This window comes from Gasterosteus aculeatus, chromosome 1 (assembly GCF_964276395.1).
Source record: "Gasterosteus aculeatus chromosome 1, fGasAcu3.hap1.1, whole genome shotgun sequence".
Taxonomy (NCBI): Eukaryota; Metazoa; Chordata; class Actinopteri; order Perciformes; family Gasterosteidae; genus Gasterosteus; species Gasterosteus aculeatus.
Genome location: NC_135688.1, coordinates 5,063,137 through 5,124,084, shown reverse-complemented (window position 1 = coordinate 5,124,084; position 60,948 = coordinate 5,063,137). Strand labels below are relative to the sequence as shown.

At 43.1% G+C, this 60,948-nt stretch overlaps 1 protein-coding gene, 1 long non-coding RNA gene and 1 other non-coding gene across 3 annotated transcripts; all 3 read right to left on the bottom strand.

Moving 5' to 3' along the window:
* Nucleotides 1-4,282: 4,282 nt before the first annotated feature.
* pcp4b (Purkinje cell protein 4b) lies at nucleotides 4,283-27,365 on the bottom strand. The gene is made up of 3 exons (XM_040189459.2): nucleotides 27,026-27,365; nucleotides 10,784-10,835; nucleotides 4,283-5,012 (listed from the first exon to the last, which is right to left on the bottom strand). The coding sequence occupies exons 1-3, from the start codon at nucleotides 27,032-27,034 to the stop codon at nucleotides 4,882-4,884; spliced, it is 192 nt and encodes a 63-aa protein (XP_040045393.1). The 5' UTR covers nucleotides 27,035-27,365; the 3' UTR covers nucleotides 4,283-4,881.
* A 14,635-nt stretch (nucleotides 27,366-42,000) lies between these two features.
* On the bottom strand, nucleotides 42,001-44,739 carry LOC144411595 (uncharacterized). Its single transcript, XR_013468789.1, has 4 exons — nucleotides 44,630-44,739; nucleotides 44,255-44,299; nucleotides 42,937-42,963; nucleotides 42,001-42,700 (listed from the first exon to the last, which is right to left on the bottom strand). It is a non-coding gene; the product is annotated as an uncharacterized LOC144411595 (long non-coding RNA).
* Nucleotides 44,740-54,074: 9,335 nt separating this feature from the next.
* Nucleotides 54,075-56,857, bottom strand: LOC120829030 (uncharacterized). The gene is made up of 4 exons (XR_013468787.1): nucleotides 56,729-56,857; nucleotides 56,354-56,398; nucleotides 55,036-55,062; nucleotides 54,075-54,797 (listed from the first exon to the last, which is right to left on the bottom strand). It is a non-coding gene; the product is annotated as an uncharacterized LOC120829030 (transcript).
* Nucleotides 56,858-60,948: the final 4,091 nt, after the last annotated feature.

Sequence of the window (60,948 nt, the reverse complement as noted above, 5' to 3'; positions counted from 1 at the left end):
AATGCCTGAAACCGTTATTTTGTATTAAGTTAAGTATTAAAAAGGACTTTTGTACTATTGCTTGATTTGAAGGCCTGTTGCCGTGTTGATTACAATAAATAGTTCTAAAAAATGTTTATTGTGTTTGACTGTTCAGTACTATTTATATTCATTACATTTAAAAAGCAGACATAAAAGTTACTTTCCAGAGTAACTAATTACTTTTGATACACAGTAACTTAAGTAATTCAATTACCTTTAAAAGAAGTAACTTGTAACTAAATACTCATTTTCAGTAACTTGCCCAACACTGATCATGATAAGACTTGTGGTAATGTTACAACTACACCCTTAGTCTTCTGCACATTTGCATTTTGTATGTTATATATGTTAATTATTTACTTTGTGTTTCCCATTGCTCCCTACGTTGTGATGGCAGCACGGATCTCTCCACTCTCAATAGAGCAACTCCAGCTCACGTACAATAGCGCTGTTAAAAAGATAATTAGAAAATGCTGCACACAGCCGCCGCAGCTTGACTCCTTATCACAAGCTCAGAGTTTAAACATTTTATATTCAGTCTGAAGAAAGATTCCAGTATTTTCCAGCCAATTTAAATCTAATCAGTCAGTACTATTCTGGCAAATGGATTATGATCGCCACCAACTTTGGGAATAAACATTTTTACATGAATAATTTCACACATTTTGTCTCTTAAGTTGAACTGAAAATGGATTAGCTGACTTCATGTAATGATCTATTTCTGGGGCAACTTGCAGGGTTTAAGACTCCATTTGAAATCTCCCCGTAGAAAGTTCTTACTCAAGACAACAGAGAAGAGAAGAACAGCACAAAGATGTGAATCGTGTCAAAACAGCACCTGTCTGTGTGCAGACAAACTAGATACAAAAGTTTTGATCGGCCTCTGGAGTGACTGCAGTCTTTTTGCTTGAATGAGGTTTTGATTTAATCCATCAACACCTAATTTCCTTCCCGTTTACTGCACGAGATTCAATGCTGGTAAAACTTTCTGCAAAGAAATACAAACCTTACAGATTTGGTGGCTGCAGGCGCCGATCAACTCAAATTGTTTTTGAAAGCATTTGCACTTTTTGTGTACGAAGAAGTCAGTCTTTCTTGTCTGATTCCTCTCATTTGTAGGCTGTTATTTTTGGCAGTGAAATTTCTCTGATCGGGCCTGCAGGCAAACGCGGATGAGATCAAATTCCCATTGCTGTTGGTGTGACAGGCCACTGATGGCTAAATATGAATTTAATGAATCCGACCTCGCAGAATCATCCATCTCCCCGTCTGCAGGGATCCCCGGTTTACAGTGTAAACAAACCAAGAAACCCACGGAGAACGCACGAGATGGAAGGTTTCCATGGATACGCTTATATGAAAAGAACCATTATGAGCTTTATCAGTTTACTATTATCAAGGAAATATGTTCAAGCGCATGTCGTCATGAAATGTCCATTTTTATAAGATCACAGATAATCATTTAAAAAATTTCCATAGTGTGAAATTGATTTCTGTATCTGCAGAATGCAGTAATATCATCTTTGTTTTTTATAAGTGAAGTCGTGCACAAGGATGATTGAGGGACCAGACATCGACATTTATTCCACTTTCCTGCAGAAATGATCTTGTACGGGCGGAGCAGACGGCGCGGTTCACAATCTCATTCTCAGCACATGTGGGAATTTCCATCATGAACCAGTTTCGGTGCATTTATCAACATATCATTATCCCCGAAATGGTTCAAATCCGTCCCCAAACGGTCTGCAGTGCATCCCTGCTAGAGTCGGGTAGTGAGGAGGAGTGGGTCTTGTTCTGTTGTGTCCAAAATTGCGTTAACTCTGAAATAGTTTGACCGTGTTGACGATGTCTCGGTGAGACACGGTCACCTTGCAGGTGCAGGTGCACCCCAGGGACCCAGTGAGCACCCAGGGGTGACGACCCAGAGTTTAACGTCGACCCCAAAATACGCTTCTCTACATCAGAGGAGAGAACGGCTTTGATGTAAAAAGATCAGAAGAAAATCTCCATATTTAAATATTATCTAAATTCTATTACCACACGCTCACAAACCCAAGGAAGCGACCAGCAGAACCTCGGGGAGACGTTCTCTGTGGGCCTGTGGATGACTTGGCAGGATCCGTTTTGGTATCCCTCCGGGTGGAAAAGAAAACAGGCAGGCAGACAAACAAACAAGCAACATTTCCTGCAGACAATGACCTTCACTGGAAATGGAAAGGTCACAGTTCCGTATTTTTTTAAGGAATTGCAGAATATTGTTACAGCAAGATAAGTTGTGTGGACATTTAGACTGTAGAAACACGGCGTATGTAGTAGGATTGTCACAATACCAAAATGATGACTTTAACACTATACCTGCCAAAATATTACGGTACCCGATACTTACGATACCACAAATAGGATACTTATATTTATCTGTGAAAGTAATAAATAAAACATATGTAAGGATCTCTTTTTTACTTGGCATCTGTCTGAGGGATGAACATGCTTCATTTACTTGCATATAGAGTCTGATATTCTCACATTCATATTTCCTTAAGTAAAAATAAGAATTAGGTGAAGATCCACCAGCATGTAGCCTATTGCATCAAGTGTGTAATAGGTACAATTTTGTGTGCAGTCTTACCTCATGGTCATAAAGGCCCACATGAGTCACATTGTAGGTTATTTTGCATGTATATATTTCTGCTGGACTATTCAGTAACTTATTTGCGGTCTTGCTTTGTCTTGTGTTGCTTGGAAAGTTGTTGTCAAGCTAGCCAACAAAGCTACGGGGCGGCCAACTCTCACGGTTTCCCCGTGTGACACACGCGTTTTCACGCGCACTCACGCCACACCTCCAACTTCTAAAAATTCTAAAAATGCGTCCGGGTAAAAGAGGACGTCTGGTCACCCGAGCTAAGCTAGGCTACGGCTACTCGTGTTGGGCTGTATGTGGGTGTGCAGTCTGCCACAGCAACACTAGTATCCTCCCGGGTTCACAAAGCTGATCTGCTGTGAGGATCTATTCCCTGAGGAGCAAAGTGACCTCTCCTTGTGCGCTGTCTGGATCATGACTTTTCTTAACCTTTGACAGTTTAAAGTCCTGTCTCTATAAAGTGTAAAGGCAATTGTTGTGTACATATAACTAAGTATTTGAGCAGCAAGCCACATGAGTATCCTGTGTGTGAACTATACTAATGTGCTCATTTTGGATTCCATCACTGTGCTATAAACTGCAGTTTGGGAGGATCCCTTTGTGGGACCTTTCATCACAACTGACTCCAAGTCAGCTGTCAATCGGGTTGGACTTTGCTGAAGCATATTTCCTGGCAATCACCGATGTCAACCTCAAAGGTCAGACTTATTTTGGCTCATCTGTGATTCATAAATGTCTGTGAAATATCAGGATGATATCAGGAGTTTTGACCTGCCGGTAATGGGCACCATGGGTACCATGTTGTTCAGACATTTTACCTTTTTAAAAAAGAAGATATCCATGAAGCAAATGTACTCTACTTTTCAAAATGGTTCATGAAATCGATAAATATCTCTTGGGAAACTACAAAATGATGTTTACATGAGATGTGCGTCGTGCCTTGCCGTTCACCTCACTGCACCTCCAGGCTGAAGCCTTCTCATTCTAACGAGGGAGACCACGCAATGTGCCGGAGCGGCATGCCGTATAATCATGGAAGCTGGTCTGCCGTTCTGTGATAAACTCTTCTTTGTGACAGCTGCCTCAGAGCGAACAAATCATGGCCGTCCAGTTAATTACAGAGAACAGAAGGAAAGTGAAAAAATGGAGCGGAAGCCGAGCAACTGAGGCCAGAATGAAATGCTAATGCTCCCTCAATTATTTGGTGGTTCTTTTTCAACCCGTCTTCCATCAAAAATGAAGCCTGAGCCTGTAATCCTCAGCCACATACATGTATTGTATGAGTATTTCTGCAGGTGTTGCCGGTTCAGCTCGGTGGGAATCGGTCCGTCAGTCGGCCCGGCTCCACATGGAGAAGGTCATCAAGCTGAGAAGGGAATAGACTCGGCCCAGCTCATTCTGACGTGGATGCTATTCATAGTCTGCCATCAAAATACAAGTCCCACAGCTATCAACACTGGGAGTATGTCAATGCAATACACTAGAGCACTGATCTGCTCCCTAAAAAATATTTCTTTCAGCTGAGTTACTATTTAAATAACAAATGGACCACGGCTCATTTTAAATTAATAGAAGAAAAAAAAGTTGCGTACCCCCTCGTAGAGTTTACAAAGACTACACAAGTTCAAGACATATTTTTTATTTATTCAACGTACATTGATACACACCTTGATAGTATCATGCGGGTAAGAAAAATGCCTCAGGGTGAAATATGTTGTTCAGAATGGAAAGCTGTGGGCCAGGTTTCCTAAAAACAAGCTCCAATCCAACGTTGGCTCCATCATTAGCTCCATCGCTACACGCGTGTGTTTTTGGGAAACGTAGTTCTAAGCTTAGAGATTCAAGTATAACTATTGAGGCTGGGAAAAGTACAAAAACATATTCTAACACAAACACCAGCTAGACTTCATGATAAATGACAGAAAACACATTTTCTTTCTAACGGTTTCAGTTACTCATTTATTGATGTCAAATAATAAATTATAGTAATTATAATAATAGGGTAATGAAAATTCACAGACGTGTTTTATGATAAACAGGCTGTTGCATTCTCTCCCCCCTCCCCGACCCCATCACAACCCCCCTGGAGTCCCAACAGGTATGAATTTGTTTACATGCAAATGTCACACTGTGGTCACTGTGGACATTGACACCCCCTTCCCACCCCCCCGCCCCCTCCCTCCCCCCCCGGGACGCACAGTGGCAGAGCGCTGTGGCGCTCACTAGGACTTCTCAACGCGCTTCTTCTTCTGGAACTTCCTGAACTGGGACTGAATGGCGACGGCCGCCTTCTCGGTCTCCGGGTTTTCCATGTCGATGTCAAAGTCCTCCGGGACGTCCGTCTTGGACGCATCTGAAAGGATGAAAAAAAAAACAATGTCACTCATCGAAAAGCGGTCATGTCCCCTCACCTCCTCCCCTCGGGAAGCATCGTTCAATCATAGCACATCAATTCCTCCAGATGCTGAACGTTGGACTCCGGGTGGATATTTTTATCTTATTTCAAAATAATAAGGAATGAATGGACTTGTGTGTTTGTGTTTCTCTAAAACCAATGTACAGTATTTATAAAATGCTGCATTGGGGTTTTTCTGTTTTCTGAGCACCTCTGTTTGTCTTGATCGTATTTAAAACTAAAATGCACGGCGGCCTGTTGGAAATTAGAAGCTGCTTGTTTTACGTCCCAAATCATAAATCAAAGAATGGAAATATTTTAGTTTAAAACATTTTCTATCACTCTGCTGGTCAGAAAATGAATGAAAACATCTTTTTGACATGAACACTTTCCCAATAAACCAGCAGCTCTTTGTTTGTAAAAACAGCGACATGTGGTATTGATATGGGACGGTGACTAGCGCTCCTAAACCCCTCGTTACTAGCGGAGCCGGAGCATTTGTCCCCCCGGGTCAAAGGCCGGGTGAATTGATCTCCGGTTCTTGATCCCTCTGGAGCTCAGCCAACGCCGACCAAGAAGACCATTTTATTCCCGGGGAAAAACACCAAGAAACGCTGGTTTCAGCCAGAAAAGAGAGTTTTAATCTTCTGATCAATAAAGTAGTAGTACAGACAAATGACCCCATTAGGTCTGCTCATGGCGGCGAGGTGATCTTTTCTAAGGAAATCTAGGTTTAATCTCTCTACCTGGACGTCCTGAGATTATGTGATCACTTGAGAACTGCAATCAGCCGTAATGTTCATGGTATCAATCGGCTATCGACAAAAGAAGCGAGCAGGTCTTGTAGGAGCCGTAATGAAGCTCATCCAAAGGTCACAATATCGTTTACGGATGACGTCAGACTTTTTTTTTTTTTGCCATTTCTGAGAAGAATGCTAATCACCAGTTAGCCGTTTTAACCTTTTTCGTCTTAACCAATTGTTTCTCTACGCAGCGAAGCCCCCAGAAAGGGTTGACCTGCTTGAGTCTGATCAGCGGAGCCATCTGTAGATAAACACACATGAGAGAGGAGTACCAACGGCGGAGATCGACTGTGCAGCTAATCCTCGGGTTCCCCGGGGCCCGAGGCTGGCGTGCTTCTCTCCCGCTGCCGGAGGAGGAAACTCTAACTGCAGCTTTGAACCCCTTCGTTAATTGAAATCGAGTTTACCGACTGCTGCTGGCAGCGTTGGCTATCGAGCTGCACTGTGCGCCATAACCTGTGTAATGCAAGCTACATTTAAAAAGAAGGAAGAAGAAGAACGCGGTCAGCAGCGCTGGAAGGAATATTGCAGTTGTGATGAGGGATGTTCCAGCATTTCAATGCAAGCGGGAGCGACTGATTGTTGATGACTGAACTGACACCAGTGTGGAGTTCACGTCTGAAGGGAAACATTTAGTCAGTCAGCACAAATGAAAAAAGCTTTAATTTTCACAACTTTAAGTTCTTTTCTTTGTTTTTTGCCCTCGTATCTGCACATAGTTGCTCTTGATTTCTGAAATGAAAACTCGAGGTAGCAAAGGTACTTGCGCTGTTATATTTCAACAGTCATTTGGAGAGTGATTACTTAAATTACTGATTTCTTTCCTTTGCTGAAGTCCAGTTTAATATTTCAGAGGAGTCGTTCATCTCGGAGGATCACGTTGAAAAAAGGCTTTGAGCCCCGAGGGAAGATTTTCATCACATCTCTCCCGAGACAAGAGGCAGTGGCTGAATGTGACAATGACAATTAAACTATGCTGGGACATATTTTAGGGCTTGAAATACTGTAGAAATGAAGGTATTTGAGAACTTCCCTCGCTAAGGGGCAACATTTATGTACATCAGCGCCATATTTAGCTCCATTAAAACAAGTTTGAGTAATTATTTTTCCCATAAAAATCTAATCAAGCTAATGTTTTGTGTCTTGAGCTACGGGTCTTTTTCCAAGACAGCAATTATATTAGCAGTTCACAGAAAAAAGTAATCAATTAATGGAACATTTGTTGATGACCAACTTGATTATTCAAACATTTTATTTCATTTCAAGTTGAATATTTGTTGGTTACAGCTGCCCAAAGGTAATTAAATAACTTGATGGTTGTTTATGCTATTTCTAAAACGATTGGTTTTCTGTTGATGGGAATTTGTCCTTTTCGACATTTAATTTATTGAGCAATAATCAATTATATATAACTTTTTTTTATTTATTCACACTTGTGTTCTAAATTGCTCCCATGGAGGCGTTAGAAACCCCTTGAAGTTTGGGACGCCCGATTTATTTGCAGTTTGCAATCTTTTCTTTGGACCAAACTTCTTTCCAGTTTTAGGAAACTTTGCTTCTCGTTTTATTTCAATTCCCATCCGTCTCGTTTACCTCCTACAAAAGCATCCTCAGCCACATGCGGGTCTGAAGTAAGGCAGCTCTGCGACTACAACACGTCAGATTAACATCCAGCAGCCTGGTTTTCACAAGAAAAAAGAGCAGCGTGTGTGTGTGTCTGTGTGTCTGTGTGTGTGTGTGTGTGTGTGTGACTGCATCTGTACCTGCCAGTGTGTGAAAGTAAAAGGAGAATACGAGCGACCCCTCAGGCCCTGAAACACCTGCGGGGCGGCGAAGTGCGAGGGAGAGACACACACTTGTATTGATTGGTGCCGTGAGCGCGTTTTTTGTCCACTTTCATTTTATTTTATTTCAACTGCTGGTCGCGCATTAAAAGAAAGAGAAAGAAACGTGGGATGTTCAGAGACCTGCAGAGGAAACGCGTTCAGCTCTTTGTAGCTGTGAATGTACCTGAATCAGCGGCGACCGTTTCCAACCGAATGAGAAAACGGCTTTAATTGAGTACAGTAGAGCTAATTAAAAGGTGCGTAGAAACGGGGTCACCTTCACGTTTTGAGAGCTCGTTGCAAGCTAATTATAAAAGGCTGACTTTGATCTCTAGGTCTCGTGGTGTTCTGAAACAAGGCGGGGGGGTGGGGGGGGGGTTCCTGAACAATTCCCCTCGAGCCTCACAGTAACACCAAGGAAACGGAGACGGTTTCATCCCCGATAATTTTCCTCCTTCGCCGGGCAGCACCATGCCGTACTCTTGTTCGTGCCGTACGGCGTGAAGCCGGAGGAACCCCCCTCACCCCCCACCCCTCCCGTGCCTCCCGGCTGCCGCAGTGACCGAGACGGTCTGTGTGGCGCTCGGTGTCAAAGGTCAGTGGTCACACGGAGCGTAACATACGGCCCCGATAAACAGACGTCTGCACTCCAACAGAGTCGAACCAATGTCACGGAAGAGCGTTTCTAAGGGGCGGAGGACGGAGCCGGTGACGGAGTTTGAATCGAAGTAGCCAGTCGGGTCCAATGAGTATTTCCATTTCGTTTCTCAAACGAGCCGGCACGGCGTACACACATCAAAGGCCCGCCGCCAACAGAGCACGACTACCAAAACCCAAATGCCTTCCAATTCTGTCACTTCCATTTCCCTCGTCTTGGAGTTGGAGTTTTTCTTAATTGGATTTTGTCTGGGTACCTGAAATGAGGTTTGTGGTTAACACACAGGAGTTTTCAACATTTTCTGTAAAATACTTGAGTAAACTTTGACTTTTGAATCTTTCCCCAAGTGGTGAAAGGAGACGCCTTCGCGGCCTCCTTGTGTTTACTCCTGCTGATTGGATTTACGCTTCCAAAATCATCAAAACAATAAAGTATCTTGAAGGTTTGTTCAGCTTGGTAACTTCCTTTCCTCTTCATGTTTGCTCCGGTATTTTCTTTTTTTTACGCTGCAGTATTGCTTTCACTACATTAAAGGATCTGAATTTTCCCCAAATAAACATCAGCGACAAAGGAGTGAACAGTGCGATACGCCGGAGTGGGAAAAAGGTCGGCTCCTGCATCTACTTGATGAACATTCAATCTTCAGCCGCTATCTTTACATAAACAGACGTCCGTCCTCCAGCTGCTCTCTGAGCGCCGCTATCGGGCAGGAGGCCTCCGGTGTGTCGCTGCGTTTGTCCCAGTGTGTCCGTCCTCGAGCCGGAGACGTTGTCTCTAAAGACGCCGTGTGTACGCTGGGGTATGCAGAGTGGGCGAGAGTCAACGGACCACTCCAAGACCCCCCCGACTCGCTCCACATCGAGAGGCACACTTCAGACGTGCTGGGAAAGCAGTTTTTCCAGGCATCAAATTAATTGTCAAGGTCAAACTATAAAAGAAAGCTTTGTGTGTGTGTGTGTGTGTGTGTGTGTGTGTGTGTGTGTGTGTGTGTGTGTGTGTGTGTGTGTGTGTGTGTGTGTGTGTGTGTGTGTGTGTGTGTGTACTGCAGGCGGTGAACCTCCCACTCGTTTTATTAAGTGAATAGAAAAAGGTGGATCTGAATCCTAAAGGAAATATTAGCATCCGCAGCTCGGTTAGCTGGTCTCTTTAATCACAAACGTTGTGGCGTTTAATTTGTATCTTTCCAGGCAGGTTTCTGTGTGTTACAGACACACATCTCATTTGGACTGCACATATTTTTGTGTTACTATTTCAGATGCACAAAGAGATTAGAGATTATTCTATGTTATATATGTCATTTTTGGCGTCTTGAGGGACCCCGAGGCTGAAAGGAGAACTCAATAAGTCATTTGTGCAGGTTGTTCACTCAACTCAACCGTACTTGTAACTTTGTACAACAGGCAGAATTTTAAAAGTACCGAATTTATTTTTTTGTTTTTTAAATGTCAGATTTCTGGTCTTTAGACAAATTTAAATACACCACTACCAATTTATTTTCCGTAAACACATTACGTATTCATTTGCTGAATAAATCACACAGCACACCACCTTATCAAATCAAAACAGCTCATTCTCAAACTGTGAAGTGGTGCTGAGTCAGCGCGGCGCGCCAAATCACAGACGTGATTTAGGGGAGGTGAAAGCATCCGTCCCTCTCGCTGGAGCCTTTTATTTGCTTCGCCGTGACGGTTTAATGACAGAACGCTCCCCAATAAACATGATTTGTGACGCACGCGGCGCACAAGGCTGATCTTTTATTTCCCCACGGACAGAACCGGTCTCAGGGAACCGACGGTCATCTGTGTCTTGTCTCCTTGTGTCTGAATTATTTAACCCCCCCTGCTGAGTCGCTCAAACGTAAAGCGACCAGCGAAACGCCAAACGAGCCGAGTTCTTCATGCGAATTCTTGGGTGATTCGTTACGGATGAACGACGGCGTGTAAGCTGGCGTCGTTTTAGAGCTCCTGCCATCGGGACTGGAGGGCGTCGCACGTGACCACGCTGTCATTACCTCGATGACAAATGATCTCTTTCAGATGTTATGAAATATTCTGACACGGCACCCCCGAACTCACAAAGAGATCGAAGGAAATCCCAGAGGGCTGCGTGTGAGTGTGTGTGTGTGTGTGTGTGTGTGTGGATGATGAAAGCCGTCCTTCAGACCCAGTTACTGTCAATCATGTGACGTTGCCTTTAAAAGCTCCTCCTGCGTACATGAGCCCACATGTTCTGTAAACTGTGGCCTACTTTCCCTCCCTCCCCCCGTCTGTGCGCCAATCACCCGCCGTCTCCAAAAGCACGCCGTAAGTCGCCCGGTCGTCTTTATTCATGTAAATGCTTCAAAACGACAAGTACATTTAGAGGCCGATGAGATGTTTGGGGGAAATTACGCCGCTGCGGATGCAGATGTTTTTCACAGCATTATTTCCTTTCTTTTTTTACCTTGTTCTCCAGATGTCTTGTTGTTGCCAGCAGCCGCTCCAGATCCTTGTCTCTGCAACGCAAAAACACAACGCAACAACATGAATGAGATATTTATTAACGCTTCCTTTTCTCCAGCTGAAATCTGGCAAAACAATGAAAGATTTTCCCACAATCCTCTCACCCCATCCAAACGAATCAACCACACGCCACTGCTCCGTGCCCTTTACTAATTAAGCCGTGTGCTGGTGATCGTTGTGACATCTACTGGGGGCTCAGCTGCCACCTAATCTCCTAGCACGCTCCCTAAGGCCTCCACTCTGGAGTCCCCTCCCCCTACGAGGTGGACGGGGGAGGCCCTGCAGGGCCCTGTGACAGTGAAAAGGACAGAATGACCAGCAAACGCTGCCCGAGGCGCCGCGCTTTACTACAGTTTGGCACTGCGACGCTACAGAGGTCGGACAAATATAAACATAGACCAAAGGAAATAACCCAGTTCCTTCCGCAGTATATTAAAGAACAAGGGCACCTTTAAACTACACACTGCTAAACATACTAAACTTTAGCTCTCAATGAAGACTCAACACAATTCTTATTTTTCCCAATTAACTGAAGGTCACAGAATGAATCTTAAATGGAGCATATTGAACGTTGACATAATATCCCCACCGCCTGCATAGGGGTCTCAGTCAAAAACGGCTTATAGCCATTTAAGATTTAGAGACTGAGAATTCGTACGGATTAGTGTTGGTTTTTCTCGGCTATATGGTAAAAATCCCATTTGTTCTCATTTAAATTCATTCCACGTCACCAGATAGTGTTCAAAATTCGGCACACTGACGCAACCACAAATAAGCAAACATCTCCTCAAATCAGCTTAACAAATCCCCTTCCAGATGTGGCGCTGCATTACAGTACGTATAGCCACGCTTATGATATATAACACAATCAATACACTAGTGCAGCAACATTGATCTAAATGTTAACATTCATTACACTGCAGCCAGTTACTTCCCCACATTCTGTATTCCAAATGCCCGTCTTCCTCATTTGCTTCTGCCAAATACGCACTGATCTTTGGAGGAAAAACCCAGAGGTGCCGTGTTAATGTCAATGTTCACTTAAAACGTAACACGGGAGAGCTGGAAGCGTTTCCCCTCGTGGTGCGATGTCCTCCGTTTCACACTCCTCACATGATTAGTACCATCATTTATTTTTTATGTTTGGCGTAAAAGTCGACCGCTTCTAAAAGAAGAAGAAAAAAAAGGCTATATATAAATATAAATCCCTCTACTTTTACGCAGGGGTTGTGCAGGCGGGAGCCGGCCGCATTAGAGGTGTGAAAAGGGTAAAAGCAGAGATGGTGTTGGAGGGCAGAACAGGAGTGACACTCCATCGCGATGAGCAGATCAGAGGAAGCTATTCTTGGAGCCCGCACTGTAGTCCAGCGTCTGACAGGCGGCAGAGGAGGAGGCCGGATAGATGTCACGTGACGACGGGACCACAGCGAGCGTGGCGGCGCGAAGAAGTGCCGAGGAAGAGGAGGCGAGAAGGCCGAGGAGTTCCGTCATCACACGGTGTTATGGTGGCAGGGTGCACTTTTCTGCTGCACTTTATTAGTCGTTCCAATGCGCATCGACGCGCTTTGTATCATGTTCAGGAGGAAAGAATCCGTAATTGAATGAACGCGGGCTCTCTGACACCGAGCGTGGTCATAAAAGGCTTTCCCACAATCACCAGTGTCCAATGGTCCTAGATTAGTTTTGAGAATAATTGCATTTCATATCAAGTTCTTTTTATCTGCTCTTGAAGTTGAAAGATGGGAAACACTCGTGTCCCTGTACAGACCAATATGGAAAGATGTATACATTTATATATGTGTATATATAATGCACACCGTTGGCCTCAGTGCTCGGTGCTAATCCGACTAAAAACCTGACGGCATCAAATGATCGTCTTGTTTGTTTGCTGCTCGCCCGTTGATAATTAATTCAGCATTAGCTCTCCTTGTATTAATTCATGTCCCGAGGCCGCCTCGCTGGCCCATTTATCTTCACATTCAGTGGAGAGAAGTGCACAAAAGTCCAAACTCACTGGCACAAACGGAGCTCACAGAGCAGCGTTGGGCCCATGAGGGGGAATAGCGAGTTGAAATACGTCAATGGCATTTCTTCTGTCGTGTTTTATGATTTCTATCTAAAAGCACACGACGTCAGAGGCGGTTGACGGCTTCAGTCCCCAGATGAGTCGTGTTGAACCTGCATGCTCGCGCAGGGCTCCGCTCGCTGCCGGCCGACAGGCAGCTTGTCTGCTTTTGTTTCTGTTCCAACAGCCTGGCTGGGAGCTTCAGGGATGGTTCATTTTTTAATATTCTTTTTTTTTTTTTTTTTTCCTTCCCCTCTACAGTGAAGAACGAGGATGAAGAGAGGAGAGCAGGATCAATACCTCCCTCTGCGGTTGACACGTACTTACACAACATTGGCACGGGGAAGATAAACGACCAGAATCAACGCTTTGAACGAGAGAAGAGAAAAAACTAAAATAGAGGCAGAGTTGGAATGAAGCAGATAGGCGTAACTTTAAAGAGCCTGCGAGTCTAGAGATAAAATTAGTTTTATTTTACATTCTTCCTTTACCATACACTGGAAAGGAGACCTTGTGTAATATTTTTTACAATGTTCGTGTTGGAAGGATCTCGTAAAAAATGTTTTGTTTTAAAGCATTTTGTTAAAACCTCCTGTGTTTCAATCAAACATTTCATATGGACTCATTTCTTCCTTTTCTGTGAGGGAAAGCACTGGGGAGTTGGCATGGTAACTATTCCGAGCGGGGGAAATGGATTTCTTTGGGTAGCTCGTATCTGCTGCCTCCTGGGGATCGGATGGGGGGGGCCGGGGGGGTGTTAGCTCCAGCTACTTTCGCTGTGACCTTTTTGCCGTTGGTTCAGAGGTTCCCCATCGGGTCGCGACAGAAGGGCTTCCTCCAGGAGTCGAGGAGGCATCGTCCTCTTTCCCGAGCTCCTCTCTGCATTATTAATCCAATGCTTTCAATGAATTTCAAACGGCGTGCGCTGTGCTTTGATCCTGGGGGAGAGCGATTGGTTTGGTTCAGGAATCCTCGCAGGCAAAACACGCTAATTGCTTTTTGGGAAGTAATTCCTAATTTCAGAATTTTTGCAAAGCAGAAACCCAACGTGTGTGTCAGATACAGGCACACTACTAGTTTACGTTCACCCGTCGAGCTAATCCGGATGATACCTGTGGGGGGGGAAAATGGGGGGGGGAAAATGACTCATGAGGTGTTTCACATTGCAGTCACACGGCTGAGTCCCCCCCCCCTGCCGGAGCTCCAAACAAATATCGGAGGCAGATAAGAGCCCGGTTTTGTTTCTCCCTGGTACTAATCCCAGTTCAAAGAGAAGAGTCGAGTTCCTCCATCAGCCTCGTGTAATGGCCATGAAATAAGCTGGTGGCTGTGGAGCTTCTGCAGCCGCCTCCTCACAACACGCTGATATGCCTCCCAAAAACTAATGTATGGAAACCAGTCTGTGCAGCACTCATCTGCCCACCAGACTGACCTCCAGCTCCTCCGGGTCAGTTACTTGTGATGAAGTTTTGAAGCACCGTTGCAAAAACGCTAAATATTGTATGAATCAAAGCTGTGAGGGTTTGTTTGCTTTTTCAGTCCCGAAGGCCTGTAAGGAGATTCAAAGGCATGGAAAAGCAGCTCGGCCCATATCGTATGCATATCATGTTCACTCTGCAGCAGAAGTTGACTCGATCGGATGTTTTGTTCACATGCGACTCAGATCTTTCTTTTCTTTGATTTGGAATACTTTTACTCCCTAAATCAGATGGATGACTCACATTTGTCTCGTCTCCACGTTCAAATCTGAGTTTATGTGACTTTTACGTCACTCCAAATCGACGTTCATCCCAGTTCTGCTCTGTGAAGATTTTCCTTTTAAAAATCACCAGTCCCGCCTCCGACTCTGCATCCACACGCACACCTCGGCACCGACGGAGCAGCCGTTGCTCCACGAAAAGCCATAAATAAAAAATGTGGCGTCTGTTTATCCGAGTTGTGGTTGACGAATTCACTCGCTTCCACTTCACATCCATTCAGAACTGAAACATCAGTCACCTCCATGGTAACTCTGGTGCAATAATTGATTAATTGAATTTAATGACTAACAGCTTTTTATTTATTTGAAATGGCACAGGTTAAAAAAAATGTTAAACACCAGACGGGACCCCCGAGGTCGCTTTGTTTTCGTGGCCAAGCGGCTCGTCTGGGTGCAGAGGTGATGAGAAACTGCGACGGTCCCGAGGGCAGCAAACTCTGCAGCTGAGCGGCCCCGGGGCCCCTGGCCGAATGTAAACTGCAGTAACAGCGGGAGAGATTACTGGGAGGGGGTGGAGGGAGGGGGGCTGGCTATCGACGCTCTGCAGATAAACGCGCACACGCACACCGGCGAACAAATCCACACACCTGCGGACGCGTCAGTTCGCACCCGAGTGGATACAGACACACTGTGGAGGAGAAACCCGTAGATGGGAACGCAATCAACAGAAATAAATAGACCAATTATATGACGTTGACGTGGGAGATGGGAGACATAGTGTCTCGTTAATCATGAACACGGGGTGCACAAGGTCAACAAGCACTCTTTTGATGCCTGTGTTATTTTTGTGTGCCTTTAGGTGAAATACACACGAGCTACTGTAAAATACTGCCGGAAAACTGCATAGCGGCCCGTTTCTTTGTGCCTCCGGGCTTTCAATTAGGACACTTCAAGGAGAAAAAGATGAACACACAAATACATGCACGTGCAAACCTGGTGGAGCGGAATAACAGAAGTGCATCGACTGTAAGCACATTGCAAATCATAGAAATGTTAATATATGTAATCTCTGAGGGGGCACATTGCTGGGAGAGCGCAGAGGTTTTTCAGAGAGACTCCTTGAAAATATCCACCTTCTTTCTCTGTGCTCGAAGCCTTTATTTTCCTCACTGCGAGTTGAATTCTTTGTCTGCCCGGCAGAAAAGGTGGCTGCAGGCAAGCATGTGCTTTAAATATGAGTGAAAGAGACGTTTATTGAACTTGAAATGTTCAGATCAATTTTTATATCAAACGGATGTCCACAATAAATCAAGCCTGCACTCCTCCAAGTTACTCCTTGATGGAGCGCGCAGACGTGGAGCCTCGTGCTACCCCTCGCTAGCAGCACATGCTACGCTAAAAAGGCTCACTCACAATCCCCACCAGATTGTGCTGTGCTCTCCTCCCTTATTACGGGCTGTTCCCGATCTGCCTGTTACGACCCCGCGTGCCTGTTTTTCGACCTTGGATTCTCTGCCTGCCTCTTGTTGGATTTGTTTGACCTTCCGGCTTTGAGCCTGACCGAACGTGGAAAACAAAATGACAATACTCCGTCTCTCTGTGTTGTGCTCCTGGGTACTCAAAAATACCGAAGCATGAGGAATAATGCGATATAGTGAGCCTCATGTGAAACACGGATCTTGTGAGCAACTTTTGAATGAACATGCAGATGTTTGTACCTCTGCTCTGAGGCGGCGACGGCGAGTTCAAGGTGGATGCTGCTCCGTTGAAAGCCTGGTAAGGTAAAACGTTGTTTCCCTTTTGATCCTCTGACCTCACCGGCCTGCTCCTCCTCACCGTGCAGGCAGTGTGTGTGTGTGTGTGTGTGTGCACCACAGACCACTCATCTGTATGAGCTCCAATGGCAGTTACATAAACCATACTGTCATAAGGGCTGCAGGGCATGCTGAAACACTGCCAAATCAGTGCTGGGTCAATAACGCTGCAGATATTTTGGATTTCCTTTCTTTTGTTTGGTAGCCGGTCCGTGTCTGAGTAAACACGAGGAGAAAAACTCTCCTAACTGCTTTGGTGCAGGTCAGTAATTACCATGAAAAACAATTACTGACTTTTCCTAGGATCTTTTTTTTTCCTCTGACTAAACAGACGTCGGGGTCGACGGTTTCGACCGACGCACAGTGGCGGAATGGCAAATAGAAGCGTGAATTAAGGTTGAAATGCATCTAAAGTCCAGTTCAGAACTACACCTCACTGCCAAAATCCCCCTCTGCAGCGTCTGCAAGGTAATTATACACCTCCTGCACGAGGGCCCCGGTCGACCCCCGTACACAGAGCAGGTGTGGGAACGACGCTGTGAGGAAGCTAGTTTCGTATCTTTTACGATCTACCTTCCTGGTGCGGAGATGTTTGTTTTTTCTCCTTCTCTGCGGAGCCTCGAGGGACAAGTGGAGCGAACCAGCGGGGAGGGAGAGCAGATGATTTGCTTGTCACAGACATCAGCTGTGTGACTGTGACTGCGCGACGCTGCACCTCGGCCCGGCGAACCACATAAGGGGCACACAGGAACTCGAGCTGCACACTTGGCGTCTCCTCCGTGGGACGCAGGACTCCTGGGGAATTGTCGGGGCCCTTGACGTGGAGGACGATACAGACACTCACTGTTTTCATCTTCACTGTGTTGTTGCAAAAACAAGTCGCAGTATTTTCCGCTGTCCGCTCCCCCTCCACGCGACGCGCACGCGCCTGACAAGCGCTCGGTTGATTCGTTTCCTTTTGCGTTCCTCGCCGGCTCTGGCTGAGGCGGGCTTTTTTTTTTTTTTTCGGGAAATTCGAACAAAGCGGGCCAGCTGTCACGCAACCAAGACGCTGTCCCCAATAAAAGCTGTGATCAAACCACACAAACTTTCTTTCCTTTTTTTATTCGGAGGGATTTTTGCCGTGCGGCAGTGGAACTCTGGGCTGACATAATGCAGGCGACGCCAAGCCAAGAAGTACTAATGCCTCCCTGCCCCAGAAAAGCCTGGAATCACAAAACAACAAGGGCCTGGAGAATAGAATAAAAAAAACATTTTTTTTTTAAATCTAAAAATACTTTGATTCAGAGCAATTTCCGCTGAGAAAAACAGTGAGGGAGGAGAAAGAGGAGGGGGTGACAAAACACATCTCTTCAAACTACCGTCCGTTATACAACTTAATGAGCCATGAAATTGGCGAGATTATATTTTTCGGCGTTTCTTTCATTAGCGTGGGTGTCGTCCATCTCTGGGGATTTGTTTCCTCGTTGGAAAAGCGCGCCGCAGTCATCAAATGAGCAGCAAACTAACCAGCAAGCCAGTAGATGGATGAAACTTCCCTGTTCTGGTTCAATCAGCCGGCTGATTTACCCAAACTGTGCTGTGGTTTGAAGCGCTCCTCTGTTAATCGCGCGGTGAGAGCCGCGATCTGTTTTTCAATTAAAGTGCAACAAAAAAAACAGTTTAGAATAGCAACACTTGTTTTCAAAACAGGTCCCAATTGACCCGTCGCCAAGCCGACAGAGCGGTCAGCGATGTGCGCACGGATATAAAGTTAAGGATAAAAGCTAAAGCTACACCTTGCATTGTGAAGGAGACAAAGACGTGTAAAGTAGTGTAAAGCATCGATGCTAATGCTGCTTAATGATGTGCTAATGTTGTCAGATGACTGTAGCTATTTCTGAAAACATGTTTCCCATGTAACGTGCATCTCTACTGATCAATGATCGATGACGTCGAGCAGAAAATCCACACAACCAGCCTGAGAATGAAGAAAACCTGAAACCATTGCATCGGAGTCTGTGGAGCGTGGCCAAATAGCTGTCGGAACTGGCCAGATGCTACCCCACGATTGGCCAGTCCGCGCTCCAGGGGCGGGGCTTAGCGCAGCGGGAGCGCCGAACCGCCCTGACCTTCGCTGCGCCTGAAGTCTCGTTCTTCGCCGTGGTGAAACGTTGTTTATGCAGAGGTGTCGTCGGGTTGCACTTTGCCGTGGCGTCTCGGCTTAGCGGTTGCGCGGCACCCCAAAGCCTCCACGCCGTCCGTGGCGGATGAGAAGGAGAAAATCAATATTTTGCGTCCTGAAAGCTTCTTACTTTGCTAATCTGTAATAGCTGATTCATAAGCACGGCCGGCATAATGCGATGATTGATGTTTTGGCTTCGTCCGGCTAAGCAACGCTGACTGTTTTTAGCTTGGGAGCTAAGACCCAGGGAGACTGGTTTGCTTAGAGGAAGGCCGGCTTGTTGGCGGCCGACTCCGCTGCTCCGATCTGACGCCAAGCGGCCATCAGCTGCAGGGGGTGTGAGGGTGGGGGGCTTTGGCTCTACGCAACCAGGCGACCCAGATAGCGCTCCAGCGTGATTTTTGTGGGCCGAGCGGCAGGAGAGTAGCTTTGCAAATGAAGGGAAGAAGAGCAAGGTGTTCAAATTAAGACCCTAATTATGAGGAATGACGAATCCGTCCCTGCTTGTGCCGTCCCACCAGAGGAGAGACGGTCAAGTGGAAAGATCCCCGTGGGGAAGAGAAGGCGTTTGCTGAGGAATCAGAATCAACTCATAGCAACTCATGGATCCGTTCTTCACATGATTGTGTGCTCGAAGTGTCATTTCAATCAAAGTAGAGCGGTGCAGGAAAATGGGTGAGGAATTGAATAATGCTCATTCGTTTCTGGGGTTATTTTTAGGACTCGGCTGCTCGCATGGTCCGAGAGTTCCCCGGCCATTAAGAATTTAAAAAAGCGGAAGTAGGCCACAGATAACTGAAGCAGAAAGAACATAAGGCCAAACTCTTCCACTTCCTCTTCGTGTTCTTCGGGCGTAGGGCAGAGAGAAATGAGTTGCTGGTCTTTAAAACACCAGCTCATAGATGTGCAACAGATGGATCATGGGTCAATACACATATGGACCCTGTTGTAATTACTGAATTTATCAATCGCAGTGTGAAATAAAGTTTAACTGCACACTGTCAAAGGCTAATAGTCAGTGAAAATATGCAATAGGGAGACAATAATACGTCATGTCGCTCATCCCTGATGATGCAACTTTTAGAACAATCAGCAGGGCCGAGATTCAATTCTGTTACATTATGATGCAATCGTGCTCCCATTAATTAATGTATTCATGCTTTATTCACGCTCTTTTATGTAAGGATTGGTATTGGCTTTTTGTTGAGAAAATAAATCCAGATATATGTATGAGTCACTGACAGCTAATCCAATCTGAGAGATTGATCTGTGATCTGTTTTTGAACGGCACCATCATGGGTTCACTGCAGGACACCGTCAGACCGACTGCTCCGAATCCCACAACCCTTTCCCTTTTTGGGACTGAAATAGCCAACTAATCAAACCATCCAGCACACTTTCCACCTCACCGCCGCCTCCTCTCGTGTTTAAATGTGGTTCTGAGGCGCCGGCTTACGAAACCGCTCTTCAAAAGCTTCTGTGAGTTTCAAGTGACATCTGCAGAGGGCGCGAGTTGGCTTCCAGCGCATGTCTGGTCAGACCTGCGGGCTTTGTGACACAGTTGCTTTGAGGAAATACGGGGGTAGAAAGGACCCGTGGGACATGAGGGCGCTGGACGTTTTATGAAAGAAGAGACAAGAGTTTTGCAGAAACCTAAATATTTATAATATTATACTACTGCTGAGACAGGTCCGTCTCAAATGAATCGAGATGCAATGCCATACATTTATGAATCCGCACCATAAATCCATGTTTCACCTCCGTGCCAGCTGCTACAAATCTACAAGTTGTCTCGTCTTTGATGCGAACATCCACAGAGACACAATGTTAACTTGGAGCAGCTTTTCTTTTCCACATGAGCTCCTTCTTAGAAATGAGCCCAGATGTCGAGCTGCATTTAGACCATAACACGGAGAGCACAAAGTACCATCCATCAAACTACCATGCTTCATCCTTAGTAAGGAAATGCACATCCCCACTACTACATTAAAATCAATTCTGTTGTTACATTGTTCAATAAGCCAAAGATATCAGTTTACATATTTATTTAAAAACAATTATTGGTGCCACGAATGACAAAAGTGTGCACAAAAACCGAGTCGAACTGGACATCTGAACCACTAACGTTTCAACAGGCCCGCCGTATCATTTGCAAAATCCAATTCAAGCAAAGCAAATTAACAATAAGAACACAGTGTAATTCAGAGCCCTGGGGAGTGGATGTGGAGGGCAAAGCAACACATTTTAACCGGTTTTATTACACTGAGGACTGAGGATTATAAAACGGGCTGCACACTCATGTGCCCCTGCAAAGGTTTATTCTGTGCAGATATCTAAACTTCACAAAGCTGTTTCCGTACCCTCCTTGCTCATTAACATGGCCCGCAGACCCCTGCAGCCCCCCAAGTGTTATTTTCCAGCCTCACATCGCTTTGAGTGTGATGCTGTAGTGATTTTGTGGGAGGTGAATTTGCAGCGTGCAGCAGTAATGTTGCTCTGCTAACTCATCCCTTCCCCACGCGCTCCCCCCGCGAGGCGAGGTTCATGCGAAGAGGTGTTAAACGCAGAGACGATGCTTATAACCACACATTAACACGTTCATGGCTGTCAAACTGTGCTTTCACGTCCCAATCTGTTGTGTTACAATAAGAACACGGATATAGATTATTACGTTACATGTCATTCAGCTGACGCTTTTATTCAAAGCCACTTACAATAAGTGCATTTCAACCATTATTAGAATGTTAATGTTGAACAATATACAACATTTGACTCAATCTTCCATTTATTTCAGCATTAATTGCCATTTTAATTTTTACCCTAAAAAGCTAAAACATACATTTTATTTATTTATTTATTCTTTCTCACACTTTAATTGACATCAACACTGTTCCACCTTCCAAAGAACTTCTCTGAAACAACATGTTAATAATAAAGATACTAATTTCACCCCTTGATTCACTCAGCAGGAACCCGTCATCCTTTTGTACACAGATGGGTGAATTTAAGGCTGCGTAATAATCGGACATGCAAAGAACTGTTCTCATCCCAGTCACTCGACCACCCGGTGTGTGTGATGGTTTCTCTGCGCGCTCGTGATTTATGAGGCTTCGGTTGAGTAAATTGTCATGCATGTCGTCTTTGCTGTTGATAAAGATCGTGTTGGTTCAGACTTATGAAGAAAATCAACAAGAAGACAAACATTCTTATTAACGTATTATGTTGTCAATGGGATTGTTTTACCAAGGCAGTAATAGAGCAAATTTAACCCATTATGTTTTTTTTTTTACAGCTTTTGATTTCATACTCCTTGAATACAATACCTAAAAACACTTCTCATGCAAAGTGCCTGCTGAGCTAATGCCTTTGAATGGATACATGTTGCCACAGCATTCGGACCAGACGTCGTGAGAGTGCTATTTAGTTGTGACTACTCTCTCTGAGAGGTTTCTATTCAATTTTCTTCGTAACAGGATTGGGAGTCTACAGACTGAGTGGCAACATCAGCAGGTATAATGTTAACAATGGCCATGTAGAAATATCAATGTCATACAGGGAAAAGTGAGGGGATCGGGAAGAGGGAAGTCAGTAGTTATTATTATATATGTGGTGGACCATCCAAACTGAGGTTGTTTCCCGTCACTTTAAAGGCACAAACAAACATCTGTAAATGCATAGATCCAGTATTCATTTTAGCGAGTTTTGGTCCATTTACAAAGCCAAGCCAATTTAACCTTGTGGTACCATTAGGATGAAAGACAATCCCTCCAAGTGAGCTCCATCTGCCTGTTGGACAGCGGACTCGAATCTGGCGCGACAACATTTGAGGCTGCAAAACAGCAGATCAGCACAATCCTCAAAAGTCCCCTAATCCAGCAGTACACGCTCTAAAAGCTGCTTAGCGTTTGATTTGAACGTAGGGACACACCACTTCCGGTTCTAGGGACCAGGACAGACTGGTCAATTGGCTTTTGCAGCATAAATACTGTATTTATAGCCTCTTACCCAACGTGTATCTCAGGGACTTACTTATGGTAAAACCTGATGAAGCCTTCTTTTAAATGGTACAGAGAACAAATCAACCCATTTAGAGCTCAAGAAGAAGAAAAAAAAACATTAACTAAAGTGTAATAAAACTGTACCCTTATTAAACATGATGGATGCAGCTGCAGAGGAGAATGGATCCAATTATGTCCAAAGGCATTACGGTTCTGATTTACTACAACTCAATATGTGTGGCTACTACAAGCCTGACATCAACCAGTATGGAGCACAGACACCTGGAGGACAAGCCGTCACTGCCTAAAAACCTCTGATGGTGTTTGCTGAAAGTCTTGTGTGGGGGGGAGTAAGTCATTCGGGCAAGAACTATAAACCCAAAGCGGAGTCGATCTACTGTTGAGTTGGTTAACTGCTGAGTGGAATTAATTATTATTGAAGGAAAGCAAAGCTCTTTGAGTTCAGAGTTGCTTGATTTTTGCTGACTATTAATGCGATGATGTCACCATCACATCCCTGCCGGGGGGGGGCCTTTCGGTCTAAGTGCTTGGAGAAATTTCAATCTCTGCTTTAGAGCGGATCAACAGCTTTTCCTGTCAAATGTATGTTTCCTGTCCATGGGGCTGTTGCATTTCAAAGTAAGGACGGGCTAATTCAGAGCGGCTTGAACACTGACACAACCAAAGGCCCCTTTTACATGTCTTCATTAAAAGGCATCCAAAGAAGCCGGTCCTTGGAGTTAGGGTCAGGCAGACCGTCAGAAATAGCTTTATGCAAATGTTCTAATTAACTTAATTAGCAACCCTGTCCATTCCCAGCTGGGAAATTTGTTCTCATATGTTGCCGGTCATAAGAATTAATGGTGGGAAAAGAATGCACACATACATACAAGTGTCTTCATGCACACCAACGTCCTCCAACAAATGTGTTGTTGCATTAAGTGACAGAAGTACGCAACAATGCTCCTTTAATGTAAAAGTAGCACAGAGCGGTATGTTGATTGATTGAGTATCTTTGACTTTAAAGTTTTGAGTTGGACTTTTGAGTTTAAACACTCGGCAATAAAGACGGAGATGACAGTGACATAAAACCAATTCTGACGAGAAACTGCAGAAGCTTTCGGCTCCTGTCGCGTCGGCTTTGTTTGGCCTGTAAGGTGGTAGTTATGAGTCAGTGGCTGCAGGAGAGTAACAGCAGGGTGCTATTTTGTACTCCCAAATCACCTTTAACTCCACAGGCGCTCAAACATTCCACCATGTGCAGTATCTCTCAGTATCACATTTGTTTACTGGAAAATGTAATTCGCCGTCAGTGTTTTGAACAAATAACTGAATTTTGCCTCGTAGGATCAACGTTCCGGTAACGTTTTTTTTTTTTTGTGGTGGATTGAATGGATTCTTTTTCTGAGCGCTGTGGGCCTTTTTAACAGCAAATATTTCGACGTGTCACAGCGAGAGAAGCACACGTGTAATTATTTTCATCAATCATGTCTGCATCAGGTCCAGGTGTGCCCGGTCTGAGGCTTTCTTTACCTGAACTAGGGGCCGCTTCTGCATTGCATCATTTTGCAATCCCCTTTCTATTCTAGAGCTGAAGTGTGATTACTTTCCTCAGCGCTCACAGCTTGAATATCCTTTACTCACTTTACTTTCTTTTAGAAAGGCGTTTTTTTTATAAAAGTAACCAATTAGATTTGCACAATGTCGTCAAACATTTGAAACATTTCTGCTGGCTGCATGAACCTGGCCAGTTTTTTGTTCCTCTCATTATCACAAGGGAAAAGCACAGGTCCACTCTACACATTTAACCATGTGGTATTAAAACAGAATTACAAATACAATGGAGAACCACCCGTTTGGCAATATATGGTTATCTAGATTGCCTTAAATAGAGCTCTAGTCGACATGGGCTCGAGGTGTAGTGAGAGGCTGCAAAATAATAAACATGTCACCAAATGTGATTTCAGGCCATCTTCGAAAGCCGTCCTCGCGATCACTGATGGCTGAGCGATGTGGTGCTTCGAAGCCATCCAGCCGCTGCAGTGTAGCTGCTGAATGTCCCCAAGCGTCATTTGCTGCATTTAACTGCTAAACTGGGAGATTTTATACGGAAGCATTTGAACCAGCGGGGTAACCATCATAACCTGCATTTTTTGTGGTGGGGGTGACTCTTCCCATTCTGTCAAAATTATGTGAGTGCTTTTCTTGACATAAAAAGGACTTGTTTTTTATAGGCAAACTCCTGGAGGGATTTCGTTGCTCAAATGATATGTCAAAGATGTGACACCACGAGAGGAACCGAAGACAAACAGAAAGCTACGAGACCATAAAAGGTTAAAGGCATTTAAACTCTGAGTAGAAAAAAAAACACGAGCGTCTGAGTCAGCCAATTTGCACCATCTGGAGCACTTGGTGGTTGATTTTTTATGTGCGCTGACTTGAACCCACCCACGGCAATCAAAAGCTTTCGGGACTTTGATTGTTCCGTTGCATTTTAAAAGTGCTCGTTCAGTCTCCAAGAGACAGATGGAGACGCAGCAAAAAGGTAGAAAGCCAAGATTAAGGGGTCTCACCCCATCGCCTTAGAGGGCTTCACATGTTCTGAGCAGGTTTGTGTGGATCAGGCGGGTGGAGGGGAGAGGTGGGGGAGAGTGGGAGGATGACAGTGTGGTGTGCAGGAGAGAGGGAGTGCTGCAAGTGCTGACCAACGGCAGACTCATCCATCCAGAACGTGCTCCGCTGCTCTGCTTCGGTCACTGGCTTCAGCTCAGGCCCGGCCGCACAAATCCGTAACCTGGGATCACCTCCGCGCTGCACATCACCTGACATAACGTAGACTAAGCGGCAAAATCATTGCACGTCCCCTCCGAGGCCTCCTCCTCGCATTCACACCTGCCTCCTTAAAACGACCCAACAGGAGTTGGCAGATTATCTTTACTTTGCACCGCATTACCAAATAAATGGGCTCAGCTGGGTTTGCTGCCAGCCGTGGATTCAATTATTTAAAAGCTGTTCCAGCTCCTGTTGTGTGTGCGCAGCCTGACTTCATCTTTTATTGAGGCAGTTGGTTGAATGACTTGTTACAAACAGCTACCGGGGAAGTACGGCGACGTCTGCCACCGACCCGTGAGGTGGAACGACGGACCCTCCGGACTGCAGGGATGGACTCGAATAGCTCTTCTTCTTAACCTAAAGGCATTCGGACAATTGGGTACCGATTGGGTACCTGAGTTTGATGTCTGAGGAGGCGCACTGCTGCTGTTGAGCAAAATGTGTGCGTACATTGGTTTTTCCTACAGAATTGTGCATGCGAGCACTAAGCAGATATGTACTCAGATAAATACGTGTGCGAACAGACTTCCAATGTATGCATTTTTTTCAAGAAGCACAATAACGAGCCCCACAGTGAAAAGCTCAATTTAGCAGATTCTTTAATAAAAAAAATATATAAATTCACTGCAAGAATCGTTTTGCTGTCAGTTGCATTGTTTCTCTAACATTAATAATTTAGATCAGAATGCAAACTGAATTTTAATTAACTTGCATTGCCTGACAGTTTCCCACAATCTGAAGATATATTGCAATTATTTACAACACTGACGACTAGTTGTCACTTGGGCCTAATGAAAGTGTCACTCAACTGACAAACATCTCAACGTCTGCCGGGAACAAACATAATCAGCTCTTTACAAAACATAATAATCTCTCTGGGTTCTCATGTCACTCTGCTATTCTGAAAAGAAATACACCCTCTACTGACATTTTCTCACATGCATATTTCCTTAATTTGTACGCATCCAATATCCCCACCACTCCAAAAATGTTAAACTAGTAATATTAACTGGGCATTTATTTCTGTAGAATAAATTCAATGCATTAAAGACAGTTGTTAATTCCCCCTCCACTGTCTAAAGGAGCTGTAACATCTGGGACATCTGCATCCGGTGGAGCCAAATGAAAACCTAACGGAGGTTTTCCATTCCGAGCTGAAACCTCCCTGTGGTCTGAAACCTCTGATTCTATTCACACTGAGAGACAAACCTCTCCTGTCATCTACAAACAGGTTTTCTGTAACCCTCTTATATTTGATGCTTTACACCACCGACAGAGTGACTGTTCTCCTCTTTCTCAACATTTCCCTTCCAAACCGACTTTCGGTACATATTTCTGTGTCAGTGAGAATTAAATACCGTCATCTATCGGTTTGGGCACATGGATGCGCCCTGGAGTTCCCTTTGCTCTGTAACGAGTTGTATCCGCTCCGCAACAGTAAATGTCGGATCAGAAATCTCATCAGTTAACACAAATCCGTCAACAGCCGCTCGCCTGCTCGTTAAATCTCTCATCTTCCCTCTGCGCCGTATTGCGCGCGCGTCGCGCGTAATCGGGTTAATCCCGATTACCGTTTCTTTGTTTTTAGAAAGAAAAATAAAATAGTCCTACCTCGCTCATGATGGACGGTGAAGTGGAGGTTTTCTCAGCTGCTTCCAGTACGCGAGTGTCGGAGAAGTTTCGGCCACAGCGGTCTTTAAAAGAGTGGCTCGCCGCGGACGGAGACGCTTTTATAAAGTGTTAAGCGCAACTCCTCCGCGTCGTCGCGTCACCGATAAACCAATAGGAGTGCCGTGGGCAAACGTGTCTCCCCAAGTTCCCACCCAACTCTTTCAAATATGCAAACGCTGGGTAAGCCTTTTTCCTCCGAATCAGCCGAACGGAGCGCGTCTCCCGTCCTCTGCTGATGGGAGCGTTGGGAGGCACTTCATGCACCAGTCATCATGTCATCAGTAGACAGTAGGATTTCACCAAATGCACAGTTGTGACTCCCACCTGAGTGTGTGCGTGCGTACTGGTGCGTGGGTGTGAGCTTCATAGGAAAAGCTCTAAAGTAAAATCATGTTCTGCCTTTATGTCTTTCATTTCAAAAACAGGGATTTTCAGTTTTCCTGTGGGGCTTTACTCTGACATGGTGTGATTATTTTGATGCACTATAATCGTTACAGAATGCTTCTTCATTACATTTTATTGCCTTTTTTATACTTTATGGAATGGGATGTTTGCTGGTCACTCCCCTCGCATTTATGTTAAATTATATCCAGTAAAGGTTTACAGTGGTTCCCTGGTAAATTCCCTAACAGCATGTTACATTTATTGCAGCAGAGAGACCGAGCATTGCATTTATTAAATGTATTACTTGAAAGATAAAGTGCCGGGGATTTTTCAGAGGGAACAGTGCCCATTTCCAGCAGCTTTTTATAATCCTTTTGCTCCATCCATTCCCTCCTTTCCATCTCCTTCAATATCAATTCCACAAATTGGGTTGGCTAATCATCGTTTGTCCTAAATCCATACATCCGTTTTGTAAAAATTCAATACAGGACATGTTTTTCGAATCAAGTATTCAAATAGCAAACGGCAACTCCACTCGAGCCGGAGAAACCTCCATTTGGTTCCCGCACATCTGAACGGAAATGATTTCCGACAAAGACAATCGGCACCAATGTTTCGCAAAGCTATGATGAGACACGAAGGCTGCTCAGCTTCCTCGCGGAGCGTCAGCGGAGTCCCGACGGAGCCTTGATGGATCGGAGAATTGGAACGCCATCACAAATGATGCCTTGCATCTCTGCTGCTCTGACCTGACCCGTGTGTCTCTGGGAGTCTGTCAATGCCCAATGCTGCCCGACAAGCTGGAAAGGATTTGCACTGAAAAATAGCATGAGGGGCGCTTGTTCTGCAAACACAGTCCTCGCATCGCTCTGCTCGAGACGCTCTGAGGGAAGGCCGCCGTTGTTGTTTTGCAGACCCCGCCGAGGTAGCTGCAGCTCAATATGTGAAGGCCGGTCTAGCCGAGCTCATGTGGTCCTGCGTGGCTTTGGTGTGGGGCACTTGCTGGGGAGTCATTCGCGGAACTATTTCCCTCACACTCGCACAGATTTCGAGGATGGAGATGTTTACTTTTCTTATCTTTGCAGAAGTATTGTTGAGCGAGTTCAGACATGCACTAGGGAGTAGATTAGGAGAGATGAGTCCTTCCCCAGGAGAAATCTAAGTCACACCAAACGTCATTAATCTGTAGCTTCAGAACACTTGGTGAGGTAACCAAACGCTTTAGAAGATACGTTGGTCGGAGACGACAGAGAACACAACTGTTTCTTTCGTCTACGAGGTAGATCGCGCTGATACATTTGATGCAGCCACATTGTCAGCCAGCTCGCATCCGAGAAACATCAGACGGACATCTCGGGGAACAGCTGGAGGCCCCATGGGAGACGGCGAATGCCACCTGAAGGCGTGCCGCGATGTTTAAGTCAGAGGAACAAACGGTTGCACATCGTGATGGACGCGGCACGTAAAGGGAAACCTATGCTGGCATCGTTCATGCATCAGAGCATTTATTCTTGAATAGCTAGCGGAATAAAACCGAGGAGATGATGGTAATGTCAACCAGCAGGGCTCCGGACCCAAGATTTATCAAAGTCTGACTCACGTCAGGTTCGTCCATCATTCGTGTGGGTTTGGGGGATTGTTACAGAGCCGTCTCTCAGTCTATTTATTGATGAATGTTGCTTCTGTTTATTGTACGGTAAAATCTGCAGAGGATTTTTTCCTGCAGCAAACTCATTATCTGTATGTGCTTTTGCACTTAAGGGTCCAAAGAAAGATTCAACAGAGTCCGCTGCATGTACAGACAGCAGTTCTTACCCCAGGGATGTTACAGCCAAACTAAATTGCACACTTGTAAATGCATAGCGACTGAGCGCTGAATTCGTCATCATCTTGATTATTTCACATTGTTCTCTGCTCTTTTGATCTTATATCACATTTCAGGGCGTAGGTCCACTTTGATATATTTATTCCATCATGGCTCTGACTCGTGAATTATTCCGAGGAAACATCATTTTTCTTTATTGCATAAATTGAGTTGAAGATAATCCGTCCTCGGAGAGATGCACAGCATCGTCCGTGTGTGTTTGTGTTGACGTGCCGTACACATATATGTAAATGTAGGTCAACTTGGCCTTTTGGAGATATATGCATTGAGTTTTTCCAATTTTTGTTTGAATGCCGTAAGGCCTTTTAAATGTCACTACAGAAATATCCATAGTTTTGTGATGTAATGCTGTCTAATATTGCTTGTGCTCTTTTGTGCTCATCTAACTTCCTGAGCCGAAACAGCTTTTTAGTTCTATCTATTTTAAATGATTTATGTTAAATCAGCATTGACCCTTGGATATGTAGTCTAGTCTATCTAGTTTTCAAAGGGGTCCCGAGCTTCCAACTGTACTGAATAAAATCTACCAAATGTAAAAGTTTCAACAAACTCGAAGCTACAAAACCGCAGTTCACAAACCGATGGATGACGTCATTGTGACTAATCCGCCTCTTACACACATTGTGTCTGTGTGTGTGTGTGTGTGTTCAGCATTGTTATTCTTCTCCCCAAGTATTGTTATCAAAGGAGAACCAGAGAGCATTTCAACCACACACAGTTTTCCTTTCATCTCTGTCTCCGTCAGAAGAAGCCGGCAGGTTGCTTTTCAGAGCGACCCCGTGCACTTCTTACCGTAGGGCGATGTGGATACCAATAGAAGCCTTTACTTAAAACTATGTAAGGAAAGAACAATATAGATCTCCGGAATTTAGATCATCTTTTTTTGTGACCCATAACAGTACACGCATTGTTTTAAATTGTCCAGACAAAAAGGTAATTGGTACTGGAGCTGAGCATTTTGGAATAAAAAGTGTCTCTTTAACCATTACAACTTGTCAGTATACTGTATCTTACAATCAATCTACATCGTTCTACACATAATATTTGACAAATATACTTATCATTTAAATTGTAATGCATTAATATATTGAATTAAAGTATGACATGATCCCAAGCATGTGACCGTAACTCATGTAGAAGACGATGACTTTTGGTGGCCTGCTAACAAGTCATGTGTTTTCACAGGAGTAGTGCAAATCTTTCTAAACGACTGGTCCTTGAAACGATTCAGAAGCTGTTTTTGGAGTCATTCCCACATCCAGTCGGAGTCATCGCCCCCTTGAATGGCTGAGTACAATGGAGGCACAAACATTTGTCTCGGTGACACTGGTGCAGTCTCAGTGACGGCTCAAGCAATTTCCCAGCACACGCGGCTTGAACAACAGGAGCTAAGTGTACGGCATAATTCACACTCTCTGAGCTCTGCGAGGGACAGAGATGTGATGCACAGCCGAGTAGTCGGTACTAAACAGTCCACACATGCACTTCCGGCCCGCGGGATGATACAGCACTATGTGTTCTCCTCACGCAGCGTTCCATACAGTTTGATTGCATCTACAGAGCGGAGTGATTTATCTTTATCGTCGTGTTATTTCCGGATTCCACAGACGGAAGATGAGCAGCGGTGGCAGACTGCTGCCTGCAGTTAACCTGATGTATCACCCGAAGAAGAACATGCCCGTGGCTTTCAATTACACACAGATAAGAGTGTTGGCTTTGACTGGCAACAACAAATAATATCCTATCACCTTTGCTCCGTATGTGCCGGACGTTGTCTCCAATACATCTTTGTTTTCCAGATCTGTCGCCTCTGGGATTGGAAATAGCCAGATATGATCTTGGGAGAAGGAGATGCTTCTCCGCCCGGCGTAAAACGAGGGTTTAATTTGTGCGGTTTATTAAATGACGAATGAATAAAAGTAAGCATGCAACAAAAGTTGTTGAGAAGCGACAGACTTTCAGCTCAGTGCAATTTAATGAAATTATATAATACACAAATATTACGAACAAGGAAAGCAGAAATAAGAGAGCATATGGTCCAAACAAGATGGCACTGAATGCAGAGAGATTAAAAGAAAACCAGCTTCCGCCAGGGAAGTCTCTGCGCTCAGGAGGAGGAAAACAAGCAGATCGGAGCTGGCAGGAAGAGCGAGAGGATCAAAGGTATCAAGTGCAGGTGGACTAGGACAGCCGGTGAAGGTGAGAATACAGTGAGCTGTGGATCATTCAGAAAAGCAGCACAGAGGGAAGTTAATATGAGCACTAGAGAGGCTATGAAACAAATGGGAGTATTATGCAAAGCTGCACTGATCTTTTGTCAAACTGAGAAAAGTGAAAGTGATGAAGAGAAGCGTGAACTGAAGAGGAGGAGGGAGATGAAAAGGTGAGCCATGATCCTTTGGACCCAAAATAAAAACGACTTTCTTCAGAACTTATACAAGAATATACAAGAACAGGAACCTCTGCTGTGGAAAAGCAAAAAGCAACAGTGATGCGCTGTCGGTATTATTCTTGTATATTTCAGACTGAAGAACGGAACATCATCCTCCCCACAAACAATTCTGTGCCAACGTTCCACGCTGTGTGTTAAGGTCCGCTATGTGTGGCGGTAAAGGTCTGGAGATTGGCCTGGTTGTTCAGTGCAGACCATTGTATTATTCACAGTCACCTCATATTTCCCTAATCTAGACTGTGTGCCATTTGCCTAATCCCAACAGCAACATCTATAACACATCCAATAATGTAATATACAGGGACCACATTTCTGGTTCTTTGGCCACTTACAGCCTCAGCATGGTGCTGCTCAGTTACTCCTCACGGTTCAGTCTGTTAGTTTGTCGGGAAGCCGGGGGCCTCAACACAGCTAGAAGGTCCAGAAGAAAGCCTCATTCCGCTGGGAAGCGGTTTGCAAGCCTGGAGCCATTCGAGGCCCTTTTGATTAAAGTAGAGCCACGCGGCCGACCTCGTTCCAAGTGCAGCTCTTATGATTCTGGTCAGGCGTGCCCGGGTTGTGTGAGTGCAATGTTTAAAACGTGCTTTGTCTGCTGGAACAGCACAAATACTCATTAAATCACCATGCAGAGCGGTGGAGGCGTAACTTCTCGCTGTGCCGTCTCCCTCATCGGGGGGTAAATGTGCAGATGAACGTTCGCCAGTGATTCAGCTCTAACTCTTTCACAGGCGGATAAGAAATTCTTTAAGATAGAACTACTGTAAAGGGCTCGTAGTGCTTCTTGGCCTGAGGAAGCACTCAGTTCAGCGTCATGCTCAAGGACACTTTGACATCCAGACAGGAAGCTAACCGATTGCCCTTTCACACCGTCGAGCATCACTGCGTTCTATATGTGGCTTTCCATCACTGATTTGCGTGTGTTTGTGCACACTCTAAACAAACGTCAAAAAATGCCCTGGGAAACTCTCCTTGTTTTTCAAAGCTGTGGTTTGCAACTTAATCTAATTCTGTGAGCACGGCCACCTCCGGAGGGACAGACACAGCGGCATAAGGGAATCTCACGCGGGCGACACCGGCCCGGGGTCCTCTTCTTCATGCTCTCCAGCTACTGTGTCTCCCTCCCTCCTTCCTTCCGCACTCCTTTGTCTTCCCCCTTCATGTCCTTGCCTTACAACATATATAATCGCATCCTTCGCGGTGGCTCCCGACTGCGGTCACACTCCTTTGTCACTGTTCGTTCCTGCGATGCTCCCCCCCCCCCCCCCCGTCTCGGCGCGGCGTCCGTCTGCCGAGGCCCGGCTCCCGGAAACCGTTGCTCCTCGTCAGAGCGTGCCGAGCCATTTCTATAATAAGTGCTAGCTGCCGGGCACTGAAAGCCACAGAGACGATTCCGCCTCCAGACACAAAGCTCACTGAAGACATACGGTAGCGCTAACGAGATGCGTACTGTGTGTGTTTGTGAGAGGAGGAGGAATCACAGGATCAGTGCTGGAAGCCATACGGGAGCAAAGAGTGTCTGTTACATACTAGATCACGTCATTATTTCAAAATCAGTAAGAAAGTCAGACTATTGTGTTGCATCTGGCGTGTTAAGAGATGTATGAGAAGATGGATCCTGATAATCAAAAGTTATTTTCATGGGCTTAGTTGGGGGTTTTGCTGTCTTGTCTTGATTTAAGAGTTAAGTAAGGGGGTAAGCAGGATCTGCCAAGCAGGCAGACACGAGTCCGACAGGATGGGGAGTCAGTTTCTGTCCTGGCTGAGGAATGTAAGGTCTGCGGGTCAACTAGAAGATTTACCAGCCAAAGGGGGGTTAGAGACACACCAACACTATTCAACATACACACTCTGTTTACGATGTTTACGTTAAGTCAGGAGTCTGGACATTGGATGTGACCGGATCTTAGATGCGGGAGGTGGAAGGTCCTCCTCTACGCCAGTTTAGGGCCAATAGAAATATTTCCTTCTCTGTCTTTCAAGGGTTATAAAACATGATGTTCTTGCTGATGTTAGTTAGTTGTTCTTCCGGCCTGTGTGCTGCCTGAACTGCTCCTGCCTTTGCAAACGCAGCGCTGATACTTGACCTGTGATCTGACAAATAAATTTTCCAGAACGAGAGAAGTCATTCGGCTGAATTTTTGATAACCCCAACCAGGCTCCAAATCTTGAACACGTATTCTTACAATCCCGCTCTCGTGTTTGTGCAGTGGATATGGAGCTACAGGAACCGGCAGCCCATTAGCTTAGCTTAGCATCACCATTGGAACACCAGGGGTCTGTCCAGAAGTGACACGTTCTATCTAATGAATGCATTGTAATGTGTTTATTTATCTAACAGCTGGGGTTGGAACCATGGCAACCACGCACGACACTCACTGCATCATGTTTTCCATTTGCGCTGCTGGGTGTAGTTACTGCGAAGAACTTGAAATGATCCTCACAGGGGATAGATAGAAATAGTTAGCAATAGCTAGCGATAGCTACGGCTTGTTCATTGCCACTGTAGCAAAAAGTGGCAAAAGCACTCCCTGATTATGAAAGTCTCATCTGATCCTACAGTGTGCATGCTCGGCCATGTGTGACAGCGGAGATAAGACGCATGCGCATGCAGCTTGTGCACACATGCTCATCTCGCTCCCGTCTGCGTTCATCGGCCCGGCGCCTTCTTCGCCCTCTGCGCATGTATTTTTCCCGATCGTGCAGCGCTCCAGATGCCGTGCCCATCGGGGATCTCTAGCGGAGCACAGCCGGTTCATCACATGTTTGAGCTCTGCATACTGCAGTTATTAGTGCCTAATTACTGGGACTGTTGCCAGTCAAAGGAAAAGCGATGATGGGCTGTCTTCATGTTGGGTTCCAGTTGAATGTCGGCCTGAATGTTGACTGTGGGCCACTGAACTGGAGCCCACATTGATTAGTTTAACGTTACGTTGCGTCCTGGTGAGGTTCGGATTCAATTTGTCTTACCTTGTCTGTTACGTTGATCGATACAAACTGTATTACCAGTGCACAGTGTCAGCTGCTGCTGCCTTGGAATATCAGCATTAATTCTTTCCATTCATGTTAGCGAGCATCACATTGATGGCAGATGAATCCGTCTTTTACCAATCCTTCTAACATGTATATCAGCAGCAACAAGGACAGTTTCATCTCGAGGAGACAGGTGTAAGAACATTGTTTTATGAATCATTATTAAACCAATTTCTATTACGTAAGTGTGTTGGTTAGTTTTTCACCCATTTTGTCACTTTAATCGTAATAATCTGAAACAAGCTTTGGTCAAAAGCTTTTGGCCCTTAATATATAAATATTTGGACACACTTTCTTATTGAGTGGAATGACAAAGGAGAAGAAGATGGTGGCCTTTAAAAGTGAGGCTTGAGGATTATTTACGCCGTCATCCTGTACATGACTTACATATAAATATTTTTAAAAATTGTGTTACAAAGCAGAGCAATAACTATGTAGATTTCTACAGATTAATCTGTGCAGCACTTTTATGCCAGGAACGTTTATTTGTCTTTTTATATTACCAGGACCACATTTATGAAGCTGTTAAAAGCAGCTGTTCCATTATGCAGAAGTGGTCTTATCGCCCTGTCAGGCAGCACACAAACAGCAACTCTTTAATACTAAAAACCACCAGAAACAAGTATCAGTGGGCTGGTATTGATATATGACTTTAAGAAAGCTTGAATTGTCAGGTAGAAGTGATGTTTAGTGCAGCTTTTACGCCGCTTGAGAGGACAGATAAAATCAGCTCAGTGTCCCACGGATAAACACTGATGCTCTGTTTGCGTGTATTTCCTCAACAGAGTGTAAAATTAAAAATGTACAAAAAAAAAGGATTTCCCTCTGGAGGACGTGTGGAATTACATTTTTTTTTACACTGGAAAGAGAAAGAAATCTGTTCCCTCATTGACTAAATAACGAGGTGTTCGAGCCAAAGAGCAAAGAGACAGAGACGGACAGAGAACCATTCAACTCAGCAGCCGCGATGAGTCGGTGCTTAATTACTACACAGCCACAAGACCTTGGTTTCCTCCAACTTCCCAATGACATTATTGGAAACTGGTTCTGAAGATTACTTCAAGCTGTATTTTATGAGACATGAAATTGCTGAACGAAGCAGAAGACCTCATGAACAGGAGCACGAAGAGGCTCTGGCCGAGCACGAGGGGGCATTACTGATGGCCTGTCAATACCCATTAGCTTGGAAAGCTATTCGTCATTCCCCATTTACCCCGGCAGAGAGACGCAGACCCACGCACACACCGAGACGGATCCATGTGGGATGCGGCGACCACTCAAAATACCTATAACAAAAAGTTATGTTAAATGTAGGTTAACTGGTAGGAAACTAAATTATAAACAACAAGATTTTATTGGTTTCTTCTGCAGCAAAAATGCAATTAGTGCAAAGAGACCCCAAAAACACATCACTGCCTGTGTGGTAAAGAACATTAATCAAGGCTCGAGTCTTGAGAGGCTTGTAAAGAATATGGAGAAATGTTTTTTAAAGTAGAATATTATATACAAGTTCAACTACAGTTTATTGGAGATAAAGAAGGCACGACTCTCTAGCAGAATAGATTTCCCAAGTCTCTGATTTGCTTGTTTTAAAAGTTTGAACTAAAATGCTATAATTTCCCTGAATTTACAGCCAAACATACCCCTGCTGAGATATCCTAACGCTTTGGCCAGAAACCTCACATGGTCCTTTTTTAAAAACATTCTTGACGTTGGTCCAGATCTCCCATTTAATCTCAGGGTGCATAACTAGACCAGGACCCACAGGGAGACTCACGTTGTACTGCGGACTGAAGCATGTGGTGACACCTGATTAAGGGACTGCACATTGTGTGACTGTCCTCATAGATCCTCCTGTCTGCTTGTGTGTGAGATTTAGTTTTTCCCATTAAGTCACTGTCTCTTTACGACGTCTGACCTCAGGGCCACCACCACTTTCTCTCACACACACACACACTGCTCTGTCTCAATGGGTAACCCCAAATCAGTGGACAAATATATTTGTTCGCAACTATTAAATCAGTCAACCTCAAAAAACGTGCATATTACGCATATAATATTATGCTATTTCGCTCCATCGCGACTCAATACTTTCTTCTATGGAGAGCTTTGTCAAGATTTTGGACACAAGTTATAGTCATTATATGTCATAGTTGACCAATCAGCATGTTGCACAATTGTTCATTTTCACATCTGTAAAATGTGGTGCATTGCATTGTGGGAAGGAGGTAGTGTAGGATAGGATTTTGAAGAGACTGTTACATATCGAATGTTGTTCTTGGTCAAACTTTAAATAACTCCCGATGGTGGTACAGTACTGACGGCCAACGCCTGCAGTTACAGAGTTTGCTTGGCAAAAACTACAGTAGAAATTGATTTAGTAAGTGGATATTGTGGGTTTATCAATATCACCAGTCGAATGTACCATCCCAAGACTCTGCCCTCACCTGCAGCTGTGTCAACCTGTGGTTCTTTGTTTAGTCTTTGCAGGCTCATGCAGTGGTGTTTGTATATTTTAACATAGGAAGGATTATTTATTGTTCTGAAAAACAGAACGTTGCTGCTTTTTCATTGACATCGTGTTAAATTGAAAATATTCCAGATGTTACTGAGACTTTATTAAGGGTTATTTTCTAGTTCTCAAAGAATCAATTAATATAATGAGCAGATGAATTGAACGTTTTCAAGTAGCAAGAGTGTTTCAAATAATGCAAATATTTCAAACACCATCTTACATTTCTGCAGAGGGTCATTAGCATGTGTAGGCAGTTAGGTCTGAATGTAAAGCCAAAAATGAAGACAAATGGTGCCATTGGGTGCATTAATCTAAAATACAATATCCAATGGAGCTCGCCCTCAAGCAAATGCTCTCAAGATTTCAGTTTGTCAAACAAGTGCAAGATGCATGTCAAAAGCTGTTAAAGTGAAAAATTAGCTGACTTTTAACAAATAAGGCTGTCTCTCCAAAATCCCTAAATGCCATCAGTTATGCAGTGAAGACATTTGTCATGAATGAAACTACGAATGTAAAAGGTTCTGGTGAAATATTTTTACGTCCTGCATGGCAATCTCAGTTGTGACGTCTTTCTATACTTTCCCCTCCTCACAATCTAGAAAAACAGGCCTTCGTGCAAAGCACTGCAAGCACTCCAAAACGGTTTAAAAACGGTTTAACTCATCTTTGGATTGCGGAAATATTTAATTTTACAGCGTGGTGTCCAGGCAGAGGGCATACAAGGAGATCATCCAGAAATGACTGCTGTGCGATTTGATAAAATGCCGCAGTGGACTAAGCTGCACTGGCATGTTGTGATGAACTGAAAGCCTCTTAGGGGACCAACTACATCCTCCACTTGCCCTTTTCCACCTGACACGGACGTTCAGGAGCCAAATCCAGATGTGCAACAGAGTTCATCTCCATCTTCCTGCCATAAACATTTCCCTCAAAAACTGCCGTTGAAGCTGATTGTATTATTTGTTAAAACTAAAAAACTAATGTTGTTAAAGAATTATTCCTCAATTTATGGCATAGAAATAGAAACTCCCACTTCAACCTCTTTCCCATACGTCCAAAGTGCCAGTGATGTCTGCTGATCAATTCCATAAATCATAATGTTGTTTTGCAGAATTTTGGCCTATACCTTGTGTGTGTGTGTGTGTGTGTGTGTGTGTGTGTGTGTGTGTGTATGTGTGTGTTACCATTGATTTTTTTTAAATCTTTTCCTTTCTACTATTTTGGGTGTGAGGCAGATGAAGTGTGGGCGGCTTTCCTCCCTGAGCTAGAGGTGAATTTCTCTCATACGGAGTAGTAAGACCTCGCCAAGCAATCAGAAATACCAACTGCATGAAGATAAAAAAACAAAGGTTGAGCAACAATAAAGACAGATATATATATATATATATAGAGAGAGAGAGAGAGAGAGAGAGAGAGAGAGAGAGACGTGATTGAATTCAGAGCAGGAAGATGTCCTTTCAATATTTAAGAAGCACTTCAATGTAGCATTGATACTCTGAACTGTGTTGCAGGCAAGTATAAAGCTGTTTCCAACCATTTTTATCTCTGTACGATCAACGGTGTTCTAATATTTAGCCTTTTTCATAAGCCGGCTGTGCGCTGGAGGAGAAACCCCTGTGTTTCCGGGGGAATTGCTTAAGCAGCCCACTGTACAGGCTGTCAGATTGAGCAACGAGTCAGGACCGGATTTTAGGTGAAGCGCTTTCTATTGCGAGGGAGTTGGTGCGTAAGTCTTTTTTCGGTGCCCATTCAATGACAGCTGGTTATCATTCATCGGGACAGCCCTATTAGGGGATGTGGTCCTGCAGAAGCGCTGACGTGCTGAACTGCTGGCCCCCTCGCTGCCAGCGTTGTTGACATCCGAGCTTCCGCCGTGACAGATGGGCAGGTCGGGACACGTGAAAGAAAAAGTGCCAGAGGAGTTTCGGCGGTCGATGTCCCTTTGGGAGACGGTCAAGGACTCTGTGTTCATTAGAGGTCTGAGCTTGATCGGGACTGGTATCAGTTAATACAGACATCACTTATTTAGAACCTGTCAGTTAACGGTTATCAAGTATATGAACTAAAATGTCACTCTAATCAAATCATAGACCGTAATCGTCTGAACCGAGAGTTAGACATTTTTAGAAATAGATGACCATTTGAACACTTCTTCCTGTGGCAAGTAGCCATACTAAAGGTGCAACGACACACTTTAAGATCGGGTGAAATAAAGAATAACGGACTGTCGGGATTCAGCAAAAGGTCACACAAGGCAGCCTGCGTCAACCGCTGACGCTGCAGCGCTGCCCAGTCAACCAGCTGCAGGGACCCCATGCAATGGACAAGCTGCTCAATTATTTGAATTTTTCCTTTCTTATGAACACTGACCACTCGATAGGTCTTAACTCTGATGATTACTCTGTTAAAAACCTCGCTGAGTTGCATTAAACCACTAATAAAGTTTCCCCTGTGTTAACAAGGTTGGGTCAAGGATTTTAGCCTCGGTTGCATTAATGGCCCTCTACACATAACACAGAGGCACGGAGTTTCTTTTGAAGGCCTTTAATTTGGTAGAAGCACCGTGGAACGATGCTCTTGAAAGCTTCGCCTTTCGATAATGAGAGTAAGCGTTTAAGTTATTCATTAGTGGTGCTCAGTGCTGGATCTCGAGGGCGCAAACAAGGCACGGACCTCTTAATTTACCCTGACCGGGGCCGAAAGGTCCAAACAACGCAGAGGCGTTCTGAAGCAGCCGAGCTTTAATGTGTCGCCGGTCTGCTGTGCAATAATACATATTTATAAAGGTGATGATCAAGTGCTCTCTTATGTTCTATTATCATATTCCCGCCGGAGGTGGCTTGTGGCTCTGCGTATTTAAAAGTTAATGACGAACGTGTCGTCACCCTTCTGTTGGCACACTTGAGGTGATGAGTTTTGAAGGTTGGAAATGCGGGATTCAGAGCTAGTATTGCATTAAACAACTGTTTACGATACAAAGATATAATGGAGCAGAGGATCGGGTAAGTGGTTCATGGTTGTGTTACAAACAAAACTGTCCCTTCTCTGCTCCTCTCTTCCTCAGCGTTCAGTTACTGGACTGCTAATGGACCCTAACTAACGGGAAGTGGAAAGCAGAATATAACAAGCCACTGGAGACATCAAGCTGTTCTCCAGAGAGCCATTAGCCAAAGTTTCCATTTATTTATCCATACACCAAAGAAAGAGTGCAGTGGCTTCTTGCTAATTGCCAACCGAGCACAGTTAAGGAAGCTGGGGAGCTGCATCCAAGCAGACGACTCCCTCGTTGTCCCCGATGGTCGTGTTCCACTCTGTAATTTTCTGTGATGCACAAAGTGACGTAGGAGACGGCCGCTGTACCGACAGCCGGCGCCTTGCAGAGCGAAGAAGTTTGAGCGCTGACGTAAGAGATGATTCCGCGGTCCAGAGCGCGTGTCCGCGGTTTTGCTGTGGCGTCGCGCAACGACGTGGCGAAGGAGATCGGCGCGTGGCAGGCCGCAGATGAGCCGAGTGACGGGGACTCCGGAAGATGGCTGCACAGTGGTGACGTGTGAGGCAGCTCCTTACGGCCCCGCCGTTGGAAAGGCAGACGCCGGCCGGCCTTGGCTGTCTCTCTGAGCTTTTGATGCCTCCACAGGAGACGAGCGCACCATTTTGTGGAGCGTAACTGACACCCGTGGAGTGCCCAAAGTAAGCCCCGGGGGAAGGGTACGGTTAAGCTGGAATACAAAACACTATAAAGCAGGTCATGTAATGGGCCTCTCATTTCGCACCTGTCTTTGCCAGGCCCGCTGGAGGAAACCTAATTTATTTAATAGCCCGCTGCCTTAATGCCAGGCGTTTGGTGCACTAAAACAGAAGGCAGCAGCGATGAAAGCGTAGCGGGAGAGAGATGGAGGACAAACACTTTCCTCACATTTGCTGGCGAGATACAATTTCCAAAGTGAAGATCTGTGTCAGCCATCTGGTGATGGAGAATAGTGGGAGACCATGTCGACGAGCTATTTTCAATAATGCAAGGATGCATGCTGTCGCCACATAATTGACAGTTCAAGGGAAGACTTCTCTGAAACACGTTTTATGTATTCCATTTGCTTTCTTTTCAGTTCTTATTTAGCTGGAAAGCCAAGATAGAACTGGCTTCGACACAATGTCAGAGAAACCAAGCGCTCCACGTTTGAAGGGTGCCGTGGTAACTATTCAGTGTTAAATCCCTGTGCACAGTGGCACTAGTGTGGCACACAAATCTGTATTTTGGCACATCAGGTTCCAGCCTGTTTGGCAGCACGGCTCAATGGCTCTATCTGTCAATCCACCACTGTTTCACGATGGAATATCTCAACACCTACGTGTTGCATTGAGTGCCATGCAAGTACAATGTAAACACATCTTTTCCTCTAGCCACAGCAAACCAAGAGGGTTGATCCTTCTATTCGGATCCGCTTTCAGAACATTTCGCACTGATTCATGTCGCTTAAGGATGAATCTAAATTTAGATTGTTTTTTGTGATTGTCATCAAATACCCGGAAAACTACTGACCTTCCCATCAGTCACAGCTATACTCTGTGTTTAATTTTACACACGGTAGATAGGTGAAGAGAAACTAATAAAGAACAACTAAAAATAGTGCAAAGAAAAACTTGCCAGGTATATTTGTGGTATTTTATTGATTCATTGTTTGAATATAATTACAATATGCCACATTTGTGTCATAATGTAAGACCAATCCATTCACCAATGGCTAAACATAAACGAAAGAGAAAGCACCCAATGTGATTATACACAAATACAATTGAAGTTAAGAAAATAATGTGATATATTTAACCACTATTACATTTCTCACATCCAAAGGCATTGAAGAAACACAGGAAATTGCACATTTAAAAGAATTTGATTGATCCGAGAAGAATGGTGATTATCAGGGTTGGGGTATTGCCCATTTCATCTACTACATTACGTTATCTCTAGTAGTGATGTGATTGGGGATAGTCACAGCGATTTGTGGCTTCTACATAGACCAAATTTGCTGGGCATTGTAGGATGTAGGTTAGTCCAGCTAGTCCAGCTGAGGAAAGAATGTTGGTCATTGGGGTTGGTGTACTGCCCATCTGCTTTTCCATTGCAGTATTTTGCCTTGTTAACTGGACTATCGGGAAAGGCACAAACGCTAATGGCTGCGTTGTAGACCAAATTTGCTGGGCATTGTTGGATGAATTCTTTTCCAGCTACACAGTAGAGGAATGATTTGTCGTCGTTGGGGTTGGGGTATTGCCCAGTGGGTTTTCCAGTGCAGAGGTTTCCAGGGTTTCCAGGGTTTCCAGGGTTTCCAGATTTTCCATAACCTGAAACTGTTATTCACACATGTGTTAGAAGCTCTTGAAAACCTGAAAGGACCCACATTTTCACTCTCATAACACAAATGTATAAATGTAATAAAAAGTGGTTACATTACAGATGATTTCATTGAATCATATGCTGAAAACAACTTCCCCATCCTGGTTTTCCAGCAATTATTAAGTTAAATACTTCATTCATCTCATACAGTGAGACTGTTGATTGTGAACTCTACATGTTATAAACTTACCCAAGCTGGCGATGATCAAACAGAGAGCTGGAAAGTGACACAATTGTTAGTATGGCGTTTAAACTAAGCTTAAGAGGGGCATGTGCCAAGGACTAGTTGAACACCTTTGGGACATCTTTTGCTTTTCCGATTGAACCTTAACAATCTCAATCCTGGCAAGCAGCCCCGTGAAGCTGGTTATCCACTTTGTAAATCAAACAAGGGTTTCCAAATCGCACGATGAGCCTGTTCACTTAAAACGGCACGTGTTTACAGCATCTGACCGATTACAAACGCGGAAAAGTCTGCCATGAGCAGAGTGCTGAAATCTACAAACAAAGAATTAACTGTAATTTTGGAGAAAAAACAGGAAGGTGAAGTATTTCACGCCGAAAAGCACCATGGTTTCAAATGATAAATTAGAGAAGGACAACAGGAAAAAAAAAGAACCCTACTATGTTAATGCATAAATTAACAGATCTACAGGATCAGCGCTTCATAAAGCACCATGTAATTACACTCAGATCTATCATGCTCTTGATGAAGCAGTGATTTAAAAATCAGTTAATTCATACATTCTTAGTTACTTGCAGGCTGTCTTTGTTGCATGTGTCTGTTTAAATTGTCTTCATTTTAGTCTGAATTATTTTAAATTGTGTGATATTCATGTGCAAATACTAGGGATTGCTTTCATGTGAGCTGATATCTCATCTGTAACATAACCTGTTCCGAAGTAGGGTAGGTGTTGAGCATACGTAACCATGGCAATCTATCCAACTAAAAAGTGTACATTTGTCATGTAACTGAAAACCCAGATTGAACCATCACATTATAGGATCAGCCCAAATTCTGCGGCCCTCAGCTCAGTTCCCCAACATTCAACAAGAGCAAATGAAAAACTAACACAGGTATTTTCACTTTCATCGGCTGGTCTGTAGTATTACAATTTTTATTTTTATTTGGCAAGAGTATTAAAGTGATACTCTCCGATGTTTGTATAGTCACCAAATTACATTGGATTTGAATGGAATTTTGTTTAACATTTAAAAAATAAGAGTTATTTATAGTCTTGATAATTAACACTCGGTGGTGTGAGGATTGGGAAGAGTATATAATATATTCCTTTCAATTGAACTTTGAACTGAGAGGCTAAAAAATCAAGTATCCACTAAGCAATTAGATGTTGGGCCAATTCAAGCACAGGAGCTTGTAAAGACAATGTTGGGCTGGTGAGGCCGCTGCTTGGTAAGTTACCAAAGATCCAAGTTAGAAAATATGTTTTTTGATTTGGTTAAACTGGCCCTTTTTATTCAAACATTTATTTCATCAGTGTGCTTACCTGCAGTTAGAGTGAGCTTGCACATTTTGACACGGTTTGGATGCGCTGAAAGAGAAGCATTCGGTTAATATGCAGCGTAAAAAATGTGAACACATGATTCATTTGACAAATCCTCATCCTGAGCAATTCACGACCAAAATATTTAAGATACATTCTTGCCTAGATTAACTTTTAAATTGAAAAATTGCCTGTAAATGTACAATAGAACTGTGAAACACCAAATGTATGACTGTAGAGTAGGAAGGACATGCTGGTGCTCGGCACAAACCCACACATACAGTGTCCCTGTGTTTTATGCAGGTATAGCAATATACAAGCACAAAAAGACAAGAGTTAAAAGTGGATGGTTAGGATCAAAGTAAAAAGTATACTTACAATGGTGAAGGAAGCAAACACTGTCTCTTCTGTGTCTGGTGACTGACCAATGACTTGCAGCGATGCTTTATATGGTCGAGGAGCTGACATGGTGTGACAAATATGTAGATCACAATGTTGTGCACAATTATGCAGCTGTTAATTATCCAATTATTTTGGAGTCTTTTGGAACGAAATCAAACACCCGACTAAGGTGGCAATTGTGGTTTGGCATCTGACCAGAATGCCTCCTAGATGCCTCCCTTTTTTAAATTTTTCTTGGTATTTCCAACTAATAAGAAACGTCATAGCTGACAGGAGTGCCAAACAACGTGGTCATTGCTCTTAAGGTTTAACCCTGTTGTGCGCTCATATGTCTGTGTGCATATGTACCCAATGGACCCTATAAGGTTATGCATGAAAATCCCAGTAGATCAACATGTTCAGAAAAACTCAAACCAGCCTGTCCGGCAGCAACAGCCCGGGCATGTTCAGAGTCCCATTTCTTCCTCATTCTGATGCTTGTTTTAAACTTTGGCAGATTATCATGTGCATTGCTAAATGCATCGAGGTCTCAGAAACGTTTTAGTGCCGGCAAAAGAGTTTGATTTGTTTAAATAACCAGGTGGGAAGAATGTTGATGACTCATGTCAGGAATCAGGGAACATTTATTGACAAAATATGTCAAACATACAAGGAATTTGTCTTCGCTGTTGGTGCGTGACAGTATATCAGTCGAAAACCATTTTGTCCGGATTTTGTTTCTTCTAAAACAAAGTGGTCAACTGCCTTATTGCCTGCACAAATATTGATACTTGGGGACAAGATACTCGTCAAATATAAGACAATAGCACTGCAATAAACAAGACTACAAACTTTACGAATTGCATTTCCACCGTCTGTATGAATAACAGATATACCGTGAGTACGGAAAGTTCTCAGACCCTTTTAAGTTTTTCGCTCTTTGTTTCATTGCAACCATTTGCTAAAGTGAAAATGAATTGAAAAGTTGTTTTATTTCTCATTAATGTACACTGGTAATTGTATTGGGGGTGGTTGTGGTGGTGGCAGTTGATGTTGAACAGTCACAGCTATTAAAATATTGTTTAATCCAAATGTCAAAAAAAGGTTGGTTATCAGGGTTTATGTTAATGCCCATGGTTGTTCTGCTATATGTCACTTTAGCTCAAGCCGTTAGTACTTGTCATGAAATAGCAGTGTATCCCCAAAAACGCCAGGGCGGGGGATAGTCGGCCAAAGCCAACCGGTCCGACCGGATGGATGATGATCAGGCAAACGGTTCAGCGAGAAGGGGGTAGTGGTGCTTTGTGCCCCGCTGCTGGGGGATAACACGCACATATTCGCGACATATTCGTGTCAGTGTGGAACTGCCGTGGGTCAAAAGATAACTATAATTTTTTTTCTCATTATTCACACTTTTCCAGCGGGGGGGGGGGGGCTGTTACAATGGTAGGGGAAACACTGGATAGACACACCAATTGAAGTACTATTTAAAAATAAGGAATTTCCAGGTACATTGAGGTGGAACAAGGAAGAAAGTTAAATTCAAAATTCCCACACAAGAACACACCCACACCTCATTACAATGACTAACGATGGCTGTGGGCTATCTGATTGGCACTGTTATGAAACTTCCTGGGTTAACAGGTTTGACAGGTCTTGTGTCTGTTTAAATTGTCTTCATTTTAGTCTGAATTATTTTAAATTGTGTGATATTCATGTGCAAATACTAGGGATTGCTTTCATGTGAGCTGATATCTCATCTGTAACATAACCTGTTCCCAAGTAGGGTAGGTGTTGAGCATATGTAACCATGGCAATCTATCCAACTAAAAAGTGTACATTTGTCATGTAACTGAAAACCCAGATTGAACCATCACATTATAGGATCAGCCCAAATTCTGCGGCCCTCAGCTCAGTTCCCCAACATTCAACAAGAGCTACTGAAAAATTAACACAGGTATTTTCACTTTCATCTGCTGGTCTGTAGTATTACCATTTTGATTTTTATTTGGCAAGAGTATTAAAGTGATACTCTCCGATGTTTGTATAGTCACCAAATTACATTGGATTTGAATAGAATTTTGTTTAACATTTAAAAAATAAGAGTTATTTATGGTCTTGGTAATTAACACTCGGTGGTGTGAGGATTGGGAAGAGTATATAATATATTCCTTTCAATTGAACTTTGAAGTGAGAGGCTAAAAAATCAAGTATCCACTAAGCAATTAGATGTTGGGCCAATTCAAGCACAGGAGCTTGTAAAGACAATGTTGGGCTGGTGAGGCCGCTGCTTGGTAAGTTACCAAAGAACCAAGTTAGAAAATATGTTTTTTGATTTGGTTAAACTGGCCCTTTTTATTCAAACATTTACTTCATCGGTGTGCTTACCTGCAGTTAGAGTGAGCTTGCACATTTTGACACGGTTTGGATGCGCTGAAAGAGAAGCATTCGGTTAATATGCAGCGTAAAAAATGTGAACACATGATTCATTTGACAAATCCTCATCCTGAGCAATTCACGACCAAAATATTTAAGATACATTCTCGCCTAGATTAACTTTTAAATTGAAAAATTGCCTGTAAATGTACAATAGAACTGTGAAACACCAAATGTATGACTGTAGAGTAGGAAGGACATGCTGGTGCTCGGCACAAACCCACACATACAGTGTCCCTGTGTTTTATGCAGGTATAGCAATATACAAGCACAAAAAGTCATGAGTTAAAAGTGGATGGTTAGGATCAAAGTAAAAAGTATACTTACAATGGTGAAGGAAGCAAACACTGTCTCTGCTGTGTCTGGTGACTAACCAATGACTTGCAGCAATAATAATAAATAAAGCAATAATAATAAATAAAGCAATAATAAAACTTGCAATGACGTATGGGGTCGAGGAGCTGACATGGTGTGACAAATATGTAGATCACAATGTTGTGCACAATTATGCAGCTGTTAATTATCCAATTATTTTGGAGTCTTTTGGAACGAAATCAAACACCCGACTAAAGTGGCAATTGTGGTTTGGCATCTGACCAGAATGCCTCCTAGATGCCTCCCTTTTTAAATTTTTCTTGCTATGTCCAACTAATAAGAAACGTCGTAGCTGACAGGAGTGCCAAACAACGTGGTCATTGCTCTTAAGGTTTAACCCTGTTGTGCGCTCATATGTCTGTGTGCATATGTACCCAATGGACCCTATAAGGTTATGCATGAAAATCCCAATAGATCAACATGTTCAGAAAAACTCAAACCAGCCTGTCCGGCAGCAACAACCCGGGCATGTTCAGAGTCCCATTTCTTCCTCCGTCTGATGCTTGTTTTAAACTTTGGCAGATTATCATGTACATTGCTAAATGCATCGAGGTCTCAGACACGTTGTAGTGCCGGCAAAAGAGTTTGATTTGTTTAAATAACCAGGTGGGAAGAATGTTGATGACTGATATCACGAATCAGAAATCAGGGAACATTTATTGACAAAATATGTCAAACATACAAGGAATTTGTCTTCGCTGTTGGTGCGTGACAGTATATCAGTCGAAAACCATTTTGTCCGGATTTTGTTTCTTCTAAAACAAAGTGGTCAACTGCCTTATTGCCTGCACAAATATTGATACTTGGGGACAAGATACTCGTCAAATATAAGACAATAGCACTGCAATAAACAAGACTACAAACTTTACGAATTGCATTTCCACCGTCTGTATGAATAACAGATATACCGTGAGTACGGAAAGTTCTCAGACCCTTTTAAGTTTTTCGCTCTTTGTTTCATTGCAACCATTTGCTAAAGTGAAAATGAATTGAAAAGTTGTTTTATTTCTCATTAATGTACACTGGTAATTGTATTGGGGGTGGTTGTGGTGGTGGCAGTTGATGTTGAACAGTCACAGCTATTAAAATATTGTTTAATCCAAATGTCAAAAAAAGGTTGGTTATCAGGGTTTATGTTAATGCCCATGGTTGTTCTGCTATATGTCACTTTAGCTCAAGCCGTTAGTACTTGTCATGAAATAGCAGTGTATCCCCAAAAACGCCAGGGCGGGGGATAGTCGGCCAAAGCCAACCGGTCCGACCGGATGGATGATGATCAGGCAAACGGTTCAGCGAGAAGGGGGTAGTGGTGCTTTGTGCCCCGCTGCTGGGGGATAACACGCACATATTCGCGACATATTCGTGTCAGTGTGGAACTGCCGTGGGTCAAAAGATAACTATAATTTTTTTTCTCATTATTCACACTTTTCCAGCGGGGGGGGGGGGGCTGTTACAATGGTAGGGGAAACACTGGATAGACACACCAATTGAAGTACTATTTAAAAATAAGGAATTTCCAGGTACATTGAGGTGGAACAAGGAAGAAAGTTAAATTCAAAATTCCCACACAAGAACACACCCACACCTCATTACAATGACTAACGATGGCTGTGGGCTATCTGATTGGCACTGTTATGAAACTTCCTGGGTTAACAGGTTTGACAGGTCTTGTGTCTGTTTAAATTGTCTTCATTTTAGTCTGAATTATTTTAAATTGTGTGATATTCATGTGCAAATACTAGGGATTGCTTTCATGTGAGCTGATATCTCATCTGTAACATAACCTGTTCCGAAGTAGGGTAGGTGTTGAGCATATGTAACCATGGCAATCTATCCAACTAAAAAGTGTACATTTGTCATGTAACTGAAAACCCAGATTGAACCATCACATTATAGGATCAGCCCAAATTCTGCGGCCCTCAGCTCAGTTCCCCAACATTCAACAAGAGCTACTGAAAAATTAACACAGGTATTTTCACTTTCATCTGCTGGTCTGTAGTATTACCATTTTGATTTTTATTTGGCAAGAGTATTAAAGTGATACTCTCCGATGTTTGTATAGTCACCAAATTACATTGGATTTGAATAGAATTTTGTTTAACATTTAAAAAATAAGAGTTATTTATGGTCTTGATAATTAACACTCGGTGGTGTGAGGATTGGGAAGAGTATATAATATATTCCTTTCAATTGAACTTTGAAGTGAGAGGCTAAAAAATCAAGTATCCACTAAGCAATTAGATGTTGGGCCAATTCAAGCACAGGAGCTTGTAAAGACAATGTTGGGCTGGTGAGGCCGCTGCTTGGTAAGTTACCAAAGAACCAAGTTAGAAAATATGTTTTTTGATTTGGTTAAACTGGCCCTTTTTATTCAAACATTTACTTCATCGGTGTGCTTACCTGCAGTTAGAGTGAGCTTGCACATTTTGACACGGTTTGGATGCGCTGAAAGAGAAGCATTCGGTTAATATGCAGCGTAAAAAATGTGAACACATGATTCATTTGACAAATCCTCATCCTGAGCAATTCACGACCAAAATATTTAAGATACATTCTCGCCTAGATTAACTTTTAAATTGAAAAATTGCCTGTAAATGTACAATAGAACTGTGAAACACCAAATGTATGACTGTAGAGTAGGAAGGACATGCTGGTGCTCGGCACAAACCCACACATACAGTGTCCCTGTGTTTTATGCAGGTATAGCAATATACAAGCACAAAAAGTCATGAGTTAAAAGTGGATGGTTAGGATCAAAGTAAAAAGTATACTTACAATGGTGAAGGAAGCAAACACTGTCTCTGCTGTGTCTGGTGACTAACCAATGACTTGCAGCAATAATAATAAATAAAGCAATAATAATAAATAAAGCAATAATAAAACTTGCAATGACGTATGGGGTCGAGGAGCTGACATGGTGTGACAAATATGTAGATCACAATGTTGTGCACAATTATGCAGCTGTTAATTATCCAATTATTTTGGAGTCTTTTGGAACGAAATCAAACACCCGACTAAAGTGGCAATTGTGGTTTGGCATCTGACCAGAATGCCTCCTAGATGCCTCCCTTTTTAAATTTTTCTTGCTATGTCCAACTAATAAGAAACGTCGTAGCTGACAGGAGTGCCAAACAACGTGGTCATTGCTCTTAAGGTTTAACCCTGTTGTGCGCTCATATGTCTGTGTGCATATGTACCCAATGGACCCTATAAGGTTATGCATGAAAATCCCAATAGATCAACATGTTCAGAAAAACTCAAACCAGCCTGTCCGGCAGCAACAACCCGGGCATGTTCAGAGTCCCATTTCTTCCTCCGTCTGATGCTTGTTTTAAACTTTGGCAGATTATCATGTACATTGCTAAATGCATCGAGGTCTCAGACACGTTGTAGTGCCGGCAAAAGAGTTTGATTTGTTTAAATAACCAGGTGGGAAGAATGTTGATGACTGATATCACGAATCAGAAATCAGGGAACATTTATTGACAAAATATGTCAAACATACAAGGAATTTGTCTTTGCTGTTGGTGCGTGACAGTATATCAGTCGAAAACCATTTTGTTCGGATTTTGTTTCTTCTAAAACGAAGTGGTCAACTGCCTTATTGCCTGCACAAATATTGATACTTGGGGACAAGATACTCGTCAATATAAGACAATAGCACTGCAATAAACAAGACTACAAACTTTACGAATTGCATTTCCACCATCAGGAATCAGGAATCAGGGAACATTTACAGCTATTAAAATATTGTTTAATCCAAATGTCAAAAAAAGGTTGGTTTTAGGGTTTATGTTAATGCCCATGGTTGTTCTGCTATATGTCACTTTAGCTCAAGCCGTTTGTACTTGTTATGAAATAGCAGTGTATCCCCTAAAACGTCAGGGCGGGGGATAGTTGGCCAAAGCCAACCGGTCCGACCGGATGGATGATGATCAGGCAAACGGTTCAGCGAGAAGGGGGTAGTGGTGCTTTGTGCCCCGCTGCTGGGGACTAACACGCACATATTCGTGTCAGTGTGGAACTGCCGTGGGTCAAACGATAACTATAATTTTTTTTGTCATTATTATTTCACACATTTCCAGCGGAGGGGGGGGGGGATGTTACAATGGTAGTAGGGGAAACACTGGATAGACACACCAATTGAAGTACTATTTAAAAAGGAGGAATTTCCAGGTACATTGAGGCGGAACAAGGAAAAAAGTTAAATTCAAAATTCCCAAACAAGAACACGCCCACACCTCATTACAATGACTAACGATGGCTGTGGGCTATCTGATTGGCACTGTTGTGAAACTTCCTGGGTTAACAGGTTTGACATGAGCCTCATCGACTTCATCATGACAGCAGTCATTCAGAGGGTAGCGGCGGATGTTGTGGTCGGTGTAGTTGCTGTATGTGTTGCGATGGTGCTAGTTGTAGTGTTAGTGGCAGTGTGTTCAGTCCGCAATAAGAATGGCAATTGCAGTATTTTTTCAATTCCACATTTGTTTTGCAGTCTTGTTATAGTAGTTGTGGTGGTCGTGATTGTGTGAAATACATTGTGTTATTAACATGTAACAAGCAGGTGTGCCAATTAAGAGTGGTGCCATCTGTAGTTAACACAAATGTATTTCGATAATCTTTGTGTGGTGACATATGAAGGAAGTTACCTTAAAATCTCCATATAGTGCTGCATCCAAATTCATCTTCATTTCAAACAATGAAGAGGCTTAGTGCTCAGTCAGTATGACATTTACTATGGTACATTCAAGCAACGATAAGGTCACTGGTTAAAAGTCTTTAAGTAAAGCCAGTCTTATTATTGCTCAATGTAATCACAACCTTATACAGTATAGAGCTCTGGCGACAGTAAAAAATAATTTATTGGTTTATATTACCTTTACATTTACATACATTAATGGATGAATAATGATAGTTATAGACATCACAATGCCAAGGTAATACAGGTGCATGTGTGTTCTTGAAACATGGAATATACGCAGTAATGTTTGTAAAATAAGATATCTGTGCAAAACGTATGCTTTTCCTGCACGTCCTCTCTGCCTGTCTGCGTGTCTCAGCTGGCTCGGGCCAGGCTCAAAAGAAGCGGGTCTGAGAAGCAGTTTAGCCAATCGCAGATTAGATAAATTAGCGACATATGATTTTAGCGTCCTAAAATAGATTCAGCCTTGGGCTAAGCCCACGCTAGCTCAAGGCTGCGCTCTCGCCAGGGATAGTCTCGCGACGCGCCGTTTTAACAAAAGCACGATGACACGTAACAACATCGTTAACAACGGCCGTTACTAAGCAACTAGTTGTTTGCCGGTCGTTCTTTTCTGGTAACTAGAGCCATTCTCTATCACTCTTGGTAGAGTTTGAACAAAGTTTAAAAGTAAAGAGATATAAAACGTAAACAGACCCAAATAACACTACACAGCAAATGTAATTTAATTTAAATTTCAGAGTTAAATTGGCACTCTGAGATTCAATTTTAACTCTAAACTGGTGTTTATACTGTCCCAATCTTGTCAGTGTTACATTAACACTCAACAAAGTGTTTAATTTAATGAGAACAAGTGTCAAAAAGAAATCTGCTCAGTGTTAAATACACTGTACGAGTTAAACCCAACACCAAAAAGTGTGACACTGGTGTACAGTTACATTTCAAACCTATAAAAAGAGTTAATTTAATTCCACTAAGTGTCACAAATAAATCTGAGCAGTGTTGAATACACTGTATGTGGAGTTAAAACCCACGTCCTTGACAGTGGATAACGACTCCAGCTCTTTTGTACGATTCACTCTGTAACAGTTGAATCAACATTTTGCAGTGTGATCTCAACTCTGCTCTTTAACACTTTTGCCGAACACCGGAAAATTAACTCTTGGAATTTTGCTGTGTACTTCAGTGTTGTCAAAAGTCCTTCCCTGAAGAAGCTGCCGCGTTGGGTCACGCTGCAGTTGCCACAGATCATGATCACCCGATGATTAACACTACCGTTACAGAAAACCACCACCAATCTTCTACCGCAACGTTACTGTTATCTTTTAAGTGAGACTTCTGTGAAACGTCAACTTTTTATGTATTCCATTTGGTTTCTTTTCATTTCCTATTTAGATGGAAAGCCAAGATGGAACTGGCTTCGACACAATGTCAGAGAAACCAAGCGCTCCACGTTTGAAGGGTGCCGTGGTAACTATTCAGTGTAAAATTCCTGTGCACAATGGCACTAGTGTGGCACACAAATCTGTATTTTGGCACATCAGGTTCCAGCCTGTTTGGCAGCACGGCTCAATGGCTCTATCTGTCAATCCACCACTGTTTCACGATGGAATATCTCAACACCTACGTGTTGCATTGAGTGCCATGCAAGTACAATGTAAACACATCTTTTCCTCTAGCCACAGCAAACCAAGAGGGTTGATCCTTCTATTCGGATCCGCTTTCAGAACATTTCGCACTGATTCATGTCGCTCAGGATGAATCTAAATTTAGATTGTTTTTTGTGATTGTCATCAAATACCCGGAAAACTACTGACCTTCCCATCAGTCACAGCTATACTCTGTGTTTAATTTTACACACGGCAGATAGGTGAAGAGAAACTAATAAAGAACAACTAAAAATAGTGCAAAGAAAAACTTGCCAGGTATATTTGTGGTATTTTATTGATTCATTGTTTGAATATAATTACAATATGCCACATTTGTGTCATAATGTAAGACCAATCCATTCACCAATGGCTAAACATAAACGAAAGAGAAAGCACCCAATGTGATTATACGCAAATACAATTGAAGTTAAGAAAATAATGTGATATTAACCACTATTACATTTCTCACATCCAAAGGCATTGAAGAAACACAGGAAATTGCACATTTAACAGAATTTGATTGATACGAGAAGAATGGTGATTATCGGGGTTGGGGTATTGCCCATTTCATCTACTACATTACGTTATTGGTAGTAGTGATGTAATTGGGGATAGTCACAGCGATTTGTGGCTTCTACATAGACCAAATTTGCTGGGCATTGTAGGATGTAGGTTAGTCCAGCTACACAGCTGAGGAAAGAATGTTGGTCATTGGGGTTGGTGTACTGCCCATCTTTTCTTCCATAGCAGTATGTTGCCTTGTTAACTGGACTATCGGGAAAGGCACAAACGCTAATGGCTGCGTTGTAGACCAAATTTGCTGGGCATTGTCGGATGAATTCTTTTCCAGCTACACAGTAGAGGAAAGATTTGTCGTCGTTGGGGTTGGGGTATTGCCCATTGGGTTTTCCAGTGCAGAGGTTTCCAGGGTTTCCAGGGTTTCCAGAGTTTCCAGGGTTTCCAGAGTTTCCAGGGTTTCCACGGTTTCCATAACCTGAAACTGTTATTGTCACACATGTGTTAGAAGCTCCTGAAAACCTGAAAGGACCCACATTTTCACTCTCATAACACAAATGTATAAATGTAATAAAAAGTGGTTACATTACAGATGATTTCATTGAATCATATGCTGAAAACAACTTCCCCATCCTGGTTTTCCAGCAATTATTAAGTTAAATACTTCATTCATCTCATACAGTGAGACTGTTGATTGTGAACTCTACATGTTATAAACTTACCCAAGCTGGCGATGATCAAACAGAGAGCTGGAAAGTGACACACTTGTTAGTATGGCGTTTAAACTAAGCTTAAGAGGGGCATGTGCCAAGAAGTAGTTGAACACCTTTGGGACATCTTTTGATTTTCCGATTGAACCTTAACAATCTCAATCCTGGCAAGCAGCCCCGTGAAGCTGGTTATCCACTTTGTAAATCAAACAAGGGTTTCCAAATCGCACGATGAGCCTGTTCACTTAAAACGGCACGTGTTTACAGCGTCTGACCGATCACAAACACGGAAAAGTCTGCCATGAGCAGAGTGCTGCAATCTACAAAGAAAGAATTAACTGTAATTTTGGAGAAAAAACAGGAAGGTGAAGTATTTCACGCTGAAAAGCACCATGGTTTCAAATGATAAATTAGAGAAGGACAACAGGAAAAAAAAAGAACCCTACTATGTTAATGCATAAATTAACAGATCTACAGGATCAGCGCTTCATAAAGCACCATGCAATTACACTCAGATCTATCATGCTCTTGATGAAGCAGTGATTTAAAAATCAGTTAATTCATACATTCTTAGTTACTTGCAGGCTGTCTTTGTTGCATGTGTCTGTTTAAATTGTCTTCATTTTAGTCTGAATTATTTTAAATTGTGTGATATTTTTGTGCAAATACTGGGGATTGCTTTCATGTGAGCTGATATCTCATCTGTAACATAACCTGTTCCGAAGTAGGGTAGGTGTTGAGCATACGTAACCATGGCAATCTATCCAACTAAAAAGTGTACATTTGTCATGTAACTGAAAACCCAGATTGAACCATCACATTATAGGATCAGCCCAAATTCTGCGGCCCTCAGCTCAGTTTCCCAACATTAAACAAGAGCAAATGAAAAACTAACACAGGTATTTTCACTTTCATCTGCTGGTCTGTAGTATTACAATTTAGATTTTTATTTGGCAAGAGTATTAAAGTGATACTCTCCGATGTTTGTATAGTCACCAAATTACATTGGATTTGAATAGAATTTTGTTTAACATTTAAAAAATAAGAGTTATTTATAGTCTTGATAATTAACACTCGGTGGTGTGAGGATCGGGAAGAGTATATAATATATTCCTTTCAATTGAACTTTGAAGTGAGAGGCTAAAAAATCAAGTATCCACTAAGCAATTAGATGTTGGGCCAATTCAAGCACAGGAGCTTGTAAAGACAATGTTGGGCTGGTGAGGCCGCTGCTTGGTAAGTTACCAAAGAACCAAGTTAGAAAATATGTTTTTTGATTTGGTTAAACTGGCCCTTTTTATTCAAACATTTACTTCATCAGTGTGCTTACCTGCAGTTAGAGTGAGCTTGCACATTTTGACACGGTTTGGATGCGCTGAAAGAGAAGCATTCGGTTAATATGCAGCGTAAAAAATGTGAACACATGATTAATTTGACAAATCCTCATCCTGAGCAATTCACGACCAAAATATTTAAGATACATTCTCGCCTAGATTAACTTTTAAATTGAAAAATTGCCTGTAAATGTACAATAGAACTGTGAAACACCAAATGTATGACTGTAGAGTAGGAAGGACATGCTGGTGCTCGGCACAAACCCACACATACAGTGTCCCTGTATTTTATGCAGGTATAGCAATATACAAGCACAAAAAGTCATGAGTTAAAAGTGGATGGTTAGAATCAAAGTAAAAAGTATACCTACAATGGTGAAGGAAGCAAACACTGTCTCTGCTGTGTCTGGTGACTGACCAATGACTTGCAGCGATGCTTTATATGGTCGAGGAGCTGACATGGTGTGACAAATATGTAGATCACAATGTTGTGCACAATTATGCAGCTGTTAATTATCCAATTATTTTGGAGTCTTTTGGAACGAAATCAAACACCCGACTAAGGTGGCAATTGTGGTTTGGCATCTGACCAGAATGCCTCCTAGATGCCTCCCTTTTTTTAATTTTTCTTGGTATTTCCAACTAATAAGAAACGTTGTAGCTGACAGGAGTGCCAAACAACGTGGTCATTGCTCTTAAGGTTTAACCCTGTTGTGCGCTCATATATCTGTGTGCATATGTACCCAATGGACCCTATAAGGTTATGCATGAAAATCCCAGTAGATCAACATGTTCTCAAAAACTCAAACCAGCCTGTCCGGCAGCAACAGCCCGGGCATGTTCAGAGTCCCATTTTTTCCTCATTCTGATGCTTGTTTTAAACTTTGGCAGATTATCATGTACATTGCTAAATGCATCGAGGTCTCAGACACGTTGTAGTGCCGGCAAAAGAGTTTGATTTGTTTAAATAACCAGGTCGGAAGAATGTTGATGACTAATGTCAGGAATCAGGGAACATTTATTGACAAAATATGTCAAACATACAAGGAATTTGTCTTGGCTGTTGGTGAGTGACAGTATATCAGTCGAAAACCATTTTGTTCGGATTTTGTTTCTTCTAAAACGAAGTGGTCAACTGCCTTATTGCCTGCACAAATATTGATACTTGGGGACAAGATACTCGTCAAATATAAGACAATAGCACTGCAATAAACAAGACTACAAACTTTACGAATCGCATTTCCACCGTCTGTATGAATAACAGATATACCGTGGGTACGGAAAGTTTTCAGACCCTTTTAAGTTTTTCGCTCTTTGTTTCATTGCAACCATTTGCTAAAGTGAAAATGAATTGAAAAGTTGTTTTATTTCTCATTAATGTACACTGGTAATTGTATTGGGGGTGGTTGTGGTGGTGGCAGTTGATGTTGAACAGTCACAGCTATTAAAATATTGTTTAATCCAAATGTCAAAAAAAGGTTGGTTATCAGGGTTTATGTTAATGCCCATGGTTGTTCTGCTATATGTCACTTTAGCTCAAGCCGTTAGTACTTGTTATGAAATAGCAGTGTATCCCCAAAAACGCCAGGGCGGGGGATAGTCGGCCAAAGCCAACCGGTCCGACCGGATGGATGATGATCAGGCAAACGGTTCAGCGAGAAGGGGGTAGTGGTGCTTTGTGCCCCGCTGCTGGGGGATAACACGCACATATTCGCGACATATTCGTGTCAGTGTGGAACTGCCGTGGGTCAAAAGATAACTATAATTTTTTTTCTCATTATTCACACTTTTCCAGCGGGGGGGGGGGGGGCTGTTACAATGGTAGGGGAAACACTGGATAGACACACCAATTGAAGTACTATTTAAAAATGAGGAATTTCCAGGTACATTGAGGTGGAACAAGGAAGAAAGTTAAATTCAAAATTCCCACACAAGAACACACCCACACCTCATTACAATGACTAACGATGGCTGTGGGCTATCTGATTGGCACTGTTATGAAACTTCCTGGGTTAACAGGTTTGACAGGTCTTGTGTCTGTTTAAATTGTCTTCATTTTAGTCTGAATTATTTTAAATTGTGTGATATTCATGTGCAAATACTAGGGATTGCTTTCATGTGAGCTGATATCTCATCTGTAACATAACCTGTTCCGAAGTAGGGTAGGTGTTGAGCATACGTAACCATGGCAATCTATCCAACTAAAAAGTGTACATTTGTCATGTAACTGAAAACCCAGATTGAACCATCACATTATAGGATCAGCCCAAATTCTGCGGCCCTCAGCTCAGTTCCCCAACATTCAACAAGAGCTAATGAAAAATTAACACAGGTATTTTCACTTTCATCTGCTGGTCTGTAGTATTACCATTTTGATTTTTATTTGGCAAGAGTATTAAAGTGATACTCTCCGATGTTTGTATAGTCACCAAATTACATTGGATTTGAATAGAATTTTGTTTAACATTTCAAAAATAAGAGTTATTTATGGTCTTGATAATTAACACTCGGTGGTGTGAGGATTGGGAAGAGTATATAATATATCCCTTTCAATTGAACTTTGAACTGAGAGGCTAAAAAATCAAGTATCCACTAAGCAATTAGATGTTGGGCCAATTCAAGCACAGGAGCTTGTAAAGACAATGTTGGGCTGGTGAGGCCGGTGCTTGGTAAGTTACCAAAGAACCAAGTTAGAAAATATGTTTTTTGATTTGGTTAAACTGGCTCTTTTTATTCAAACATTTACTTCATCAGTGTGCTTACCTGCAGTTAGAGTGAGCTTGCACATTTTGACACGGTTTGGATGCGCTGAAAGAGAAGCATTCGGTTAATATGCAGCGTAAAAAATGTGAACACATGATTAATTTGACAAATCCTCATCCTGAGCAATTCACGACCAAAATATTTAAGATACATTCTCGCCTAGATTAACTTTTAAATTGAAAAATTGCCTGTAAATGTACAATAGATCTGTGAAACACCAAATGTATGACTGTAGAGTAGGAAGGACATGCTGGTGCTCGGAACAAACCCACACATACAGTGTCCCTGTGTTTTATGCAGGTATAGCAATATACAAGCACAAAAAGTCATGAGTTAAAAGTGGATGGTTAGGATCAAAGTAGAAAGTATACTTACAATGGTGAAGGAAGCAAACACTGTCTCTGCTGTGTCTGGTGACTGACCAATGACTTGCAGCAATAATAATAAATAAAGCAATAATAATAAATAAAGCAATAATAAAACTTGCAATGACGTATGGGGTCGAGGAGCTGACATGGTGTGACAAATATGTAGATCACAATGTTGTGCACAATTATGCAGCTGTTAATTATCCAATTATTTTGGAGTCTTTTGGAAAGAAATCAAACACCCGACTAAGGTGGCAATTGTGGTTTGGCATCTGACCAGAATGCCTCCTAGATGCCTCCCTTTTTAAATTTTTCTTGCTATGTCCAACTAATAAGAAACGTCGTAGCTGACAGGAGTGCCAAACAACGTGGTCATTGCTCTTAAGGTTTAACCCTGTTGTGCGCTCATATGTCTGTGTGCATATGTACCCAATGGACCCTATAAGGTTATGCATGAAAATCCCAATAGATCAACATGTTCAGAAAAACTCAAACCAGTCTGTCCGGCAGCAACAACCCGAGCATGTTAAGAGTCCCATTTCTTCCTCATTCTGATGCTTGTTTTAAACTTTGGCAGATTATCATGTACATTGCTAAATGCATCGAGGTCTCAGACACGTTGTAGTGCCGGCAAAAGAGTTTGATTTGTTTAAATAACCAGGTGGGAAGAATGTTGATGACTGATATCAGGAATCAGGAATCAGGGAACATTTACAGCTATTAAAATATTGTTTAATCCAAATGTCAAAAAAAGGTTGGTTATCAGGGTTTATGTTAATGCCCATGGTTGTTCTGCTATATGTCACTTTAGCTCAAGCCGTTTGTACTTGTTATGAAATAGCAGTGTATCCCCTAAAACGTCAGGGCGGGGGATAGTCGGCCAAAGCCAACCGGTCCGACCGGGTGGATGATGATCAGGCAAACGGTTCAGCGAGAAGGGGGTAGTGGTGCTTTGTGCCCCGCTGCTGGGGGCTAACACGCACATATTCGTGTCAGTGTGGAACTGCCGTGGGTCAAACGATAACTATAATTTTTTTTGTCATTATTATTTTACACATTTCCAGCGGAGGGGGGGGGGGGGGGGGGATGTTGCAATGGTAGGGGAAACACTGGATAGACACACCAATTGAAGTACTATTTAAAAAGGAGGAATTTCCAGGTACATTGAGGCGGAACAAGGAAAAAAGTTAAATTCAAAATTCCCAAACAAGAACACACCCACACCTCAGTACAATGACTAACGATGGCTGTGGGCTATCTGATTGGCACTGTTGTGAAACTTCCTGGGTTAACAGGTTTGACATGAGCCTCATCGACTTCATCATGACAGCAGTCATTCAGAGGGTAGCGGCGGATGTTGTGGTCGGTGTAGTTGCTGTATGTGTTGCGATGGTGCTAGTTGTAGTGTTAGTGGCCGTGTGTTCAGTCCGCAATAAGAATGGCAATTGCAGTATTTTTTC

Excerpts from the sequence above, each read along its gene's own strand:
- pcp4b (XM_040189459.2), bottom strand. Across the intron at positions 5,013-10,783 it reads CAAGACATCTGGAGAACAAG|ATGCGTCCAAGACGGACGTC; the intron begins GTAAAAAAAGAA and ends TCATCCTTTCAG.